General features: G+C 37.9%; 3 protein-coding genes and 1 long non-coding RNA gene across 7 annotated transcripts; 1 reads left to right on the top strand and 3 right to left on the bottom strand.

Annotated features, from left to right (window-relative positions):
- Positions 1–625: 625 nt before the first annotated feature.
- Positions 626–9,451, bottom strand: LOC126784517 (uncharacterized). Of its 2 annotated transcripts, none has more exons than XR_007670939.1 (3): positions 9,147–9,451; positions 2,116–2,179; positions 626–871 (listed from the first exon to the last, which is right to left on the bottom strand). It is a non-coding gene; the product is annotated as an uncharacterized LOC126784517 (long non-coding RNA). The 2 variants fall into 2 exon arrangements; XR_007670938.1 differs by lacking the exon at positions 9,147–9,451 and adding an exon at positions 2,687–2,987.
- Positions 9,452–12,568: 3,117 nt separating this feature from the next.
- Positions 12,569–14,039, bottom strand: LOC126784510 (phytosulfokine receptor 2). The gene has a single exon (XM_050509975.1). It carries the CDS (start codon positions 13,856–13,858, stop codon positions 12,737–12,739), a length of 1,122 nt encoding a protein of 373 aa, XP_050365932.1. The 5' UTR covers positions 13,859–14,039; the 3' UTR covers positions 12,569–12,736.
- An 8,590-nt stretch (positions 14,040–22,629) lies between these two features.
- Positions 22,630–28,730, top strand: LOC126784509 (protein S-acyltransferase 8). Of its 3 annotated transcripts, none has more exons than XM_050509974.1 (6): positions 22,630–22,877; positions 25,553–25,596; positions 25,698–25,738; positions 26,506–26,838; positions 27,019–27,252; positions 27,848–28,730. In XM_050509974.1, the coding sequence occupies exons 2-6, from the start codon at positions 25,590–25,592 to the stop codon at positions 28,352–28,354; spliced, it is 1,122 nt and encodes a 373-aa protein (XP_050365931.1). In that variant the 5' UTR covers positions 22,630–22,877; positions 25,553–25,589; the 3' UTR covers positions 28,355–28,730. The 3 variants fall into 3 exon arrangements, with proteins under 3 accessions (XP_050365931.1, XP_050365930.1, XP_050365929.1); XM_050509973.1 differs by having other exon boundaries at positions 26,534–26,838; XM_050509972.1 differs by having other exon boundaries at positions 25,553–25,738.
- Positions 28,731–34,610: 5,880 nt separating this feature from the next.
- Positions 34,611–37,117, bottom strand: LOC126783301 (ethylene-responsive transcription factor ABR1-like). The gene is made up of 3 exons (XM_050508745.1): positions 36,977–37,117; positions 36,258–36,945; positions 34,611–35,695 (listed from the first exon to the last, which is right to left on the bottom strand). The coding sequence occupies exons 2-3, from the start codon at positions 36,787–36,789 to the stop codon at positions 34,857–34,859; spliced, it is 1,371 nt and encodes a 456-aa protein (XP_050364702.1). The 5' UTR covers positions 36,790–36,945; positions 36,977–37,117; the 3' UTR covers positions 34,611–34,856.
- Positions 37,118–51,179: the final 14,062 nt, after the last annotated feature.

The following is a 51,179-nucleotide window of genomic DNA, read 5'->3' on the forward strand; positions in this document are numbered from 1 at the left end:
AATCTGTGATAGTGAGAATGCTCATCTCAAAAAACAAAACAAAAAGGACCCAAAAAACAAAAAAGAACAGGCGCTGAGTTGGAATCACATTCTAACTAAGGAACCTTGTGCTCATTCTAACTAATTGAATCCATCCTAATTAAAATCATGACACTTCCTGAAAATTGAAATTCTTGATCAATGGAGAAGCAATATCACTGTTCAAAAAGCCATACAGAGAGAGGTTCTGTGATTCAGGTACGACAGTAACATCATGCTATGCAAAATATGGGAAGATGAATATGGGAAGATGACCTAAAAGTACAAACGTAAGAGGAGAACATAACTCAATGATTTTGAATCTGACTTAAGAAATGAGAACATAACTCTAAACGCATCAATTTGCAACAATCTTTGGTTTAGTTTGGTTTTGGTTATATTCTTAGACTTATTTAGGAACCTGCAACAATACCAATTGACAGCAAGTCTAATAGAGTTAATCCCTTTCTCTTCTCAAGTCTACTTTTGTCCATACAAGGAAGTGGTAAAAAGCGTAGTTCTCTAGTATAAGGTAACACATTATGTAACGACCCTAAAATTTCAAGCTTAAAAACTCAAAATTTCAAAGTCGTTAAACACCAAACAATTTCAACGAATCGAAATCATTTAAAATGCCACAGCGGATCATCTCTGAGTTCAAAATACAACTCAGTTAAACCGATTATTACAACCCAAATTATAATTCAATATTATAACAAATGGAATTGCGTAATCCTCACAACAAACTCACAAGATAGTCACACAAAATCCTCACACAAGCTGGAGATGAATAACTTCAAGTCCTCTGAGCGGTCCGTCAATTCCCGCTAATCCACACCTGCGGAGTTATCCACTACACCATCGAATTGGTGCACCGGGATTGTAAACACAAACCCGGTAAGCTTTACAGCTCGTATGAGTAAAATGAAAATATAACTCGCATATTAATATATATACGAAAATCCACAAATCAAACAAATATAAATGCACTCATGAGTCAATGGACGGCCCATCTGGTTGTCCCAAAGAAATATGAAATAAAACGCTCATGAGAAATTAAGTAACCCTTCTGGTTACCCAAATGCATTTATATTACGGGTACCAAGAACGCTGGTACACATCTGTTACCCCTCTCGTAATACACCGCCGACGTTGGATAGCCACCCTCTACCCAACATCCAAAACAATCTGAGTACCCATGAGCAGATAACCACCCGTTACCTCACATGCAGTACTAAGGCAGACAGACTAGAGCTCTAACTGTATCGTAACTTTCGCCCGGCCAAAGGCTAGGTTCCGACTTGCCAAACACGTACAATAATCTCACATCATATTGTACCAATCACGTCCGAAGACAAATCAACATTTTAACAATCTCAATGTTAAAAATCACGTACAATAATCTCACATCATATTGTACCAAAAATCATGTCCGAAGACAAATCAACATTTTAACAATCTCAATATTAAAACCACGTACAATAATCTCACATCATATTGTACCAAAAATCATGTCCGAAGACAAATCAACATTTTAACAAACTCAATGTTAAAATCACGTACAATAATCTCACATCATATTGTACAAATCAAAATCACATGCTCGATATTTAAATATCGTCATCGAAATGACATAAATCACGATAAAATCATAACAGTATATTATATAGCAAACTATATATATATGTACATATTTACCATTTATACAATATATATATAATCCATTATATCGTATACATGTCATATTTCATAAACACGTCCGAAGACAAAAACTCGTCCGAAGACAAAACTCGTCCGAAGACAAAACATTTTAACAAACTCATGTTAAAACCACGTACAATAATCACACCTCATATTGTACAAAAATCACATCACATGCTCAACATTTAATTCTCGTCATTCGAAATGACCAATTCCAATGAATTCATAACAGTATATAATATAGCAAACTATATATATATGTACTTATTACCATTTATACGATATATACGTAATCCACTATATTGTATACGTGTCGTAATTCAATATTAAAAACTCTTGCAAAAATCTTGGAATCACCGCAAGGGTAGATTCGTAAATAAGTGAGATTTTACTCACCTTCTTTCCTGCGTGCAACTTCCACGACCCTGAAAGTAATTTCCTCACTCGTTTCGTCAGTCACCTAATAGCACGATAAATGCTTAGAAAATGATACTTAAAATATCAGGTGACGAGTTCAGCACAGCTAAATGTTGTTCATAAAACATTGTTCACGGAACACTGTTCATGTTCACTAATCACTCTTTTTACTAAACCACTGTTCACAGTTACTGTTTTTACCAAAACACTGTTCACAGTTACTGTTTTTACCAAAACACTGTTCACAGTTACTGTTTTTTACCATGACACTGTTCACAGTTACTGTTACAGATCACTATTCACAGTTACTGTTACATATCACTATTTATGCGGAGTTACTATTCACAGTTACTATTCATTCGGCGTTACTGTTCACCGACCGCCACCAATCATCACCAAATTTCACCACCACAACCTAAACAACATTTCCAAGAACTTCCTAGTTGACACCAAGGTCTAAATCCGAGTCTAAACAGTCCAAACAACGAAGAACATGAAATCGGCACTATTCACAAACCTTAGAAATTGAAATTTTGATTCGGGTACTTACACTTCGATTTGGCTCGATTCCTTTTGTGGGAATGTTGCTGGGACTGAGACAAGCAAAACCCCCCAAGAATCTTGAGCCATGGTGGCCGGAGGAGGCGGCGCCGCCACAGCAGTAACTTCCGGCGGTTGCTACACCGTGTGTGGTTGTCGCCGGAGTGCAAGGCGTAGCCCAAAAGATGGAGCTCGTCGAGCCCGTCAGTTTGATAGGTGGCACGACACGAGGCGACGTCGGATGGTGGAGAAATCGGCCGGAGAAGGTTTTTGGGTCGGGTGAACAGTGCCCGAGCTCGGGTGAACAGTACCCGAGCTGATTTTTAGAAAAATCTGATTTTCTGATTTTTAATCTTCTCTCCTTCCTTTTATACTATTTCCAAAATCGGAAACGAACTTCCGATGTTAATAACTTTCGCGTCCGACGTCCGATTCGAACGCATGACGTGTCCATGGATTCGTATCGATGAGCTCTACGACTTTCGTGAGGGAAGTTTTCGCAACCGAGCGACGGAATAAAAGGCGATCTATACGTTGCGGTAACGTTACGTTTTCTAATTAAATGATCCGAGAACGTTTCCGTTTTCGTTTCGAAATGTCGCAAACCTCCAATTGTCGTCTTGAATTAATTTCACAAGTTTAACACTTTGAAAATACTCGACATTTAGTTTCTAAAAATTCGGGTTATTACATTTTACCCCCCTTAAAAGGAATTTCGTCCCGAAATTCAAGTTCACTCAATAAACAACTGTGGGTATCCCGTCTTCATATCCGACCCTAGCTTCCATGATGCATCACCTTCATCATGATGGCTCTACAATACCTTGACTAGCTCCACTTCCTTCCTCCAAAGCTTCTTTGTGGATATATTCAAAATACAAACCGGCTCAAAACAAAAGTGGTATTTTCCTTCACCTCAATGGTGTTATGATCGATCACATATGCGACACATCAGGATCATACTTCCTCAACATGGAAATGTAGAAGACGTTGTGAACGTCCGACATGCTAGTAGGCAAGGCTAGTTTTCCCACCTTCTCGAGAATCTCAAAGGCCCAACATACCTCGGCCAACTTTTCTTTCTTGTCAAATCTCACTACACCCAACTTTGGCCCAACAGATAGGTGATCGACACGGTCTACCTTAAGTGCCTCATAGGGTACCATGCCAATGCTGGAAGGGTAACTGTCATTGTAGGCGAACTCAATCAATCTCAAATGATTTCACAGCTACCTTAAAATCCAGCATACAAGCTCTCAACCTATCTTTTGTTACCTCAAACTTCCTCCATCAGACAATCTGTCACATGTCCTAACAATAATAGTCGAATGTGAGCTACTCAAAATATAATCATCCTCCCGAAACATAATGATGTTTTCAGCATGGAGGCGTCGACGCCCTCTTTTGTCTAGTTCACCACTCTCTTGCGATTTGACAGACTATCCTCACGTCATGAGTTAGCTCCTACCACTAAGCATGGTCAAAACTCTCAACATCTAACATGAGTCAAATCAATGATTAACACATGCCTACTACTTTCATCACACATAGTGGTTTTCAAATAAACGTGCTTTATCACGACAATACCTTCATGACTTCACCACAATGCATCGCTAGAATAACGAACCTACCATTCCTTCCAATCAACAAAATAATCTCCTTTCATGATCATCTTATTATAACAATCAAAAGTTGTCGTGCATGGTACCCACTCAAGTACCATATTTGTATCGGCAACACGATAAAAAAATCTTAACTCATTGAGTTCACAACCACCACAGAACACCATCTTGGATTAAGAATTACTCTAAAAAAAATTCACCAGAGAATTGACTAATATACGCACAAGGCAGTAGAGAACCTCTACCGCCACCACAAGAGTGACGCATCCCATCACACTCACCAAAACTTACCGTCGAAAATTAATTACAGCTTCCTGCTTCCATGAGTGGTATGCCACAATTTGGGGTTCAAACAAAGAATGCATTTATCTCCCAACGGTGGAACATGAAAAATTAGGTGAACTTTACAGCGCAAAATCCAACACGACCACAACCGAGATATACTCTACCCCTGGTTCATACATGCCTCAAATGCATGACATACGGTCCCACACAAATGCCCCAGTGCATCATCTAAGATATTGGTTCCTCCCACCGTTGTAGTACTAATAAGTTTAGTAATTACTTCAACAGAACCCGATATTAGGTCCACCATCTCCTCAAAACTAACCCAAAATGATCGCTATACCACTCTAAACAGTTGTTTCTTTACTTTCATTAAGAACCCTCATGGCCAACGCATTCGGCCAAAATAACTTCTCTGCAAGCAGTAATATAATTGATTACTCTTTATCGTAAAATTTATCCCTTGTTGAACACTTCAGTCAACTTCGCCTTATCCAACAATAAACAATCTGATGCATAGAGGGAAAAAAAACTCTAAGTCTCCAACACTAACACCACTTGCACTTGAAAAGAAGATTTAGTCCTCAACCATTTCTTTACCAGTTAGAAGGTACTTGTCACGACCAATTCGTTAAAACACCACTAAGCTAAGGTCATCTCATACCTTACCTTCAATAGAGTTACTTCACCGCCATTGCGTCTCATTTGGACCAGTGGCATTGTGAAGTTCCAATCCCCAACACCAAAATAAATAAATCCTGAAAGACCAGCGTTCTCATTTAAATGCTCATCTAGCAAATAATTAATTCATATCGCCACATTGAGATTTCTCCATCACCTTATATTTCTTGCTCAGCCAAGAACAATGCGTAACATCAATTGTCTATAGCCGAACCAAAACAAGTTTGGAATGTCACGTCGACAAAATGTCAATCTCAATTCAATAATTGTATTACCACTTTATGGACGTATCATACGCCCTACCACTCTGTTACCAATAGCGTTAGAGATGCTAGTCACGAAAATTTTCGTTAACCACCTCCAACCTATGGTCTACACATCTCTTACCTGAACATAATATCTCAACCTTGTTAGGCTTCAACTTAGATTAGTTGCATAACTAAAATCTAGTCCTTAACATTTAAACACTGAACATCCCTCAATATAAGGTCAACGCTCTCTATCAAGACTCCTTGATAGTTCTCTGCCCTGATAGGAAACTATATACTCAAACCTGTTAGCATTCTAGTATCTGGATCGCATGTCAAACTCAGAGAGTATTGTAGCCTCTCTAAGCTGATCGCACCAGTCATTAAGTCTTTGAATTCATTTGCCCCATCCATACGGCGTCTTCGTTATAGGGGCTATAACACAGTATCTCCTGAAACGTCTCGCTTTACTCTGATATCACAACGATGTCTGTGATAGCTACTTCAGATCCACATACTCAACATATGCCATGACTCAAGCTCTCATGGCATTATCCGCCTCGAGTCAAAGATACGAAACTCTGGTTTCCTGGGTCTACGAATGAACCCACCATGTCAAAACAATCAATCACCGTGTACTGCGTACTCAACCAATCAATTCCTATGATCACATCATAGGTATGATCCGGAATCACGATCAGATAAATAGAGAACTCTCCACTTCCAATCACAATAGGACAAGCCTTTCATTGTCTCCAATTCGAGGAACACTCCAAATGCGAAGTGACACATAAAGAGTTTCTCATAGATGTAGAAGTCAATCATAACATCTCCTCTACCTAACTATCACTAATAAGTGTCGATATCATCTTCTTCTCTTCCTCAGGGTACTCAATCATCTCAAAGTAGATTATGATGTCCTCGATCCAGTGGTCCACTACCATATGATCCAAGCCTTTATGAAATAAGACGTTGACAGACGATTAAAGTCCTTGATCAACTTAACACACGACTATCGTCGTCTCTAACGACAGCAGCAGGGTCAACCTGTTCTGCCCGTGGAGCAGCCTCCTCGTAAAGGTTATCCACATTGCGGACTCGGCCTGCAACCATACCTCGGCCGCGACCTCTCGTCCGTCCTCGGCCCTGTTCACGGCCCTTTTTCCAAATTCATCACCATTCAACAATTAACACTCAGTCATACATGTGAAGTCTCGAATTCGACAAAATAGATCCAACCAATATTAATCATGAAATTTCAGAAGAAGGTGAATCATCGGATTATCGTCACAATACTCTCTACAGGACCAAACCATAAGGTATGGCTCCTAACACTCTCGCGTACCCGACAACATATCAATACCGAGGAGCATGTGATGGGTGCCCGCCTGCAGTCGGATCATCGCTCCCGGATAATATTGATAATCGCCAAATACACACTTAGGCTCTGATACCAACTGTAACGACCCTAAAATTTCAAGCTTAAAAACTCAAAATTTCAAAGTCGTTAAACACCAAACAATTTCAACGAATCGAAATCATTTAAAATGCCACAGCGGATCATCTCTGAGTTCAAAATACAACTCAGTTAAACCGATTATTACAACCCAAATTATAATTCAATATTATAACAAATGGAATTGCATAATCCTCACAACAAACTCATAAGATAGTCACACAAAATCCTCACACAAGCTGGAGATGAATAACTTCAAGTCCTCTGAGCAGTCCGTCAATTCCCGCTAATCCACACCTGCGGAGTTATCCACTACACCATCGAATTGGTGCACCGGGATTGTAAACACAAACCTGGTAAGCTTTACAGCTCGTATGAGTAAAATGAAAATATAACTCGCATATTAATATATATATACGAAAATCCACAAATCAAACAAATATAAATGCACTCATGAGTCAATGGACGGCCCATCTGGTTGTCCCAAAGAAATATGAAATAAAACGCTCATGAGAAATTAAGTAACCCTTCTGGTTACCCAAATGCATTTATATTACGGGTACCAAGAACGCTGGTACACATCTGTTACCCCTCTCGTAATACACCGCCGACGTTGGATAGCCACCCGCTACCCAACATCCAAAACAATCTGAGTACCCATGAGCAGATAACCACCCGTTACCTCACATGCAGTACTAAGGCAGACATACTAGAGCTCTAACTGTATCGTAACTTTCGCCCGGCCAAAGGCTAGGTTCCGACTTGCCAAACACGTACAATAATCTCACATCATATTGTACCAATCACGTCCGAAGACAAATCAACATTTTAACAATCTCAATGTTAAAAATCACGTACAATAATCTCACATCATATTGTACCAAAAATCATGTCCGAAGACAAATCAACATTTTAATAATCTCAATGTTAAAATCACGTACAATAATCTCACATCATATTGTACCAAAAATCATGTCCGAAGACAAATCAACATTTTAACAAACTCAATGTTAAAATCACGTACAATAATCTCACATCATATTGTACAAATCAAAATCACATGCTCGATATTTAAATCTCGTCATCGAAATCACATAAATCACGATAAAATCATAACAGTATATTATATAGCAAACTATATATATATATGTACATATTTACCATTTATACAATATATATATAATCCATTATATCGTATACATGTCATATTTTATAAACACGTCCGAAGATAAAAACTCGTCCGAAGACAAAACTCGTCCGAAGACAAAACATTTTAACAAACTCATGTTAAAACCACGTACAATAATCACACCTCATATTGTACAAAAATCACATCACATGCTCAACATTTAATTCTCGTCATTCGAAATGACCAATTCCAATGAATTCATAACAGTATATAATATAACAAACTATATATATATGTACTTATTACCATTTATACGATATATACGTAATCCACTATATTGTATACATGTCGTAATTCAATATTAAAAACTCTTGCAAAAATCTTGGAATCACCGCAAGGGTAGATTCGTAAATAAGTGAGATTTTAATCACCTTCTTTCCTGCGTGCAACTTCCACGACCCTAAAAGTAATTTCCTCACTCGTTTCGTCAGTCACCTAATAGCACGATAAATGCTTAGAAAATGATACTTAAAATATCAGGTGACGAGTTCAGCACAGCTAAATGTTGTTCATAAAACATTGTTCACGGAACACTGTTCATGTTCACTAATCACTGTTTTTACTAAACCACTGTTCACAGTTACTGTTTTTACCAAAACACTGTTCACAGTTACTGTTTTTACCATGACACTGTTTACAGTTACTGTTACAGATCACTATTCACAGTTACTGTTACAGATCACTATTCACAGTTACTGTTACAGATCACTATTCACAGTTACTGTTACAGATCACTATTCACAGTTACTGTTACAGATCACTATTTATGCGGAGTTACTATTCACAGTTACTATTCATTCGGCGTTACTGTTCACCGACCGCCACCAATCATCACAAAATTTCACCACCACAACCTAAACAACATTTCCAAGAACTTCCTAGTTGACACCAAGGTCTAAATCCAAGTCTAAACAGTCCAAACAACGAAAAACATGAAATCGGCACTATTCACAAACCTTAGAAATTGAAATTTTGATTCGGGTACTTACACTTCGATTTGGCTCGATTCCTTTTGTGGGAATGTTGCTGGGACTGAGACAAGCAAAACCCCCCAAGAATCTTGAGCCATGGTGGCCGGAGGAGGCGGCGCCGCCACAGCAGTAACTTCCGGCGGTTGCTACACCGTGTGTGGTTGTCGCCGGAGTGCAAGGCGTAGCCCAAAAGATGGAGCTCGTCGAGCCCGTCAGTTTGATAGGTGGCACGACACGAGGCGACGTCGGATGGTGGAGAAATCGGCCGGAGAAGGTTTTTGGGTCGGGTGAACAGTGCCCGAGCTCGGGTGAACAGTACCCGAGCTGATTTTTAGAAAAATCTGATTTTCTGATTTTTAATCTCCTCTCCTTCCTTTTATACTATTTCCAAAATCGGAAACGAACTTCCGATGTTAATAACTTTCGCGTCCGACGTCCGATTCGAACGCATGACGTGTCCATGAATTCGTATCGATGAGCTCTACGACTTTCGTGAAGGAAGTTTTCGCAACCGAGCGACGGAATAAAAGGCGATCTATACGTTGCGGTAACGTTACGTTTTCTAATTAAATGATCCGAGAACGTTTCCGTTTTCGTTTCGAAATGTCGCAAACCTCCAATTGTCGTCTTGAATTAATTTCACAAGTTTAACACTTTGAAAATACTCGACATTTAGTTTCTAAAAATTCGGGTTATTACACATTAAAAGGTGAAAATGCTAAACACTTCCATTGCATCAGTAATTCATACATGAATGACTGGATATATGCAACAAATTCGGCCACTGTCAAGCCCAACTAACAGTGACTATAAACGATAAGAACCCCCAAAATATGTAGCAAACTATCATACAATAGTCTAAAACACCATTATACAAGACTAAAATGGATAACATGAATTTTCTACAAAAATACATAATGTCACTTAGCTTCACTAAAAGGGGACTAATGAGTGCATTATATGATCCCACAAACATAGATAATACACTCCTCTGAAGTGTCATTGTGATGAAATCTTTGTGCTACTACATAGGACTCAATTCGAAACCCTGACCTATGCGAATCCTAACCCAGTCCCCTTCCCTCCCTCACCATTTAGGCCAATCCCAAGGCTTAGGTTCGAAAGCTTTCCAAGGCTGCTTCATCCATCAAACTTTCATATTCAAGAGTAAAGGGCGAAAATGTAAATGCCAGAATCCAATGGGAATCAGATAATTCATAAAACCCTAAGACCAAAAAACAAAGCAAAAGCAAGCCAAATCCAAATTTGCCATCGTAATACAAAACAAGAAGCCATGGGTTAAACAACAGAGATGAAAATCGTGCCTTGAGAGCTGAGCTTGTGGATTTTCAAAGAAAACCGCCAGAGATTTTCAGAGTGAAAGAGTGAGTTCCTAAGCTCACCGAAAAATCAATGAACGACGACGTTTTGAGCAAAGCTTATACGACGTCGTTTGGAGGATTCCCAATAGGAGTAGAAGTCTCGATTGAGACTCTGAGGTGATTAGGAGGAGAGGAAATCACGCCTAGCTTCATCAACCTAATTACAATTCTCAATCGCTTCAAACTTTATCTAGCATTTGCAGCATTCGTATTTCTCTCATTGTGTTCATCAATGGCGGACGCGGAGACCTTCTACAGCAACAAGGAGATTTTCCTTCGCGAACTCTCATCAGCAATTCCTACATCATACTCTCTCTCTCTCTCTCTCTCTCTCTCTCTCTCTCTCTTGCATTGTTTGATTTGTGAGACTTTGAGATTGATTGTGATGCGATTGTTGGGGTTTGTACGTGTAGGCTTTGGATACGATTCGATTCGAGACCTGACGGGCAAGAGCAAGCTCGATGCTCAGCCGGAGCTTTTCATCAGGCTTGTGCCTGATAAGGTCAACAAGACTCTCTCCATTATTGATAGTAGCATTCGCATGACCAAAGCAGGTGAGCTATTACAATCCTTTTATTTCGGCTTTGTCAAGTTAGAGTTTTCAGTACAATGCATGAGCTTGTTTTCATTTTGATTCAAGAATTGTTTTTGACTGTGTATTTGTTGTGTGAGAGATTGTTGCAATTGTTCTTTGACATTGAATCGTTGTCGAAACGTAGTGCTCTTTGTTTTGTTGCCATATATCTCTGGTTTGTGTTGAACATGTTGCAAGTTTATGTAAGAAACTATGTTTCTAGTGCAATTGTTAGATTTATTCTGAGTCAATATCTTTTATGAATGTGATGATGCTGTTGAAGGTTTGATACGAGAACTGTTATATGCATCTGCTAGCTAGGTAAGCTATTTTGCACTGACATTGATTCAATGTCGAAATTTAGTGCTCTTTGTTTTGTTAGTCTCTGATTGTATTGAATAAGTTGTAATTTCTTGAATAAATTAGTCATGTTTCTAGTGGAATTGTTAGATTGACACTGAATCAATATGTATGATGAATGTGATGATGCTTTTGACATTCTGTTACATATAATTACTCTGCCTATCTAATAGGTATATAGCAATTGCTGCAACTGTGTATTGACATTAAATCGTTTTCGAAATTTGGTTGAGGAAGAGGGCCGAGGGCCCGAGGCTGATAAGAATGACAAGTCTGTCAAGGACCTTGTGCAGCTGCTGTTTGAAACTGCCCTCTTGACTTCTGGATTCAGCTTGGAGAATCCCAACACTTTCACGGCAAAAATTAATAGGATGTTGAAGCAGCATTGATGAAGATGACACAGCCCGTGAAGACGTAGATATGCCTGCCTTGGAGGACGATGCCGCAGAAGAGAGCAAGATGGAGGAGGGTAACTTGCTTGAGTTATTAGTTATGTCATGAGTGTCTATTGTATTAGCGTACTTCTATTTCTATGTTTCTGTATTGAGGCATTTTTCTGATATCTGAACTCTTCCAAACCTAGTATATGTTTTTTGCCTCTTTTTAATTGACACTCATTTCTTTACTAAACATCTTCTACATATCTTTGTAGTTATATTCTCATGCATATATACCTTCTCTAATATTTGTTTCTTAAGAGTTGAGCCAAAACAAGGATTTGAAATGCAAATGTAAAATGTGTCTAAGTGGGCACGCCATTCACATCGACAGATAGGAAGCACTGAAGTAGCAGCCCTAAGTTCCCTAACTACTACTATGTACTGCTGCCAGTGTGCAACATCTACTTCAAAGAACACTAGGCATTTGGTCCACCTCCATCTAAAGCTAATATGTTAATCGAATGTCTAGAGGGAATGAAATAAATAAAACAACCCTAGTGGTCATATATGGTTACTACTTACTAGTTAACTAGAACAAAATAGACTACTTCTGAGAATACATTCCACCTGTTTGTATATTGAGATTGGTCGCCTTGGATGATAAATGTGTAGGCACTTCTCAATTCTCAATGCTTTACGACACATTTTCGTGATGGGCATATATTCGTGTACATGATGACTAAGTGCAACTGTGATTCGTTAAATTTTGTATTCAAGTCACGTCCTTGTATATTTTGCTCAGTGTTATATGTACAAGCACTTGTCACAACTCACAACTATATTATTCACCATAAAAAAAATAGAAAACACTTCAAACAATGTCACTCGCAAAACAAAACGTGCCTAACTAATTTACGTCGGAAGTTCATTTAACAACTGAACCACATCTTTCATTTGGGGCCTCTGCCTTGCAGACTCATGAGCACATTCACCAGCAATTTCAAAATACCTCTTGACACTACCTTCATCCAAGTCCTCCCTTGCAATACTCGAATCCACCATGTCCATTTGCCGGTTATTCGCCACCATTTTCCTCGCCCATTCCACTAACCCCATCTCCTTTCCGTCAAACGCACTCGGCAAATTAGGCCTTCTTCCCGTGGCAATTTCCAGCATCAAAATCCCGAAACTAAACACATCCGCCCTCACGGTCGCCACCGTGAACCCCTCTTTGTACTCGGGCGGCATGTACCCCATGGTGCCAGCGAACTGCGTCGATACGTGGGATCTTGACGTGTCAATGCTCCTCGCGAGCCCGAAATCCGCAATATGAGCCTCATACTCCCTGTCCAACAACACATTGCTAGCCTTGATATCCCTATGAATTATAGGCTTCTCCAACCCGTGCAAATATGCTAACCCATTCGCCACGCCCCTAACGACCTTATTCCTCGTTTTCCAAGATAACGGTAATTTAAGCCCAGCCGTGTCATCATAGCCGTCCAAGTCCGTTGACGACGACTCGTGAAGCCAACGGTCCAGATTCCCCCTCTCCATATACTCGTAAATCAATATCCTATCGGCGCCGGAGACACAGTAGCCGAGAATTTTAACAATATTGGGGTGCCGGAGCTCACCTAGAGTCTCCATCTCGGCCTGAAACTCTCGAAACCCCTGAAAGGCGTCGGGATCGAGCTTCTTGATGGCGACCTTGAGGCCGTCGGAGAGCTGGGCCTTGTAGACGAGGCCGAAGCCGCCGTCGCCGACGACGAGGTCCTTGTTAAAGTTCTTTGTCGCCTTGAGGACTTCTTCCATGGAGAACTTGAGTTTGGGGTCGAAGGAGGCGCTCTCGTCGACGAGCCGGGCCGGGTTGTTGTTGTTGTTACGGACGGCAACGGTGCGGCGGTGACGGGAGCAGGTTGACTTAGACTTGGCGCCCTTGAGGAGGATGTAGATGACGGCGAAGATTACGGTTATGGCGAAGAAGCTTCCGGTTGCGGCGAGGACGGCCTGGAAAGTCTTCTCCATGGCCATGGCTGGTGTTGTAAGTGTTGTTTGATCGAGAGAGAAGGATCGATGGTGAGTCAAAGAATGGTGGTTCAGGTGAGAACGGAGATGGGGGCTTTGGGAATATAGAATGAAAGAAATGGAGGCACAGTGATGAAGGGGGTGAGGACTTTCGTGGAAGATGGGGTTGGAGTTTGACTTGGTCTGAGCTTAGAAGTTAGAATGATCGATGAAGTCGTACTGATGACTGATCAGTAAACCAGAGGAACGCGCTCAGACGCGCCAAGTATGTTCATTGCCTCATTGGATGTTACTGAGTATGATCGTGTAATTACTTGCAGGTGTACTTTGGAAATCTAGAATGCTTTGGAATTGGATTAATCTTTCCACCCATGATGGATATTTGTAATTCGGTATATCTTACTTATCTCATGCTTCTAGTGTGTCTTGGGTTACAAGTTGTTCATTAGTCATTACGTATCCTTAAAATAAAGAGAGGACCCTCGTATCTTCAAAAGGAAATGAGTATATAATGTAAAATGTTTTTTTTTTCAGAAGAGTAAAATGTTTCGAAATAACCAAATCTGACTTCTCTCAGTTCTGTTCTGGACTAGTAACCATAAGGGACATGTCTTATCTGTGAAAGATACATCCAGTGTGCTTATGAAAAGTTTGAGTTTATAGTTCCATTTGATATTAATTGTTGAATTCCGCACTTTTGTCTAGACTATAGAACATTCATATCCTACATGTAATCTGATGAGCTTGGTTTTTTCGATGAAAATCTGATGAGCTTGGATTTGCGGTGAAGTTACAGCCTCATGTATCACCGGTGTTAGTTATAATATTCCCCTGGAGCATCGATCAAAACAAAAGGACAAGCACATGATATTAGAACAAATAAATTGCTTTACGACCGAAAAGTCCTGATTTTCAAAAAAACCTATCTATGTGGAATAATAGATTTTTCTTTTCTTTTAAATATATAGATGGTGTCTTTGCACGCAAATTTGTATTAGTGAAACTGTATTATACAAGGAGGGGGAGCATGAATTATATACCCATGACGGTGTTTATAACACCTAGACAGAGTCCGGAAAGAATATTGAGACTTTACAAACAAGCACTATTTTTTTCAGCAATATTTTTTTTGTTGCGGTACGAAGTCAATCAATTTAATAGTTCAGCATATAGTACAAGGAATAACACACTCATGAGGCCCGACAATAAAAATTACTCTATATGAATACCCAACACCTAGCTGCATCTAGATCCCAAATAACCAAAAGTGCATTCACCTTCTAAAAGTCGCTTATAGCGATTTTATTTCAATGCTCAGAAAAATTTAGAAAAAAATAAATAAATGTTACAACTAAATTCTCCAAACACTGTGACCCGGACATACTAATCTGACTGAGTAGAAGGAGGAGCAGACTCCGCCTCCACTAGTATGGCCTTAGAATGGACCAAAACCGGCCAAGCCCATACCCAACACCCAACTCCCTATCAAATTCAATGCAGCAAGACTAAGAGTGGTCAAAGCCCAAGCCCAGATGAAAGCATCTGATTCGGATAGCAAAACCACCGCCGTCCCTTGTCCACTGTCAAAGAGACTCCTAACCCCGGAGGCAGCACCAATGTTGGAATGGCTACAATCATCCAGAAAAGTCAAATTGCAATCCCAAACAGGTTCAAACTCACCAATTTCTGATCTCAGTTCAAAGTCGAAAGAAGACTCCATCAAACTCTCCCCGAGTTTAACAACATCATGCGAAACCAGGTCAACTCTTCTGCCTCCCATTCCATACTTGGAATGGAACCAAGGATCTGCAAAATCCCAGACCCAGCCAAGACATCACCCTCTAAGTATCAAACCGAAGCTTTTATGCCCCTCAGCGACCTCAAGAAGCCACCAGAGATTGATACCGCCACTAACTAGATCAAGTGGAACCTCTTTCACTCTAGTGCCAGGGCTAGATCTGTAATACCCCGAAATTTATTATTTACTATTTAGTACTCTAAGGTTATATTAACTTAGAATTAATTCAATTTTTCTTCTAATATTTCTCTTTAGAAACCAATGATGCTAAGGTTCATACTTTCAATTTCAAAGATAAAAAATTTTTGTTTGTAAGTATTAGACCACGATTTGAATACGTTAGCTCATATTCTTACGTATACTCGATACTTTGTAATCAAGTTTAAGACTAATACTACTAATATTATCTTTTATGCTATATTAGTGTTAGATAGTGCAAATATATTGAAAACCTTATGAAAGGAATATACTAAATTCTTTTACTTTTTAGAATAACACATATAAATATGTTTGTTATATCTACATATATATATATATATATAATCTTTATGCCAATATGTTTTGAACCTAGCTGATTTATTTTTATGTTTTTACCTCATTACACTATTTTTTTATTTGTCAACAACCACACTAACTAGCTAAGTTATTACTCAATATTAATTATTGAGAATGATAGGTGTGAATTGAACTTTTGTGTTCCTTCTTGGCCTATTTATAGTTGTGAGCTGCCTCAAGTTTTCTTCAGACTTCAAAATCAGAAATCAAGCAAGTCTAGAGTTCCCTTAATTGATAGAAAACTCAACCATCCAATGTTTTTCTCAAGCTTAAATTCTAGCATTCACTATTTCTCTCTTAAACAAGTTTTTTCTTTACTAAACTAATCCAACTTTGGATCCACATCAAAACCCTCATTTCACTCCTGAAACTTCAAGGTAAGTACATCTTACATCCTTATAATCTTTTGTCTTTCAAGATTTATCAAAGTGCATAGCTAAGGATAAAATGGAAAAGACCATGTTTTGGTAAGAGTTATATTTTCGTATTTCATAACATCTTAGTTTTTCCAAGGTAACAATAGCATTAAATTTCTCATGAAAAATGATTCAATTTAGGCTTTTGAATCACTCAAAAATGTTTAGAAATGGAGAAGTTATGACTAATCAAAGTTAGAGTTAATAAACTCACTGAAAAACTTTTGTAGCACTCACAATTTAAAAAAAAACATATCTCACTCATTTCTTAACCATTATTCACAAACTTTGTATCAAATTAAAGTATAAGACATCTACTTTTAATCTGAAAAGTTTCAGAAGAAATGATAAAATTGTGTTACAAGTAGAATATGTAGACATCTAAAATGATAACTTGATGATCAGTTTCTGCACTACTACTGTGTTTGAACTTTTTGGACTTAATGATTTTGAACTGGACTGTATGACTTATCATATTGGTTTTTTTACGAAAAATCCTTGAACATAGACTACTCACTTACCTAATTTGGACGTTTATTGATTGAGTTATCGATACGGAAAGTTGATAGATTTTGACAATATTATTTAAATGATAATTGCTACTTTGGACAAAAAATTTCCTTATTATGGAAGAAATGACTACTAATCCTTTAACTACTAACTAATATTATCTAGTTACTTTTATTTTAAGTACATTTACTTTATTTGCACATTTACTTTCAAGTTTATTAACTTGTTTATTTCATGCATACATTGAATTATTGATAATTATTTATATCTTGGTGTAAGGTTATATATATTTTTTAGTATTTAAATATTGTCTTAATTACTGAACTTTGTGATATTTTATTGACGTTATTGAGTTGGAGGTGTGAAGTCAGGTGATTAGCATTACCCCGTGCTTAAGTGAATTGCTGGTAAAATTGTTTTGTGCTTTGTGCTTTGTGAGTTACCTTGGGTCCTAGTCTCTACAAATGATGCACTATTATACTCATAGGAGAATTGACCTTGAGTATACATACTTTGGTATTGGCCACGGTATGTTGAAGCTTATCCGTGTTTTGGGTAAACGTGAACCATAACATGTGACTTTGTGATTAATTACTAATTTTCTTGAAAATTCACACAATTAATTAAATATATTGATGTTGATATGTATATATATATATACATAAGTAAGAATTCGTGTGACCAAATACATCTGGTTCTTGGTACATTTTACTTGGTTATTTATATTTGAATTTCTCATTCGCTAAATTATTATAAGAATGTATTATGTACTTACTGGGTCTCTGTTACTCATGATGCTACACAATCTTATTTTCAGGTAATGAGTAGATGTTTGGGAATATGATGAATCTACTAAATAAAATGATGGTTTTTCTTCAATTATTATTTCAAGACAATAAATGTGAGACTCATGTATCATCGCTAAATTTTCAGTATTTTCTAAATCCGCTGTATTGAAAAAAAAAACTCTGATTCTGTTTCCTAATAAAAGTATTATTCATACATATATTTCTATCAGTTTTATTGAGGAAATTTTATTGGTTTTAAGGTCACACCTCTAATTCAGGAACCATATTTCCATATAATAGTGGTCTCAGATTTGGGGACGTGACAAGATCGATCAAGCAAGCATCTTAACCTCACCCACGAGAGGCAACTGCCAGGGAACAAGAGATTCGCCATGGATGCTCGTGGAACCCCAAAACACATCTGATCCCATAATAGAAGTACCACCATCGTTGATAACCAACACCAGCGTCAAAAACCATAGAACAAAGGGGCCAGAAGAGCCATCTGTAGACCAACTAGGTTGAGGAGAAGAGAAATCTCTGGACCATCGACCTGAATTTTCACCGACGCTAGCCAATTTTGCAGACTTTGTCGAAAAACTTGCCCCACCGAGTAAACCCTAACAGAGCTAAGGAGAAGAGAAATATTTTTTTTTCAGCACTATTGTTTCCTTTAAATTACAATATGAAGTATGTATTAAATGGGAATAAGTACGAAATCACATAAACACATTTCCCAAGGATTACGTAAAAAGTAATATGTTCAAATCAAATTATTAGAAACCTAGCAATACTCTAGAAACCTAGTAATAAAACTAGAACCCTGGTTATTTATATGTTGACTCTTTGAGATGAAGCTCAACGGAATAACCTAAACAAAACCTGTTAACACTTTTTAATTAGGGCAACTCCAACAATAAAATCTTATTTGGGGGTGATATTCTCATTTTAACACTCTTTTCATGAGTCATATAAATCTCATCTCCAACAATAAGGTCTTATATGGGGTGTTATACTCAATATACTTGATTAGTTTACTAATCTTGTATTGTTTCACCAAAACAATGACCCACCAAACAGATGCAAGACTCACAAATTGATTGAGTCTTGGTCTTGGAATTGGCTTAGATATATGACTTTAAATAGAACTGAGTGTTATATTTCAGAGACTAGCACCCCCTATATTTGCCTGTTGGAGATGGATTTCTCAATTATAGGACTAGTCTTGGTTTACAGAACCATAGTTGGAGTTGCCCTTAAGGGCTAAACCTGAACCAGTCAAGTTTAAGACAGATAAGAATAAATTTCGCCTATGGAGATTTAGCCGTAAAAGGGCCATGCCCAGCCTTCTCCTCATCCTCTTACCAGACGAGTCAGTTGCCGACCTCGATTGTTTGTTGCATCCTTCACTACTTCAAGGGATATCTTCTCTACCCCGCCATGACAATCTACTCGAAGACCTACCCAAGACAAGCAGCCATGCCTCTTTGCTTGTGTTGCCTAATTTGTAATTTTTTTCTCAAAGATCCCAACAAAGCTATGCTGTCACTACTTAGAATAGAAGAAGACTCAGGAGAACATAGAGAGAATTGGCCTAAGCCAAGCAATCCGAAATATGAAGCAAGAGTCACCGCTGCAAATAAGCTTTTGATCCCCCCCTCCTGAGAATAGCGGTAACACGTTGTAGCCAAGACCTGCCTCGCCGACAGGGGCGGATCCAGCCCAAGGCTTGCCTGGGCTAGAGCCCATGCTTAAATTTTAGGTTTCAAAAATTTATTATATATTAGCTAGCCCAAGAAAAAAAAAGATTAGATATTTGGATTTTGGAGTAGTTCTCGTCGCAGCCACCGTTCGATCCATTCATTCCAATCGTTCGTCCTTCGTCTCTCTCCTCACGCGAAACCCTCTGCTGACTGCTGCTTGCTGGTCTGCTGCTCAGCGCCCACTGCCCAGCCGCCCACTGTTTTGTGACTTCCGTCTGCCTCTAGTCCTTCGCGCCTTCCGCCATACGTCCACACAGTCCACGCTCCTCCCACCCTCACCTTCGGGCTCTGTCGATTTCACCACAAAAAGGTTCTCTCACTTCTCTGATTTCAGATTTTCAATTTGATTGATTGATGTAATTTATATCAAATGGATTGTGCATTTGTGCTACATTGAATTCAATTATCTCATTGACTGTTCAAAGTCTTGCGTTTTGCATTAGTTGACATCCTTAATTCCTTATTACCTAGCATCTGACTGAAAATTCAAGTAGAATCAATCAGCTGCGAACTCCTTTGTTGTTGTCTTGTACTCTTGTTGATGATTGACATCTGCTTGAGTGCTTGACTGCTTTGACCTTTGAGTAATATAATGAAGTGATTTGAACTCTGAAGTGATTTCTTGTTAAGTTTCTTTTTGCGTCTTACTGTCTTAGACTGTTCTTCTTCCTCTCTCCCAGTGAGATGAGATGTGAGCAGCTAAGCTTATTTCTGTTGTAGTAATAAGAGGTCTTTGTATGTTAATGTATGTTGGAAGTGGAGGTAGGAATAAGTGCCTGGATAGCTTCTTTGGTCATCTTCTTCTTAAACTAATCTTATGCTTGACCGATAAGAGAATACTGGATGGCACTTTCCCTTGAAGATGACTATCCTCAAATGGCACTTTCCCTGTTAAAAGCTGAAAGCAAATCATCCCAAAACTATAAACATCAGACTTTTCTGTGTACTTTTTCTCACTACTTTCACTGTGTTCTTGCAATCTTGCTCTTCCAGAACTTCAGGAGAATACCATATAACAGGTGGACTTCCATTCTGATTTGAAGGGTTTTTCTGTGTGGAGTTTTTAATAGAAGTTAAACCGAAACCTGAAATCTTTGCAATCAAGAAACCTTCTGTGGATAACCCTCTTCCTTTGACCAAAATGTTACAAGGATTTAATTCTCCGTGGCAAATTTTCTTTGAGTGGAGATATTCCATTCCTCTTGCAATTTGAAGCATAAGATCAATAGCAACATGAAGAGTGAATGGAATTCGCTTCCTCGGGCCATAAATCTCCTTGATGTAGCTGCCAAGGTCTTTATTCATGAGCTCCATATGAGGAAACACTCTTTATTTTCCTCATCTGTAAACGCACAAAGGCAGTGAACAATGTTAGGGTGGGACAGTGATAGCAATGAAGAGATTTCTGGCAGCAAGGGTTCAATTTCCCCATAGAACTGCCTTGAGGCAAAGCTTTCACCCAACCATAAGATCTCTTTGTACTGACTTCCACAGCCTAATCGGTAGATCCTGCAGTAGCTTTCACCCAACCATATTTAGTACTCCTGTCTGTATTCACAAAACCTGCAGTAGCCTTGTACGTAATTTTGTTGTTTTAACCATTAGCATCGAGCAAGGTTACACTAGGGTTTTTGGAAATATCTGAAGGCCAGAGGCTACAGAATGAACAATATGTAACTGCTGCTAATTATAAGTATAACTACGTTTCAACGTACCAGCCTCTCTTAGGTAGCTAGTTTTGTGTGGTTAACTGGTTGGGTTCTTCTACCCCTCTTTTTATGAAATATTATTAATTCACCAAAAAAAGTTTCTTTGTTTTTATTACATATTGCTATCTTTGGTATACTTATTTGTTAATACTCTTTGTACTACGTTGCTTAATTAGCATATGCAATCCATATTAACATCCATGGAACAAATGTGCTACGTTGGTTAGCACTTGAGCTTGTTATGTCTAATTACATTTCTTCTATCAAATGTGTTATGTGCCTCTTCATAGCCTATGTCTAATTACATACAGTAGCTTGTTATGTCGTTGTGATCTCATTGTTAGTATGCTTAATTTCAGAATGTCAAATAAGCCCCGTTATTGAAGCCCCTGCATCATTTCAATCCTGGATCCGCCCCTGCTCGCCGACCACCTTAAAACCAGATGTGCAATCACAAAACCTGCACTAGAGAGCACACCCCCGCTTTGCCGCCGAAACACCACCGTCACATGCGAAACCGACCCTCAAACCTACGCGAACGAATGCTCTCCCAAGAAGATAGCTGCCGCCTGAAACTTGAAAGCATCCTAACCTTCTAGTTGATTCTAGGGAAAACGGAGATTTGAAATATATTACTCCAATGGTGCTTGTTTTAAACATCAGTGACACAATCTTTGTTCAATGACATGATGAAAGTATCACTAGATCATGGAATAAGGATCTTAATTAAACTTCAGAGAATCTAACGAAACCAGCCAGACATATATCTCTTGTTGGCATCTTAAAAATCCCTAAAGTAAGGTCAAACAAAATCAAACAGTCAAAAAACAACAAAATATTCTCTGTTCGTTAATTTGTACCTCACTCTCTCTCTGGCCACACCCAAAATAATTTCCATTAATCAATATCCCCTCAGACCCCCTGGTCCCGCCATTCCCTTGCTGACATGGCAGCTAATTTCAAAAAAGCTTAAGCGTTTAAATATTTTTTAAAGGTCAAAAACGGATTAAGGGTCATATTAGTAAATTAACCCACAAATTTCATCTCATCTTTTTCGGTTACAATGTCTCGTAAAAACTTACAACTCGTTAATCACTTATAAATCAAAAATTCAAACGGCTTTATTTTTCATTTATTTCATAGGGAATAATATATGTCCGATTGTAGAAGGTTTTGTTTATTTTCTCACACAGAAAAAGTATTCCCCAACCCAGAAAACCAGTCCCCCAATAAAAAACCGCCTAAATCTTCCCACATCCCCATTTTGATGCGCGAAACCCAACGTCGGATTTCTGCGTTTCAATCACCGAGAGTGTGGGGTTTGAGTGTCGTTTTGGATTCCGGTGGGCTTTTGGGGGTTTTCGTTAATGCGATGAACGCCCACAAGTTCCAAATCTTCGATTCTGTTCCGGCCTAAGTCTCTGCCCAAGCGCGTTGCGGTTCTCTCATGGCAAAGCGCGTCTTCCAAGTCTGGAAAGGAAGTAATGTAAGCCCTCTCTTTCTCTGTTTTTGCTTCTAGGGTTCCAATTTCGGATCTTTGTAGTGGGAGTTTTAATTTAGGGCATTTGTTGGGTTTTTGGGGAATTTTAGTGGGTTAGTGTTATTGGGTGAAATTTAGGGGTTTTTGAAGTTTATTGAGTCTCAAGTTTATTAGATTTTAGGGCATATGGTTTGAGTTGTATTGGTTTCTGGGTATGTTTGTTTGTTTCTTTGGTCGGTTACACTCTTTGGTCATAGTTTGTTTGTTTGCTGTGTTTTTCTCTTATTGTTGTTTGCTGTTTATTTGATGCTTTTGTAACTGTTATTTTGCCGAGTAACTGGTAGGAAGAGGAAATGTGGAGTCTTTTGTCGATTGAACAGTTGGCTTTGGCTTAATGGGGTTGAGTAGTGTGTTGTCCGGAGCGTTCTAAGTAGTAAAATTCCGAACTTTAACTGTGGTTTACTTTTGGTGTTTGCAATGTGGTTTTTGGGGGATTGTATGAAGGCTTGTGTGTGGTTCACCCAAGGACTGAAGCAAGAGAATGATGTGATGGGTTTATCACGACTGGATTGATTGAGTATGCGGTCGTAGGAAAACAGAGCTTAAAAGTATGACCTAGACTGTTTCCTATGGCTGATAACACAGTTAAGTGATGTAGTTGAAGAAAACTGGGTTAAGGCTTACGGTAGAATGGATAAGTAGAGTGTTTAAGATTGTTTGCATAATATGTACCAGATAGTTTTATACTTTTATTGCTGGCCAGCTATCCATTTATTTACATCCATGACAGAGTCATAATTTACTTTTCATTCTATGGAGAGGTTAAACTTTGAAGTACCATTTTATTGTTAGTTTATGATCCTAACATAGGACCAAATATACATAATATCACTTCTACAAATAAAGCCTTTGTTTTTTTTCAAAGTATACGAATTATTAGGCACTCCACCATTGCAATTTGGTGTTGTGTTGTCTTTCATCACGATATATAAGGTCGCAGGTGTCTTCACCCATTACCAGATTTTGGGTTGGAAAATTGACTTCAACTGGTTATTTTATTGATGACTGATTTCTCTTTGGAGAAGAAAGGAACTTGCTCACAGAAACATTCTATGTAGCTAGTAAAATTGTAGACACTAGAATTCTTTATTTTATTTTTAACATTTTTTTAATTGAAGCGACCTTCTATTTGATAATATAGTAAGTCTAAATTTTATACTCTAAAATTTAATGCGTTCTGTGGTTATCTTGAACAAACCATTCTCCAGTTCTACAACTTTGGTATCTGTTATCAAAATTATAATTACATTTTAATGGGAAAAACAACAAGGATGGGATGTTAACGATTGGAATAGTCCTGTTGTCTTTTGTATTAATTTTTTTGGTGGATTTTATTTTTAATAAAATATGACTGTACAAAGGAGTTTAAAATGTTTGAGCTTTTGCATCACTCTCATACCTTTTACTGGACTTATTTTACGTGGCAGTAGTTTTTGGTAGTCTATGTTGATGAGGGTATTTGTTATATGCATTTCGTTTGCCATGATCACATGAAGTTATTTAGATTTTTCAGTTCTGGATATAGTGGAAGACAACATATTAATTTGGGCAGTTTTCTTACGGTATAAACCACATGATTCCATATTAAGAATGCACAAGACAGAAAGGACAGATAAGTCTGAGACAACATAATTAATACAAAATATTTAAAGAACCGTTATGTTAAGGCGTAACACGGCAAACCTAAATTAAGAAATTAAATATGGTGGCTGTCATTCTTGCTTACAGACGTGATATAATAACATCGCAGGAAATATATACAGTCCTTGTATGGTAACTTTTAGATTCAGGTATTAACTTTCTGCCTGGTAGAACAAAAGAGGGTTCATGTGAATGGATCTCACGGGGTTAAAAGGGGCTGACTTTGAAATTATAGTTATTGGAAATAGGCAGAATGATGGTTGCTAAGGTTGATGGTGTTGACAGTAGTTGTAAATGAGGCATGGTTGAGCAGAGCTGTAAACCTCGAGGGGACAAAATTTTACTTTATTGTGTGACAATGCTTGTAGTGTCAGATTGGGATGGCTTTTCGGAGGATGGGTAGAGGCGGCATAATTATTCATTTTCGATTGAAATGATGTTTAAACTGAGAATGTGGTTAAAACCAAGTAATTGTGTTGGCTAATGGCATTTTCCATTTGTAGGCAATTGTAATACTTGTCATTACAATAAATTCTATCCCTTTCTGATTTGGGCACTCTTGATTTGATAGATCCAAATGTTGTAGTTTTCATGAATCTACTAGGTTTTATGACTGATTTTTTTATTGTGTTGTCTGGTTGAAGGACCCCGTGACTAGAAGTGCATTCTAACCGATAGTTTTACTTGTACCTGAATGTGTCAATGGGCTTCTTAGTTTGCATGTTTTAGATGCAGTATATAAAGTTTAGCAGTGCAAAAGTACAATGTGTTATGGACTAATATAGCTTGATGTTTGCATCTGAAAGGATGTGATAGAGTAAATTGTACATAGGTCTGCTTGATGCATTGTGCTTGTGTTGCTATATCCTGATCTTCTTCTATGAAGTTGTTGAAGTCTACATTTGTTATAGATATATGATTGTCTTTCTCTCTTAGGTATTGATCTTATACTTATCTTCCTCCCTATCCATCCTGTGCAGAAATTCATTTTTGGTGGAAGGTTGATATTTGGGCCGGATGCCAGGTCACTGCTTGTCACACTGCTGTTGATCATTGCTCCAGTTATCATCTTTTGCATATTTGTCGCATGGCATCTTCGTCATGAATTTCCATCATATAATGCAGGATATGCCATTCTGGTGGTTGCGATTGTATTTACCATATACGTATGTCCCCTCTGCCTTTATAAATATATGAAGTCGTCTTTATTAATAATTTCAATAAATAAACAGTAACAATCATGTGCTTGACAAGTCCCCACTTGCCGTGGAAAATATGGTCATGAATAGGCATCTGATCTGTTAAGTGCGTTGCAGTAGAATGTGTTTTTGCTGCATCCCTCTGTTTTTTTTTCCATTTGACTGGAAATTTTACTGTGTAATCTTTTGAAATTTCAAATGGATTTTTTTTTATCTTTTGAGTACTGTGATTGAATATGTGGTATGTGATAGCTGGTGTTGTATCAAGTTCATCTTAGGTGCTTGTATTTCATAGATATAGTTTTTTATTCAAACTGTAAGGAACAAATAATCTTTTTTATAATTACAGGAATTTTATGAAGACTATTTGTGAATTGTTTTACTTAGAGAGGACACTCGGTTGATACAAAAAAATTTATGTCGTACCAGTTACAGCCATGCTAGACAAGTTATTCTTTCTCCATTGATTATAAGGCAATGGTTCAAAATCATGTAATTGTTGGAATGTGGTTTATTGTCATTGAAGTTAAGATCAACCATTCACTTTCAGATTATAGTTTCATCAGCCTCTGAATAGTGTAATATATTTGTCTCTCTTTTTTATTCGAAGATTTTTATTAGCTTTCTTATCCATATTGTTTCTCTTATTGAGTGATTTTTTTTTTGGACTGCTGTTCTCTTTTTCTGTTCTCCTAGATTTTGGCATAAATTAATTCTGTAGTTGATCATGATAGGTGTTGGTGCTTCTTTTTCTTACTTCAGCCCGGGACCCTGGGATTATTCCTCGAAATTCACATCCACCCGAGGAGGAGTTTCGTTATGATTCCTCAGTGTCTATTGATGCTAGCGGAAGACCAGGGAGTGGTAATGTTGGTGGGAGACAAACTCCAAGCCTTCAATTCCCTAGAACTAAAGAAGTGATGGTCAATGGGCTTCCTGTAAGAGTGAAGTATTGTGACACATGTATGCTATATCGCCCTCCTCGTTGTTCTCATTGTTCTATCTGCAACAACTGTGTGGAGCGCTTTGATCACCACTGCCCTTGGGTGGGGCAATGCATTGGCCAGGTACTTAAACTTGCAATATTTTGGTTGTGTGATTTGTTCGACCCCTTTGTAGTGTTCGTCAATTTTTAGAATAATTCTTATATTCTTGTTGGCACTTACTCTTGTTCCTTCCTCGGGTTCGCATTTTTATTAGAAATCTGTGTAGGCCTTTGTAAATGTTATTGTCTGGTGTTTATGCAGTGCAACTATCGGTTCTTCTTTATGTTTGTCTCTTCGGCAACTCTTCTCTGCATCTACGTGTTCTCAATATCCGCTCTCCACATTAAGATTTTGATGAATGATCATGACGGGACAGTTTGGAAGGCAATGAAAGAATCTCCTGTGTCAGTCATACTAATGGCCTATTGTTTCATTTCACTTTGGTTTGTTGGTGGACTGACTGGCTTCCATTTGTACCTTATTGGTACCAATCAGGTCAGACATCGTTTTCATGGTTTATTTGTTGGGCTTGCATGAATTGCTACCTATTTACTCTAGTTGGATCTATTTCATCTTGTTTTAGTAAACGTGTGGTCTTCAGATCTAGTTATAGTAAAATGGCCCATAAAGTATCAGGGCCATGTTGAAATTGGTAGTAATAATTTCGTAAATGTCTCACATGCTCTTTATGAAATTGGCAAGGATAGCATTGTTATCACATAAGTATGTTGAAGTAGCTCAAATAGTGAGGACAGATAGTTGAAACACATACTGTCAGATGGATCAGAGAATAGACGCATAAGATCACTCTATGTGGGGGCGATGGCTGAAGATAGTTACTTCTCACACCCCAGTTTTGTAAAACATGTAGAAAATGGAGAAAGGGAGCGGCAATACAATATTTGTGGGAGTGTGTGGTTATTTTAAGTGGCTCTCTTCTTTTGCCTTCTCTAAATGACTTTTTTTAGGTGTGTGAAAAGTACAATGGGCCCTTGGTTAACAGTTTTAATAGGCACGCCATTGCTTTGACCTTTTTCTTGGTATACCACATATCTTTCAGTATAATAATTTCATTTCTTATTTTTTGCAGACTACTTATGAAAACTTCAGGTACAGAGCGGATAACAGGATTAATGTTTACAATCGTGGCTGTGTAAATAACTTTCTTGAAGTATTTTGCACAGAAGTAAAACCCTCACGGAATAACTTTCGGGATTTTGTTGAAGAGGAAGCGCAAAGGCCACCCCCTTTGCCCACTGCACGGGAAGCAGAACCAGATGATTCGGGTGGGGATCCACGGTCAAAGGTAGAGGATGATTTAGATATTGGTGAAGATCTGTTGAAGATTTCCCAGCGTCGTAATATTGAAGAGATTGATGAGGACATACGCAGTAGAGGGAGCAATGGACCGCATAATGCCTTGGAAGCAGACTCTGTCCTTGGTTCAGATCACCGCACTCCAACCATTCGAGCTGATGCTAGACACTCGAGTTGGGGAAGGAGTGGGAGCTGGGAAATTGCGCCAGACGTCCTTGCTAACGAAAATGTCACTGAAAGTAGAAGTCATGTCACATCACAGGATGCACGTCACTTATGAGTGGGTTGTGACTTTGCGTAATTGATTTTTGAGATGACATGCACTAGGGGACCTGTGACTGAGCGCCGCGAGTATTGGATGTTGATTTCCAGGGTTGGGGTTGGGACGGAAAATGCCATTGACCAGAGACTTAAAATTATGCCGAGGGGAGTTGAATGTATTCCCTGTAGGTGTACAACGTACATGACTTTATTTTTTGTTGTGAGATTGTTTGTTTCCATTTATTTCACATAGAATAGGAAGGTGTGTTTGTAATTGTTTTGGGAATGAAGGGGATAGTGTCATGGCCATTTTTCATATAATATTCTTTTCCGTTTTCACTCACTATTTTTATACCTGTGTTACTCGTTGAAGGTGAGTCTTTGTTTGTCTGAGATGTGCAAGCAAATGGGTTGGATGTTCATTTCTCAGGGCTGTCCGCTGATACAGGTTATGTTTTTGCGCATTTCTTTTCTTGTTATTTTCAGGAAAAAAAAAGGTTCAACATAAATAATTCAAGATAGCTTGATGACCTTCCAAGCGTTCTTTGAGACCTGCTGTTTCACATCATCGAGACATCGACACCGCAAGTTTCCAGTTTCAAGCGATCCACGCAAAGGATTTTTGAATCCAAAGGTTAAAATTTTCCAAGAGTTGCAGCTTTAAGTGTTTGGATAAGAATTTGGTATTTCAGGATACTTTTTCTCAAATTTTTCTGTTTGGATTAAAATTATGTAAAAATAGTAATTTATGTGGAAAATAAATCAGAGAATTTAATATGAAAAAGGTTTTAGTGACACCTATGAATGTGATACCTCGACTTTCCAACAAGACCAATGTCGTACATGAACTCGCGTTTTGCCATTATCAATGCACTTCCGTTAAATTTTGTTGGTGACACCTCTGTAAAATTTGTAACGTGCCGACAAAGTGAGCCATATTGAGGGGTGATTATATAGATATTCTAATGCAAACTTATTCTTGGTAAAAATCGATATATTCCTCAGCAAATGCACCTATTGGGGAAGGGCAATTGCTAGTTTGCCAATAAAATTGGTACTGCTAAATTTACTATTCATTGAAAATTGGTGATTGCCTTTCCTTGTCAATTCACCAATCAAAGATAATTTGCATGCTAATCTACTACTAATAAAGTTAATTGGAACTCTGGTAAAAATGTTGATATGTGAGAAGTGTGTAAGGTGTTTATAGGATTTTGTATTAAAAAAATTCAGATTTTTCTTTAATTTAGAAGTGAAAACAGAAGAGAAAGAGTTAAACGTTTTTTTATTGCTCTGATTGAATTATAGCTCTTAGATTGAGATTCAATGGCTGTCCTCAAGTCTTCATTAATTTTGCTTTTGGACAAGAGAGCATTCTTGTTTCATTAGAATACAAGGATGAGGGGAATGTAAAGTCTAAACCTCATAGTACAAAAACATAAAATAATCAGATGTTCCTATAAACAAGTACTCAACAAAACAACTAACTAGCAAAGAGTGCTACCTAGGTTAGTAGTAAACCAAGTGGAGGGAAATTAGGGAAGGTAGAGTTGCAAACTTAGAGAGCAAACGGGTAAGAAAGAAAAAGATGGTTAATTGTTTCTTAAGAGTTGGAACATAGAATCAAGAACGGTCAATAGGATGATGATTGGTATAAATTAAATGGAGTCACAAGTGGAAAGAAGACGAAGAAGAAGTTGCCAACCAAAATCTTTAACCTTGGAGGGAAACAAAGTTTCTAGACTTTACCAAAAGTTAAGATAAGTAGTGTGTGAATCTAGGTTTGCATGGGAGAGGTAGTTTTTCAGTTCTAGGTTTGGGGGCTATGGAAGGCAGAGTGAATGTTTGGTGGTGCTGGAGATGAAGTTTGGTTAAATTTAGAGAGTAGTTTTAATAGAAATCCTGAGTGATGAACTTAAAATTTTTGTGACTATAACCATTTTGGGTGACAAATTTGAAGTTTGTGACCTATAGTTTTGTGACTAAAGGGATAATTTCTAGTAGTGTAGATTGAGAATGAGGAATTGTGTGTTTGGAAAGGAGAGAGGACACTGAACTAATAGTAGTCCTGCTATTATTCAAGATGTTCTTTTTTAGGATCTTAGTGATTTTGTTCATGTAGCTAAGGATTTTGGTTCTTTCCCCTACGGGTGGGCACGTGATGGGACGTGATGAGGCTAATCCCACGTCTCGTCTCACTCATTAAGTTCGGACGGGATTTGTGTTTTTAAAAATTCGTCACACCCGGGATCAATCCCGTCGGGATCGGGATGAGACCGGGCATATCCCACCTTTTTAGACTTTAAATAATAAATATTTAATTTACTATGAATAAAATTTTAGTACCAATTATTATAATAGAAGAAGCATATATATTGTTCCAAATATCTTTCATCTTCTATTTTGATATCATGAGTTTAATTATTATAAAATTAAATTAATCATTCAAATTATTACGTTATACATATTGTACATAAAAATTCTAGTGTTATCATACAAGAGAGACATATATAATTATATAGGTTTCGATTGCTAAGTTCATAGAAATTTGCAATATACAAATCGTCTTTATTTATATCATATAACTCGAACCATATATTAATGAGAAAATTAACAGGCATTTGTTATCTTTAATAAATGAACCAAGGTCCAAGATTCATTATTTGAAGTTAGTCATTTCCTTATCAAATGCATCTAAGATGTTCTCATAAATTATAAATGTATGATGATGATGAAGTATTTGATGATTAAAATTCAAATGAAATTTAAAGCGGGACGGGATGAGACGAAGCGAGATATAAATTATTGGTCCCACGTCCCGTCCCACTATTATGAAACGGGATGAGACATACGTTTTTAGACTTTCGTTCCGTCCCATCTCTATGACTTTCAGGACAGTATCGGGATGTGATCGAGATTTCGGCTTTTTATGCCCACCCCTACTTCCTCCCCCCCCCAATGCAAAGTTTCAATTCAATAAATTTGTTGAGGCTTGGATCTGATGAGATAGATTAATCTCATTGCCATCCCCCATTCAAAAAAAAATTACTGCATGTAATTTTTCAACAAATAATTGATCATCAGTTGATTAATATAATTCAAATACTTTTATTTTAAATTATTTATAAATAGACCAACGAATGAAGGTTTAGTGATTTTGGTAGCAAAAAAATTAAAGAATATAAGTTTGCTTTTAATATAAAAAGAGAAGAAACAAAATCAAGGAATAGTGATCCAGTGAGTGAATAAGAGGTGTAATGGATAATTTATTAAAGTATATGCGAACAATATGACAACGGTTATTTTAGAAATTGCATAGGAGCTCTAGTGAGTAAATGTTTGTTTTAAAAAAAAGAAAAAAATGGAGGTATAGTGAGCAAAGAGGTCTACTGAGCAATTTGGAAGTCTTAGAACAACACCCTTAGTAAAAACTCTTCAACTTTGAGAAGTTTGTATTTGGAGCAAGATATTTAGAAGTAGATGATGATGATGATGATGATGATGATGATGATGATGATGATTGAATTATGAACAATCAAATTGCTAATTAAACACTGTATGTAATTGTTACGTAGTATGAAACATTTTTTTTTTTGAAAAACGGTGATATTGTCAATATATTGATGAGTAGGAAAGTTTACATAAACATGGAACACCTTCCATAAGACTTCGAGACATTAGAACCATGCAAAACAAATTAAAACTTAACTAACCAAATCCTAATAGTCTCAATGCTGGCAAACCATGACATGAATCTAGAAAGAACCAGTAACCAAAGTGCCTTTGAATGTAAGACTATTGTTACAGACCTAACCATTCGGCTGCCACACTTGGTCCATGCGGCACTCCATCCCCATGGAGCCAGCCTTATCCAATGAGACAATGCATTGGTTTTGCCCTGCCTTGGGCTCATCAGGGGATCGGCTCCAGACCACAACCTATGTGTAGGGCGACCAACTCCTTTCTTCCACGTTAAGTCCCTGACTAGGGACAAACACCCCAAACTGAACCGGGTCGGCTTGCCTGAACACCTCGGAAGGAGCAGCCATGTATTTGCCCCACTTGTTATCTTGGAGCATTCCCACTTATGCCTGATGTTCATTTAACCAGTGACACCCACGATTGACACTCCCGAAAACGGGACGTGACATCCTCCCCCACCAAACTTGGTGTACGTCCTCGTACACGACATACCCACTTGCTGCCCGCGTAACCCTTGTACGCCCGCGATGCCTGAGCAACGAAAAGGAGTTCCCAAAGATCGCCCAACTATGCTTCGTGCCGGATCTCTCGTCTTGGACTTTACCACGGATCCTCTCGTCCGGTCCTCCCCCTGGAGGCAACCCTACCTACTCGACTCCCCCACGGAGCCCCCCGTATCCTGGGGACACGATGACACGTGTGAGCGTTTGGCAACACAACGACAGCGATGTTAGGGTGGCTCTGATACCACCTGTCACGGACCTAGCCATTCGGCTGCCACACTTGGTCCATGCGGCGCTCCATCCCCATAGAGCCAGCCTTATCCAACGGGGCAATGCATTGGTTTCGCCTTGCCTTGGGCTCATCAAGGGATCGGCTCCAGACCCCAACCTGTGTGTAGGGCGGCCAACTCTTTTCTTCGACGTTAAGTCCCCGACCAGCGACAAGCTCCCCAAACTGAACCGGGTCGGCCTGCCTGAACCCCTCGGAATGAGCAGCCATATATCTCCCACACTTGTTATCTTGGAGCAATCCCACATATGTCTGATGTTCATTTAACCAGCGGCGCCCACGATTGACACTCCCGAAAATGAGATGTGACACTACACTCACTTATTGAAAAAACCTGGAACCCCCTACGCAGATGGGGTATCTCCAGGATCAATACTAACTAAATCATTCGATAGACACCCAAAGACTAAAGCACCAAACATGACCCAAAGGAACATCACGGCCCAGTTAATTTTGGCATGCAACTCCGGCACCCAGCCATCAGATCTGCTGGCCAAAAGCATGTCGTTGTTAACCGGATGCCTCCCATCAAAGAGGATTAACCTAAAGCCATCAACTATCTTCTTGGCATGAAAGGACACCAAACTCTCACAAGGTTGCCAAACCCCGACAACTAAATATCCAATTGCAGTCGAATCACCGTCAAGGGTAATGGAGCCATCAGCCACCCAATGTTTTTTCAATCATAATTGGAAGAAATCAATCTCTTCCTCAGCAACCACAAGGGAGGAGGGGAGAAAAGAAAGAGGGACTGGCCAAGGCCGTCCCGATGCCTGAAGCCAATCAATGTTGTCTTCACAAGATCTAACGCCATCACCAATGCAATCCTCATAGCCGCTTAGCAAAAGAATAACTAGGGCAAGGAGGAGGGAGAGCGGCGGCCTCATAGGTAGTAGTGCAATGATTAATTTGTATGAAACACTTAATAATCACATAAATGATAGAATTATCAATTAATATTTTTTCATTTTTTTTTTCCGATTTTATCAAAAGTAAGTTAGTTCAGTCTATTTTGAAATCCTGGCTCCGTTCATGTCCCAACCTACGACCAAAATTGGAAATTTAAGAATTTGAACCCCGTTGAGCACTCCCGCCATTGTCCTAGTTTAGTCGAGTGAAAAGAGAGATGATTCCTGAAGTAACACGGCCATCTCTTACAAACTCTAGATGCCATTGCAGAACCTTGAGCGGTATGAGAGAAAGGCATAAAAAATAACAATATATACTCTCGATCATTATCATTCCAAATAAAATAATATGGCTGGTGTGGCAAAAGTTAGAATGAGATCAAGAGCATTAATTGTTCAAGACAAACTAAGTAAATTAGAAAAATTATTATATTTACCGGTACGTACATGGCGTACAAAATAATTACTCAATTAATGGCACAAAGGATATCATTGGAAGGGGAGATATATAATCATTTTCGAGCTGTATATACATAGGTTGGGTCCAAGTCTTATTCAGTATGTAACATGGGATAAGATTCACCATCGGTAATTATCGATCCACATACTTTCATCCTCATCCGATCCATAGTTGTATTTCTCACTTTGTTTCTGAGATCATGCGCATCCATATCTTGATTATCTCCATAGGTTAGATATTAAGATCAACACAACAAGTCCAACCATAAAGAAGCATAACTTAACGAAAAAGATAAACATGAAAACCACCACCACCATCACCACAAAGTTTAGAAAAAATAATAAGACACGTACGTCATTGTATAAATGATTCGAATGTACCTCAGAACCAAGGTAGGTTAAGAAATGGTTTCGGATAACATGGGAACAAACTAACACCTACAATCCAAAGTGCCGCTTTGTTTCTATCTCTATAGTTCTCTGTTTTCTTCCCTGGTTTTCTGATCTCCTTTACCATAGTACATAAAGCAACAAAAACTAAGTGCAAAATACAGGCTATATTCATATGATTTGATATCAGAACCTAGGAACAAGAAAATATTCAATGTATACTAGAATTTTCCAAAGAAAGAACTAAGTGAAAAAAAAATGATGAACTTATTAGCCGGAAGACGAATGATCGTGCCCGGATTGTGACCCTGATTGTCCGGGAAAGCCGGATGAACCGCCTGGATTCTGATTCTGCGGCGCCCCATAAAAACTTAGCTGCTGCTGATGATCCGAGAAAAACAGAGGAAATGAAGCAGGGGAGGAAGCAGAGGAGGGCAATGTGGAAGACGAAGTGGACGACGAGGGTGGTGGCTGTTGCAAAAACGAGGACTGAAGTGAAGCTAGCTGGGAATTGTAGTACATCTGCTCCAGCAAATTCGTTGGCTGCGGTTGTTGCTGCGAGGGAACGTCGATCGAGCTCTGAAGCAAATGAGAGTAATCCAGGTAGTCTCTGAGGAAGTCGGGGGAGCCCTGAAAAGATTGAGACTGGCACAGCGGTTGATGGTGTTGCAGTGGCAGTGGTATTGACTGCAATGGCCGCATGGAAAGATTTGCCGCCAAATGAGATGGTGCAGAATTCGAGTTGATGGCCTGTGCGTAGCTCTGGAGGGGTTGCTGGGGTGGCATTAACCCGACATTCTCAGGGAAGTTAAGTTTGGCTCTGTTTCCCCTGAACCTTAAAGCGGCTTCGTCGTAGGCTCGAGCGGCAGCCTCGGCGGTGTCGAATGTGCCGAGCCAGACTCTCGCTGCCTTGTGTGGATCACGAATCTCGGCCGCCCATTTTCCCCAGGGTCGCTGCCGGACTCCTCTGTATCTTCGTCTTCTCTCGCCTGTTTCTTCTTGGGAAACAGCTTCAGCGGTTGACGGCGGTGTTAATGTTACCGCGGTGGAAGCGGTGGCCGTGGCGGTGCTTGCGGCAGTTGTCACAGATTTGGTATCATCTTCATCAGCTGTATTGAATTACAAAGTTTACAAACATGTAAGCGGGGGATTAGATAAAATTTGCATTGAGAGAGTTATACAAGTTTCTTATATAATATATATTATGGAGGCAAATATGGTTTCATTGTTATTTAGGATAAATAAATAAAAATTCTGTAAATAATTTGAAAGATCATCTCACTCTCAGATTTGATTATGATAGCCCTAATCTTGTAGAGACCTCTTCAGATTTGCATACAAAAAAGTTAAGGGTACCATGCAAATGATCATATATCAGTGTCTTTTATGCATATCCTAATGCTATTTCTATATGGGCAAATACCCTATTTGATTCTGGAAAGAACATATAATTTGTACATATGAAAATAAATAGAAGTACTTCCGAAGTACCAAAAAATAAAAGTACTCACAAATTATGTACGTATATGAAAATCCAATGAATTGTATAAGACGAGGAATATATAAGATCTATTGTTTCTGAAAATTCCTGGATGAAGAAAGGAATGAACAGCCAGAATGATAAGAATAAAATGAAGGGAGGTGAATTCGATTTATTGAATGAATACTAACCAGTTGTAGTTGCCGTTGTAGTTGCTGTTGCACCGGTTGAGATATCCGGCTGAGTTGCTCTGAAATCAACATAGCCACCTCTATAAGCCCTATTACTTTGATCCATCAACAGAGCTTGAGTCTGTTCTTCTCTGCCTCTCTTTTGACCAACCCAGGAGCCAGAGGAGGAAGAAGAATTATTATTATTATTTGAAGAGAAAGCTGACAAAGGTCGAGGGTTAGCCGCAGAATAAACTTGACCGAAGCTTGAAGCAACTCCACCGCTTGAACCCGAAACGACATGTCTCTGTCCCGATACGACATGCGTCAGAGCTGACACCATAGCCGACATCTCCGCCGCCGGCTGACTATACCCCATATACATAGACGGCGACAGAGCCTGACGGTGCACTACACCTTGTACTGGTTGATTACTCATCAGTTCTCCGCTAGCTTCCTCATAGTCCCCCGGGACAACGTCGTCGTTTTGTTCTTGATGAAACGGTTGGCCGTCACCTGAGCTCCTCTGGTTCGCCACCTTCAGAAAGCACATGTAAATCGCAGAAATGGAAAAGTAAGGCTGACCCAGATCGAGTCTTGACGAATTTAGAATACCCTTTGTAGATCAAAGGCTATATATACGAAGGAGTTTAGAATCGGATCGATTCAAACTTGATCAGCCGCCAATTAAATAGTGATATTGTGTAGCCTCAACTCTCGACTCGATCCTACCATGCAACTTTGAGATAATTTGATATGTATTGAAATTATTTAAACACACAATATATGTTGGGATTTTCTGCACGAGTTTTGTTTGCTCCAAAACTTCGTATATATATATATGATGTGATCTGAAAACCCCAAAATAGATAACGGGGAATGAATGAGGCCGCTAATGAGGTAGTGGGAAATTTATGTTCACACGAACACGAAGATGGTTTTGATGTGCATGTGTTTTATGGAGCTTCAAAGGGACTTCTGTCGGCGTACTACTTTTTATTTCTCTAAGGTGTTCATCTTTGAATTGAGTTGTATCTGCAAGACTATGCCGACATATCTATATCTATGAAATGTATGAGTTCATCTTCGTCTAGCTCAAGTTGTAGTAAATTTGTAACTACTAATGGGGCAGATTAATTGATTGAGATAAATATACGTAGCCCCAATTTGCCAAGATATGGTCTTAATTAGTTGAGGAGGGTATCCCCTATTGATTCTAATTAGATTGAGGTAGGAACGTGTGGTGTAAAACTCAATTAATTAAACAGAAGTGATAATTAACTTGTTTAATTAGACTTTGGTAGTTCATGCATGATGATAGCAAACGATTTATAATTAGTTTATGTAAGATTGTGGACAATTGCTATAGCAAGTCCAATTAATAAATCAAATTGGGGAAGGAGTAATAGTTGTATAAACCTCTCCTACCTAATTATATATTGACTGATTTTGGTTGTTACACTCTGCATTCCAAGTGGAATTTTGTATTCTTTTGAATCGAAAAAAAAAATTAAGAAAATTTCAATTGAATGGTTCCGAAAATTTAATGGTTCAGAAAGATTGCCTTGGAACTTTCTAGTCCATTAAGTTACATGATTTGGACAATGAAAAGTCATGTGCGCAAACTAATCTAAAGTTCTACGCTCAAATTTGACTCATGAATAAGATGGTTTTCTTTTGTATTTGTTTGTAATTGTATTCATCTTCGATGAAGAGAAAGGTCTTAAAGTTTCTTATAATTGATGAATATTTGAGATAACTTTGCGACCGTCATTTATATAATTAAATTCAGTAGAGTATGACAATTAGAAGCATATATTTGAAGATATCCCATGCACATTGCCGTTCATGACTATGATAGTGAAAACCTAGGGGCATCTTGGACTCTTGGAGCTGACTTTTTTCGTCGAATTTGAACAAGTTTTTCGTGCTCTAATTTCCATTACAGCGCGCATCAGTTATACACCCTCTTATATACTAATTTGGAGGTCATGGCTGGCCGAAATAGATAAAAACGTGGAGTAGAAATATATGTAATAAATCTATCGGATGTCCCCGAAGGGACATATATGTAATAAATCTAGAAATTTAGAGATACAATCAATTTCAGGCGAACATCAAAAGAGACATTAATGAAATTAACACGTCCAAAGTCATTATAATCACAAGGCATCCATCATACAAGACCACTCAGAATAATAATAGAAAGGTTGATAGAGTCAAGACCAGAAATGATGAATGGAACCAAGATATATGATTAAGAAAATGATTGACAATTATGGTCTAATACAATGAACTAGAACCAAAGAGAATAGAAAATATCCGATAATTTTTGGTCGCTGTTAAATCTAAAACCTACTAATTAGGCAGAGCTAACCCATTATATTGTTCCATCTTTTAATTTAATTTAGGACCAAATGAAGTGAAAGGGAGCTATAGGCTATAGCTTCGGTGAGGCTTGTCGTATTGTATATGGGGAAAGATAGACCGTGATGGGGAAGGAACCTTATTATCCGATTTGGTGCGGCATTGTCAATCTTGTTGACTTTGGTCAGCGCTCGTACTTATATCACACTCGTGGACTCACGATTCTCACCACATTGTCATTCTCATTCTCATTCTCAAGTTTGGTCCAAACTTGGATTTCTGTGATCTCCGATCCCTACTGTCGCATCAGTATAATAGTTTGTTAAACGACCATGTCAATATTTTTAATTGAAGAGCGACGGGGATTGTCTAATGCTCACATAAGCTATGCAGCAGCATGAACGCTCAAAGCATCTCACACCATAAGATAAAATTAGTAAGGTATAAGTGATATATGGCTTACCACTTTAGCATATTCTTTAGCATCTTTTTTACCTTTTGTTTGTAAGCTCCCACCATAAGGTATAAATGGTAAGGTATACGTAGGATTTTTGGATGACAACGGCTATTATTTGAATTCTGATCGAAAAAACGGCTATTATTTTTTTTGTCAACATCTATAACGGCTAGTTAACGGAAATTTTTGAAAATTATATAAACACATATTCACTACATCAAGAGGTGATGATGATCTTCAGGAGTACTAAATTCGGTGATTAGTGATTTCTTTTAATATTTATGTATTATTTAGTTATTTTACTTTTATGCATCAGTGTGTATGATACTTTTTCCGAGCTCGGAGGTCATCCCCGAGAAAATTTTGAAGAGGCCGTTAATTATCGTTTATAAATCATAAGTAATTATTATACATTAAAATAATTTAACTCGATCATATTCAATATTGGGCTCATATGAAAGAGCTCACTGCGAGATTTGTGATGGTACAATAGTTATTTATAAAAAATAAAAATAAGCATGGTATTTATAGAGAAAATTAATATGTAACTAAAATTAAAATGGATATAATTGGAATATTAGAAAAAGTATGAGGATAGATTGAGAAAAAAAATGAAAAAATAATAAAAAATATAACCCATTTACCTTACGGAATGAAAGACCATAGATAGCATTCCACTGTTCAGGTAAGGCAAAAAATTTTTTGGGGAAATGGGAGATACCTTATGGTGGGAGGTGGTGGTAAGGTATATTGATGGTTTTAGCTTATGGTGGGAGATGGTCTTACAAAGTTACAATTCTGCAATTTGAGCTCTATTGCTTACGTGGAGGAGCAGGGCAGAACCAACATTTGGGGTCGAGATATATTTTACACATGTAACAACAATATAATTGGTACATTGTCTTTTTGTTTGGAAGATTATCAAAATCTTAAATAGTCTTAATAACAAAATAATTATGATTTATATGATTTTTACTTTAAATTTCTCTTTTCAAACCCCATGCAATATTTAAAAACCTATACTAGTTGAAAAAGCTTCATGCATATTGATCTTATCATGCAATTAATTGAATAAGGTTCATTCTTTCTATCTATGTTAATTAACTTACTTAAGATTATATATACTGTGAGATTGCAAGCTTTCAATGTGGGAAGGGGGTCCAATCATAAGAATTAACTAGTTTTCTTGTACATATGGCATATTAGCTATACAAATATGGTGAAGGAGTGATGAGTAGGCATGTTGAGTTTCGAATAGCTGTAGCCCACGTAAACCGCAATCATGCCTTGTATGCGAGTGAGAGTTGATGTAGGTGTAGTGAGGTAGATACATGTCACTACGGTTCAGTTTTAGACAAAATTCATAATCCAACTCAAATTTTAATTTCGGTTCGGTTTTTTTATTTTAGAGACTGTGACCCATAACCCGACCAAATCTGAACGGTTCGGTTCAGTTTGGTTTTTTTTTTCAGTTTTATCCGTATGTAAAATACGTAATATTAGACATTAATTTCAAAATACAAAATTTAGTATAAAGATGAAAAACAAAAGGTCAAATTGATTATTCCATACCTAATTGACTCTAACATCTTCACAGTCCATATTTAACTCAAGTACAAAAAACTCTATTGCATTAAAATCATAGAGGAACAAAAATGTTCGCACTCCCTGTGGGTTTAGGTAATTGAACCTCGCTAAGTCTGTCGTGTAGGACGTCTAGTTTGTTCAAACCGTCTTTCATGTCTCATATGAGCCGTTATTGATACTTATTCACTGAGGATATAAAACAATAATAAAATCATTGATTAGAGAATTCAATTTTTAGAGTCACGGTACAAAGAGAGGTAACATGAAATGGAGATTGAAGGATGAGGGAGGAGAGAGGAGGGAGGGGAAAAGAGGAAGGAAGGAGGAGTTATGTAGATTGATAATGCGGAATGAAGTGAACTTTTAATATAGCGCTAAATTAAGGAGTGAAAAAGAGAGGACCGTAAGTTTTTTTTTTGTCAGAGAGATGAGAGAGACCGCAAAATCGATTAGGCCTATTAGGTTTATATTGACTTTCGTTTTACTTTTTATTAATAATAAAAGTAAAAATATACCAAAATGATGACGTTGACTGTTGACTTTAGGTTATTTGGGTCGGTTCGGTTCTGTTCGGTTTATAAGGGACTAAATCCAAAACCCAACCTAAACATAATCGGTTCGGTTCGGTTTTCTTATTTTCAGTTCGGTTTTTTTCAATTTTCACTTTTTTTTTCAGATTCATTTGGATTCGGATATGGTTTTTTTTTGTTTTCGGGTCTGCGTGTCCACCCCTATTTGTAGTCGCTAAACACTGTTGTTTTAATGCTTCCCTAGTCCCTACTAATCTACTATGTTAATGTATTATGCTTGTCACTTTTAGTAATTAGCATCATTAACTTAACTTGGTCTAGCTACTGATCTGTACGTAGTAGTAATACTGTAGACTCTCCTTATGAGTAAGGAATGATGAAGTGATTGGATCTGATTTATGTCTCAGTGTGCTAGTTCCATAGACTCTTTATCTACCAAGGGGCGGATCTAGTCTATTTTTGGGGTGACTCAAGTAAGGACCGAGCCAGAATTTCATAATGGGTTGGGATAGAAAAAAATTTACGATTATTTATGAACTATATATAGAAATTTGGGGTATGTTAATATTTAAAATTTAATTTTTAACACTAAAATTTAGATAAAAAGACAAGTTTTTTAGTAATTTGAGGTAGGTTATAGTCTACCGTAGCCCGTGTTAGCTACGTCCTTGGACTCAAGCATCTCCAAGCTCAAGACAAGGAAAAAAACTAGGTTTTAAATTTTTATTTTTAGGATTCTCCTAATCCCCTTAGTCAAGCATCCCTAAATAACCAATGCTACTCATTTGCTTCCTTTCCAAAGCTTACTCTTCTTCATCAATAGCGTGTCTGCAGCCAAGTATCTCTTCTTCTAGAATGCTAGCTAGGTTAATTACTAGATAGTACGTTGTTTATTTATTCAAATGTATATTTGTGGTAGATTTTGACTATGTACACCGTTTTGTTTGATATATATGAGTATTTGTTTTCAATTGTTATAGGTGTCTATTAGACTAAAATGACAAATTGTCCAAATCAAAGCGTTCAAAAAAAAAAATTACTTCATGGTTTCATATTCTTCACGAGTCCAGATCTAAACTATATTCACTTCTTATCTTTCCTAAGATTTATTGATCAATTGCGATCTCTAATTGAATTTCCATTGATCATTTCTTAACTTCTCGAACCGCTAATAAAATGCTAGCTCTTATAAATGATTATGGATTACAATGTGCTACATGAATATTTATTTAGTTAGTTCATGTTATTTGTATATATGCATTAGAAGAGTAACCCTCATTACATTCATTGACTAGGTAGATCGATTTTGATTTCAATTAGTAAAATATTTTCGCACCGTTGAGATTCTCCATTATCTTTTTATTGTTAAGTTCAAGCAATCCAATGATCTGATCTGGATCCACCACTGTATCTACCCATGACTAGATAGTGCCTTGAGCATATAATCACTAGTCCAAGTAATGTTATTGTAAATTTAAGCATGTTTTGTTAATTACTGCGTAGGAGGATGTGTAATGGCTCTATCTGCCTTAGCGATATCGTGAGCGAGGAAACTGGCGACCGTACTTCGGTGAAGTCTAGCGAAGTCGACGACCTGGGAGGAGTTGGAGACTTGGAAGCCGGAGAGGTTGGGGTTTGGCCTTTTGGGGGAGATGGAAAGAGAGCCAGAGAAGAACAATGGTGTTTTAGGTGTTACTGATGTTTGATTTTTTTTTTTGAATAATTTTTTTTCTTAATAGTAAGTAAGGCATTAACCACAATTTGCTTGATATTTGTTAGTGCATGTGACATGCACATAGCCGGTTCAAGTAAATCTTGGTATTCTGAATACACCCCTGATTTGAAATACTAACACCCTGGTCGACATTCTATGGCATCTCATAATCGTCCACAAGTAGGCTTTCTTTTAGGTCAACTTCTAACTACACCGAAGAATATATCTCGAATCGGCCCTAAGAATATCCGCACCCATAAATTGATTTTGCTCAAGCAATAGGCGGGGGTAGAAGCAAATTTTGCTCTAAGCAAATCAGTTTCATATTTTGCTCAAGCAAATCAATTTTTGCACACACACACACATTCATAATTTGCTTGAGCAATTTAATTTTATCTTATTGTAAAATGATAAAACATTATTTACCAGATAGATTTACAACCAATAATAATGTGTCACGTGTCGTTATCAACTTAATAATTATACAAGATTTTTAAATAATAGAGAATTGACACGTGTCACAGCCACATGTCATTGTCGGCAAAATAATTACACCAGATTTCCGATAAGATTTTTGACTAATAGAGAATTGATACGTGTGATTGTTGGCAAGATAATTGGACCAGATTTCTGGTAAGATTATTGACCAATTGGCTATAAAACATCTAATATCACTCATTCTATACTCACATCATTGTGAACAGTCCGAGCAGATAACTCATCCCTCTATCGAAACATTTAGCAACATTTTCTTGTTCATCACTCTGATGAATCATTTCAGCTTCCACATTTTTTTCAGGCAAAGACAACATTAACAAGAAGAGGATAATGATATGGAGCAATCATTCGTCAATCAGGTGGCCATGGCGGAAGCACAAAACGACGATGAACCAACACAACCAAGCGGTTCACATCGCGGTAAAAAAACCGAATAAAGCTAGCCACGTCAGAGACTATCTAGGGGACACAATCTCATGGAAGATTACTTCATCGAACGTCCAATCTTCGACGCTCAAGACTTTCACCAGAGGTGCATGATGAGCAAAGACTGATTCAACATTATCATGACAGACCTCTGCAACCATGACCAATCTTGGCATCAAAGATAAGACACCACTGGTTTGCTAGGGCTACTTCCCCAAAAAAAGATGATCGCGGCTCTACAAATGCTGGTGTACGAGTCAGTCGTGGATCAGTGTACCGAAATTACACGGATGGGGGAATTAACTACCCTGAAATGTACAAAGGAGTTTTGCAGCCAAGTGGTTCACCTATATGGTCCAAGATACCTCCGCAGTCCAACACCGGCAGACCTCACGCGACTACTAGATCAAGGTAAACGTCAAGGCTTTCCAAATATGATTGGAAGAATCGACTGCATGCACTGAGAGTGGAAGAACTACCCAACCACCTATCAAAGGGTATACTCAAGGTGAAAGGGGGGTCACCCAACGGTTATCCTGAAGCCAATGGCCTCATAAAATACGTGGATATGGCACAGTTTCTTTGGGTGTCCTAGAGCTAAAAATGACATTAACGTACTCACCTATCGAATGTGTTCTCAGAGATTCTAGTCGAAAGAGGCCCAACTACTATCTACGAAGTCCACGGACAGAGGTACTCTGCAGCTTATTATCTGGCTGACGGAATATATCCAAGGTACTCTACATTTGTCAAAACAATTCCCAATCCCTAGATGCTGCAAGATAAGCTCTTCGTAAAGAAACAAGAGGCATACCAGAAAGATGTGGAGAGGTCTTTGGCATCTTGCAATCCCGATGGACAATTATACATTATAGTTGTACATTGCACCTTAAATCGATAATGACTACCATCATAGCTTGCACTATATTTCATAACATAATTTTTGAGGATGAGTACGTGGAGGATGAGGAAGAAGAATAAGACTTGCAAAACCCATCGAGGGCTTTCCGAGTTTATGATGGGTCAATGAATGCACAAGGAAATCCAATTATTTTTTAGCCAATCAGTAAAGATGAAGCCAATATAAAACAGTTTCACGACCGTGTTGCCAATTTCGAATCCGTTTACATCCATAGCGAGCTCCAGAGAGACTTGGTGAAACACATTTGGAGAGTGGAAACCGGTGAAATACTCTAAGTATGTTTTATTATGTGTTTTCATTCTGCTTGTGTTTAATTATTAAGCTTGTATTTGATTTAAGTATGTGTTTTAATTTAATGTGTATTTCAATTTCATCTTAATAAATAAATTACATTTTTATTTCTCAAAAATTTAAATTACATAAAATGATGAGTCAAGCCCAAATTTATTCTTAGTACAATACTATAACTACTATGGAAATAGCATGAGATTTGGGTGATAACAATCTGAATATGTTTCATCGATATGTTGATCTTGACTAGCTTCTCCTTCTTAAAGATTTCTAGTTTCCTTTTGGTAAAATACATTTTCGAGATTAGGGTCATAGCCTCCAAATCCATTGTCATGATCCTTGTGTCATCTCTTGTTTCTTTAATCGTAACTCTTCTTCCGTCCTTACTTCATTCCGTTTTTGAATGTCTATGTACTCTGCATAATAATAAAGCTCACTTTCATTATGCGCTAGCCTCTTGGTATGCCATGATGCTTGGTCACTTGCAATGGTATGCAAAACCTTAACTTGTTGCTTAATAAGAGTCTTATCCTGTTTCTTTTAGCGCCTAGTTTCCTTTTCCACATTGGTTCCCATTGTTCTAGGCGGACTCAAGGGAACTATCGTGTTGCTTTGAGGTGTCTCATTAACTTGTTTGTCAACAAAATTGAAGGATGAGGATGATTCGATTGCGGAAGGAGTAGCATGGTAACTACTTGCATATGGAGATGGAGTAGTAGGTAGCACCACAATGATAGATGGATGATCCTTAACCACTTTCCAACATTCAAAGTCTGTAAACACTTTCTTCTTGGCATTAACATAAGATAATTGAGCTTGGTTTTTTTTTAGGTTCCAAGACATTTCCTATGTGGAACCCCAAGGCAAACCCATCGGAGGAAAACCCTCTAATGCTTCACGGTGGTACACTGTTGCATAGCGAAGCAGATGAGCCAGTCTAGAAACCGGGCATCAGGGTATCCCCACAGTCGAAGGTAATACCTCAGACATGGGACTAATCCCTGACGGGGTCCATATGAAATGGTTCAAACCCAGTAGTCCAGAAACCGGGTGCCCTGGCCACAATAATGTCCTCAATGCCCCAATTTAAGCCCATTTTTTTGCCCAGTTAGAAACAAAGAGGTGTATAATGCCTCCGCCAATGATCAAATCCCTGACCAATGCCATGTTTAAGCTCTGGTCAAAGAGTTGCCGCGGTCAGAAACCACTACTCCACACCCCGTGATTATAATTGAGCTTGTTTGACCTAATGAAAAACTTATATTAGCTACATATTTAATTACATAATTTAAAAAAATTAGATAAAATAAATAATGTAAACAATTCTACATATTTAAATAAATTAGATATATAAAATTTAATTCAGATAATCAAATAAAAATTAAAATATATAATAAAACAATGAAACTCACTTTGTCAATTAGCGAAGTGCCATTAGCTATACATTCACCACATTTTTGCAAGAGTAGCTTGAACTTGTTGTGGTGATAAGCGAGCGTGATTCAGGTCCTCAGCTCTTTTAGAGGTTTCTCACTCGGTGCGAGCTACTAATTTTGCATAAAATCGGCATGAATTGTCTCCCACAATTTGTCCATCTTTTGTTTGTTGTCATTGTTTTCATCAATGCTATGACGGACAAAAGAGATGCACATTTTGTAAATCTCTAGAAGGAAGCCAATGGGTGCCCATTGTTTTGGAAAAAAATGCTAAACAAAATGAGAGAGGAGATGGAGGAAGATGTGAAATTTGTTGTGCACAAATTGTGTGAGTTTATCAAAAATTGAAGTAGTATTTATAGAAAAACATTTGGGAGAGTTTTGAATTTTTGGGATTTTTTAACTTTTTGGGTTTATTTCCATTCTAATCAAATAGTAGCCATTGCTTATGAGTTCTGACCGTTTGATCGGAAAAAATGGAAGACCCAGATCTATTAAACCGTTGGAGTTGAATGGCTCATCTGGTAATCCACGTGTCATCCATTCATTGGTCAGTATTTTGTTTTTACTCTTTTACTGGCTGACAGAAGAAAAAAACGGCTGACGTCACCTACATGTCGTGGGCTCTGCCAAGCAGTCGAGCGATTAGCCGAGTAAATTTTGCTCCACCGATCGGGAGAGCAAAACGCCTGAGTTGACTGGACGAGCACCATTGATTCCTGTGCGAAATTGAAATTGGGTTTGCTCAAGCAAACCCGGGTGGTCCCAATCAGTGCTCGAGCACCACCTCCCCTCCTGCTCGCCGGTGTGGATGCTCTATAGCTTGAGCCGGGAGTAGGGCCAGCAGATGCCGCCCGAACACTCGAGCACTAGCCGGTAAATAGTATTTGAAATCATGACAGACCTCTTTAAAAGGCATATAGATGACACAGGGACGAAAACCCCTATTTAATATGTAGAGATCGAGTTAGTCCTTAAGAAACCATGACTTTTCATGTTCACATTCATTCCCAAAACTATATAATTTTCTGTAAAACCTAATATGCTTTTGACGACCACGTATATATATTTGCACGTGTTACATTTGTCTTGTAATTGAAAAAGGAATGAATGGTCCTAGAATGAGAATGATAAGGCTATGACGCATCAAAGATGTTGTTTCCCTTTAGGATTTGAATTCTACTCTCATTTGATTGGTTGAAGATTGTTTGGAGAAGGAGCAGCCTATGCATGTCATCTCCTATATATAGGAGGTAAGAGAGACGAGTTTATCATCACAACTATCACAAGCTTTCACAAACGTTCTCACTCACCTTCCTCCCCTTCTATCTAATTGTGTGATTCAACCCTTGGAGATTAAGAAGCTTTCGACAAGGCAATCGACACCATCATCACCATCGATCTCACCTCTTTGTTCTAGTGATCAATTACAAAGTTGTACTCTCTTGTTCTTGTCTCTGTCGAAATTTTTTTTTAGGTTTAATTGAATGGATTTCTTTTTAGAGATTGTTCTTTGGTTATTTCGATTTCATGTTAGATTGAAGTAGAATAATGTTTTTGCGATTTCTATATAGGTTTTTAGAATTCTTGATTTATAACATGACATATGCATGCATGACTAAAAGTTTATGTGGAGGATTTATCTTTACGTTTTGAATGATTCTAGAATGCATGCTAGGGTTATTTGATGCGTATTCAGCTAGTATTGAGATAACACGACAATGAGTTTCGATATCAAACATTGTTTCAGAAGTCAAAGATTGAGTTATGTGTTATTCGGTCCAATTTCAAAGTTCTTTATGCGTTGGTTATGTATTGGTTAGTGAAGTCACTATTTAGCTAGTCTATGCATGATTGATAGAAAACTCTAGTCATTAGAGGATATGTTTCTTTATATAAGGAAGTGACTTAATAGAGTGGAGTGTCCTTTAATTGGGCGTACACCTCCATCTTGACTGAATATGATGTTTTGCATATGTATCCCAAACATGTTATACGTAGAGTAAAACCAACATGAGCATAGAGATTGTAATTGCATTTGTCTTGTCCATTCATCTTATCTATGAGTCGTGTGAAAGTAGTCGTCGATCAAAAATCCAATTGTAAATCTTATTTATCTTGTATATTGTATATTGTGTATAATGAATGTTAGTTGATTAGTTGTTGGAGCACTCTTAAGCCTCGGTTGTGAACGATAAAACATGTGCTTACTCTTACTACATTGATAGGGTTTTCTAAATTGAGAAGTCTTGTATGCCTAGTATGTTTAGGACGTCATCATGTGGCTCAGCCAATGCCTTTTCTGGGTTTGATCTTGTTTGCTTGATTGGGTCCTTTTGGATTCAATTTAGGATTAACAAGGGATGTGGCAGTTTTATTTCCTGTTTGTTGAATAAAATGCGTTGTCTTGGTCGGTCTCGGCTTAGTGGTGGCAATCTTGCGCCCTTTGTGTATGTCGTCTCTCGAAGTTCATCTCCCGGGTCTCTTCCGCACTTCCGTTGTTGGAAGTGGTGGGCGTTCTAGTTGCTTTGGTGGCTCGATGATGACCATTTTTTTCTGTCGGAGGTCGCGGCCTCTACCACCTAGTGTGGTCCATCCTTGTCCTTCCTTGCACCTCCCTTGACTTGGCTAGTTCTGAGTTTAGATCGTCAGAAGTGCCGGTAAAAGGCTCATAATTGCCGAAAATGCGTGCTCGGGTTCAAGTTGCAGTGCTAGTCTTCGTCATGTCTGTATCTTTTCGTTTCATGTCATCTCTACTGTTTTCTTTTTGTATTTATGTTGTTTTTAGTTACTTTGTTCGTTTGTCTTTTGTGTCTATATAGATTTTCTTGTTGAAATGTGACAGACTGATCTTTTCTATTGGATTATGTCTCAAACTCGTTGTACTTTCTCTTAAGTGAATGAAGTAATCGTTGATAAAAATAATATACAGAAAAGGTTTTTTCCTTTGTTTTTTGGTTCTTTTTGCGATACCTCCTTTTTTTTTGGGTCAATTTTGTGATTCATGCTTCATGCGCATTATGTAGAACGTGCAACAATTTCCTGATTTTAGGTGCTCCGGTTCTCACATTGTGTCATGACTCATGAGTTAATCAAAAAGGAAGTATAAAATCTAGAATTGTTCTGTGCAGCGGCGGATCCCGGATTTTTTCTCAGTTAAGACAAAATAATGTTACAAATTCTTCCTCTAATAACGTTACAAATTTGAGTTTGCCGTAGTTCACTCGTATAATTTGACTACATAAAACATTGTATAATTTGCTCATACTTGTACATGGTCAGAAGTTGAAAACATAATTGAACCAAACAAAAAAAGTATTTGCATAATCTAATTATATAGAGCTAGGTTGCAAGCGTAAATGAATCAAGCTAATTAATATAATGACAAGTTCTATTCCTCCTTGGGGAGGTTGTTTCATAAATTGAGGCAAAGTTCTATTAGAACTATGCAGCCTTGTGTAATTGTGCTATGTCTCCTTAACTATTAGAGTCCAAAACCATGTCGTCTAAAAAACAACATAAAAAAAACGCCCTGCAAGTTGTTTGGTGTCCCAAATTTTGCCCTTATTATGCGATTTTTATATCCCAACTTGTTCAATCAAAGGTGAATAACAAAATCTCAGCCTAAACATTTGCCTAAGCTGGCCTATACATGAATCCGCCACTGGTTATGTGATCGATTAACAAATTAAGCAGTCAATTAGACCAAAGAGTAACGACAGAATTAGCTGATGAGATTGTGTTCTTAATTGGCTGCTGCCCTACCCTTGGATTAAGACATAGTACTTAATTAGCATTACGCTTTACGTAGGAGAGGAATTCAAGTTTAACAATCAAATTTGAATCTAATTAAAAGGTGTGAAGCATGCCAGACATAACGAAATAAATTAACTCAGAACAAGGTTAATTAGATTAAAAGGTTGATGTGGACCGACTGGCTGAGTAATCCTTTAAAAAAAAATTGATTCAATATTCACAAGCGCGGCAATGACGTATGTTTTGAGTTTAGGGCCACTAATTATAGTAGATTAACTAGATTTCAACAGCGGAATAATTCGAGAAGTTGAGAGAATTGGTCCACTAACTATAGTATGGTAAGCAGTCTCCATGTATATGTGTAGATTATATTACTTACAAAGTTTAACTAAATTAATAATCCTTAAGATAGTGATCGTAATCGTTAAAAAGATTATTTTTCAGAAATTAGTCTTTGTTCACAAGATGCAATTGTCAAATTTTCATTTCGCACTACCCACGCGCGTCTTTCTAGACAATTACCTATCTATAATTGCTAATAAGTTGATATATTGATTGTAATCGTAAAAAAAGATTATATGAATGAGAAGAACACAGTGAAGACCATGCATGTATGTTTGCACCTTATTCCTTGTCTAGTTTCCACTAGGTCAATTCAGAAACATATATAATGTGTTTCTGGGGATTATGGGGGTTCAGGAACTACATTTTAGCTTTTATTCAATTAAGAATGCACTTCGGATGAAATAAAATGGAAAGAAACAAAGAAACAAAATGCAGAATGAATCATACAAAACTCGAAGTCCCTACTATTTTTTGTTTGAATAGCAAAAGGAACAGTCAAAGCAGAAAGGAACAATTCTCCACAAACAACAACATGGGGGCGGGCAGATATGTTGATTGTGGGGTTGGTGATAGAAATGGAAGAAGATGGTTAAGTTCAAAGCCAAAGAAAAGTG

The sequence above is a fragment of the Argentina anserina genome, chromosome 2 (genome assembly GCF_933775445.1).
Source record: "Argentina anserina chromosome 2, drPotAnse1.1, whole genome shotgun sequence".
Lineage (NCBI taxonomy): Eukaryota > Viridiplantae > Streptophyta > Magnoliopsida > Rosales > Rosaceae > Argentina > Argentina anserina.

Coding starts and splice junctions, on each gene's coding strand:
- LOC126784510 (XM_050509975.1), bottom strand. CDS start 13,858: ATGGCCATGGAGAAGACTTTCCAGGCCGTCCTCGCCGCAACCGGAAGC.
- LOC126784509 (XM_050509972.1), top strand. CDS start 22,839: ATGGCAAAGCGCGTCTTCCAAGTCTGGAAAGGAAGTAAT. Junction 22,878..25,552: donor AAGTCTGGAAAGGAAGTAAT/GTAAGCCCTCTC, acceptor CATCCTGTGCAG/AAATTCATTTTTGGTGGAAG. Junction 26,839..27,018: donor TGGGGCAATGCATTGGCCAG/GTACTTAAACTT, acceptor GTGTTTATGCAG/TGCAACTATCGGTTCTTCTT.
- LOC126783301 (XM_050508745.1), bottom strand. CDS start 36,789: ATGTGCTTTCTGAAGGTGGCGAACCAGAGGAGCTCAGGTGACGGCCAA. Junction 35,696..36,257: donor TACAACGGCAACTACAACTG/GTTAGTATTCAT, acceptor AATTCAATACAG/CTGATGAAGATGATACCAAA.